Here is a 72,089-nt window from a genome sequence, read left to right as displayed (position 1 = left end):
TTGAAGATCAATCTGACAGGTTCTTCTGCCAGACGTTCCCAGCAAACCCTCACTATACGTTTGGGTTTGCCTGGTCTGACCGGCATCTTCCCCCACCACCTGATCCAACTCATCACCAGGTGGTGATCAGTTGACAGCTCAGCTCCTCTCTTTACCCGAGTGTCCAATACACATGGCCGCAAGTCCGATGACACGACTACAAAGTCAATCATTGAACTGCGGCCTAGGGTGTCCTGGTGCCATGTGCACTTATGGACATCCTTGTGTTCAAACATGGTGTTCGTTATGGACAAACTGTGGTTTGCACAGAAGTCCAAAAACTGAACACCACTCGGGTTCAGATCAGAGAGGCCATTCCTCCCAATCACACCCCTCCAGGTCTTACTGTCGTTGCCCACGTGAGTGTTGAAGTCCCCCAGTAGGACAATCGAGTCTCCAGGACGAGCACTTTCAAGCACCCCTCCCAAGGACTCTAGGAAGGCTGGGTACTCTGAACTGCTGTTCGGTGCATAAGCACAGACAACAGTCAGGACCCGTTCCCCAACCTGAAGGCGTAGGGAAGCTACCCTCTCGTCCACCAGGGAAAACCCCAACATACAGGCGCCGAGTCGAGGGGCTATGAGAAAGCCCATACCTGCCCGCCGCCTCTCACCATGGGCAACTCCAGAAAAGAAAAAAGTCCAGCCCCTCTCAAGGAGATTGGACCCAGAGCCCAAGCTGTGTGTTGAGGTGAGCCCGGCTATATCTAGCCGGTATCTCTCAACATCGCGCACCAGGCTCCTTTCCCGCCAGTGAGGTAACGTTCCAAGTTCCAAAAGTCAGTTTCAGCAACCGAGGATCAGAACACCAAGGCCCACGCCTTCGGACACTGCCCGCTCCACAATGCACCGAACCCCTACTACTCCCCCTCCCATCGGTGGTGGGTTGATGGGAGGGGGAGAGAAGATTATCTCTTCTGCAAATTGCACAACCTGCATACTCGATGCAATTCCATTAAAATTACTCAAAGAAGTACTGCCAGTTATTATAAACCCTATTTCAACTATTGTCTGTTTCAACTCGTCCCTTAGTCTGGGCCATGTTCCCAAAGCTTTTAAATTAGCAGTTATCAAACCTCTAATCGAGAAACCAAATCTTGATGTCACCGTTTTGTCTAATTACAGGCCTGTTTCTAACTTACGGTTTATATCAAAGATCTTAGAAAAAGCTGTGGCCCAACAACTTAGTTCATATCTACAGAAGAACCATATATATGAAAAATTTCAATCTGGATTCAGGCCACATCACAGCACTGAGACAGCTCTAGTTAAGATAACTAATGATCTTCTTCTTGCCTCTGATCAAGGCTACATATCTCTCTTAGTGCTACTTGACCTTAGCACGGCTTTCGATACAATAGATCACAACATTCTCCTGGAAAGGTTAGAAAACATGGTTGGAGTCACAGGGACGGCTCTATCATGGTTCAGATCTTACCTATCAGAACGTTATCAGTTTGTTAGGGTAAACAATTTATCTTCCAATTATTCAAAAGTGAGATTTGGAATTCCGCAGGGGTCTATATTAGGACCATTATTATTTACACTATACATGTTACCGTTAGGCACAGTTATAAGTAACCATGGTGTAAACTTTCATTGTTATGCAGACGATACTCAACTGTACATATCAGCCAAGCCTGATGACCAATACAGGTTAAAGAAAATGGAGGACTGTGTAAAAGACGTGAAAGGCTGGATGTTACAGAACTTCCTCTTACTAAACAGTCACAAAACAGAGGTTCTCCTTCTGGGTCCAAAATTAGCAAGAAGTAAATTACCAGATTTAATCTTAAATCTCGCCGACTTTCCAGCCACACCTGGCTTAGCAGCAAAAATATATATATATATTTTATTATATATATATAATTTATATATATTATAATAGACGTTATAATAGATTCAGATTTATCATTCGATCAACACATAGGCAGCATCACTAGGACAGATTTTCTACATCTTCGCAACATTGCCAAGATAAGAAATGCCCTGCCCCTGCGTGATGCAGAAACACTAGTACATGTCTTTATTACTTCTAGGCTAGACTACTGTAACGCGCTACTGTCAGGATGCACAAGCAGGAATTTAAACAAACTCCAACTATTCCAAAACGCCGCAGCCTCACCAAAACTAGAAAATTTGATCATATTAGTCCAGTGCTATCATCATTTCATTGGCTGCCTATTAAATTCCATATTGATAATAAAATCCTTTCATTGACTTATAAAGCCCTACATGCGCTCGGTCCCGAGTATTTACAAGACCTTGTTTCTCATTATGAGCCATCATGACTACTCAGATCACAGAGTGCTGGCTTATTAATAGTCCCCAGAATTCAGAAGGTTTCAGCTGGGGGAAGAGCTTTTTCTTATAAAGCACCCAAACTCTGGAATGATCTTCCAGAAACTGTTCGGGACTCAGACAGTCTCCATCTTTAAGACTAGGCTGAAAACTCACTTGTTCCATGCCCCAGCTGCCACCACCTGCCTTGGACTAGCTGCCCACCCTACACTGATATTCTCATGGACTCCTAGCTATTCCTAATACCAATATTACTGCTATTAATATTAGTAGTATAATCACTTGTAGGTAGTTTGACCAGAGGAGGATGGGTCCCCCCTGGGGAGCCTGGTTCCTCCCAATGTTTCTTCCTCAGTTCTGAGGGAGTTTTTCCTTGCCACTGTTGCCCCTGGCTTGCCCACCAGGGGGATTTTTGTACATTCTTACAGTCCTGTTAAAACTTTGTCTTTTCCGAAATTCTGTAAAGCTGCTTTGTGACAACATCCGTTGTAAAAAGCGCTATACAAATACATTTGATTTGATTTGATTTGATCTGTATAGGCAGTGGGAAATTGCAGGGAGGTATGTGGAATGTAATCTCACTGGGGGGAAGGAGCCGGACCTTGTGCAGGAGGTTGAGAGGTACTAACTAGGTATAGTTGGGCTCAGCTCCATCCAGTGTCGGCTCTGGAACCAAACTAGTGGATAGGGGTTGGTCCCTCTCCTACTCAGAGGTTGCATAGGGTGAGAGGCGCCGGGCAGGTGTGGGTATACTCACGAGTCACCGGCTGGCGACCATGCAGTTGGAGTTTGTCCCAGTGGGCGAGAAGGTTGCCTCAATGAGAATTAAAATCACAGAGAGGAAAACTCTGACTGTTGTCTGTGCTTATGCACCAAACAACAGGTCAGAGTGTTTGGCCTTCTTGGAGCGAGTGGGCAGGGTTCTGGAAGGGGTTCCACCATCAAACTCCATAGTCTTACTACGGGAGACTTCAATGCTCACATTGGCAATGACTGGGAGACCTGGAGAGGTGTGATTGGGAAGAGCGGCCTGCCCCATCTAAACCCGAATGGTGAATTGTTATTGGACTTCTGTGCTGGGCATGGATTGTCCATAACGAACACCAAGTTCAAACTCAAGGATGTTCATAAGTGTACATGGTACCAGAGTTCCTTGGGTCAAAGGTCAATGATTGACTATGTTGTCGTTTCATCTGACTATGATGTCCAAATGTCCAAATGTCCAAATGTTCTGGACACGTGGGTGAAGACAGGTGCTGAGCTGTCAACTGATCACCATCTAGTGGTGAGTTGGATCAGATGGCAGGGAAGACTGAAGGTCAGACCCGGTAGGCCCAAGCAAATAATTAGGGTGTGCTGGGAACGTCAGAGGCCCTTGTTCCCATGTCCCAGAGGCCGGAAGAGAAAAGCATTCTCTGAGGTTGCATTGGCTTATTTGGTGCATTGAAAAGTGCTTTCTCACCAGCTGCAAACTGATCAAGGGTTCAAACGGAAACCTGTGATTTTTGATTTTTGATTCAGTTGGTTGGTGCACACCCAAGTACAGGTGGAGTTTTCACATCTGTCAGAATTGAACCACAGTAAAGAAAAAAACTGATTGGTCTACACCAAACAGTGCAGATATAAAAGTGCCTGTAACCTTACATGGAGCAGGAGGACATTGCATATCGAAAGAATCAGGCATACTTTTACTCAGTGGAGACAAATAAATGGGTTCATTGCTTTTTCAAAATGGTGAATATGAACAAGAAATATATTTTCATTTTGAAATTTCCTGGAAAAGATTCAGAGATTTTTTCTTCTTCTTTTAACAGTTCAGTCCTTCAATCCAAGACAAATTAACCGTCTACTTTTACTACCTGTTCGTTGATATGTGAGGCTTTTTGCTCCAAGGGACATTCTGGAAGCACTAATAGAGAATTCTCTCTACTTTGCCAAATTCAAAAGCACACCAAATAATTGGTTTTTATGCTTTTATTGAAGACTTGTCACATCACTGGTCACATGGCTGCTGGAATGGGAGTCATCTACTGGCTATGTAATTCCCTAAGAAGCTCTAAGAAGGTTTTTCCATTTTAAGGACGATAAAAAATATCCTTGTCTGGGTATACATTAATGGACCAATGTGTTGGTGTTAAAAGTACATCCAAAATACACTAGTTAAAATCAGTACTTTATACAGTAGAATGATAGGCTTAGAGCATTATAGTGGTGATGGATATAATTGCGATAGATGAAGTAGCCACTGCTTTTTCATCAGCCATTTAAAGATTGCAGAATTAGTCTTTTGATGTCTCAACACTATGGCTCTGAAAGGATGTGTAGCTGATAAAAAGCTCTTACTGAGAAAAACAAATAGGCAACATAAATTGCAAATCAAACAGAAAAGCTGCTGGTGTTCACAGAACGAAGTCTAGACCTCTGCATCACTGAATGCGTTTGGACTTACTTGGATTGTGAGTAGTAGATTGCAACCAACTTCTCAGACAGAACTTTGGAGATGTGACCTAATATCCTTGTTAATTTCTTTTAAAAGTACTGAACAGTATTGTATGTGGGCAGTAATTAGTACAACCATTACTCAGGTACTTTACTTCTGTATTATTTTTAGGAATTTGCACTTTTCAGAGTATTTTACTCAAATATATTAATAAGGAAAATAATCAGCTTTTTGGATTTAATGGATTTTAATTCAGTTTTGTTGGTTCAGCTCCTTGGTTGCTTCGCTGTTGCTCCTTCATTTCGTTTCAGAGCTGTAGTGCTTTTTTGGACCAAAGGGTCTCATCCAGAGACGAACAGAATCTAACAAGCTTTTGTTCTTATGCTGATAGAACCGCAGTTCGATAGAGAGCTCATGACTTGAGGATACTGATACATTTTGTTACTGATTTTTTTGTGACAATATTTTTACTTCGGCTTGAATCATCATTATTTCATTGAAGTAGTTGCACTGTGCTCATCTCTGACACATTTTAAAAAACTGCTAGCCCATTAACTGCAGCACATTAACATGACTGTTTTATTATATTTTGTTTAACAGTTCTAATTCATTCCCTATGTCTTTGGAGAACACGGTAATGCCCATGGATTGGATGACTCATTGTGGCTGGTGCTGATTTGCATTTGTCTCACTGATGTGTGCCGTTCTATCAGGCTGACATTTAACACACGGGGGCCAAGCAGTAGGTCCTTGCTGCTGTTCAGCCGCTTTAACCTTCCATTCACTTTTGCTCCATTCACTCCAACCATATGGATGCAATCTCATAGCTGGGTTGGCTCTGGAAAGGGGAAAAAAAAACACTCACAGGGCATATTCCAGTAGGCATCTTGAGATGTCAGCATGGAAAGAGATATAACACCTGGATTATATATAACCATGGCCTTAATGGTGGCTGTATTTGTAAATAGATTCTTATTCCATGACAATTCCGTTGAACATCAAAACCACAATACCAAGAATGTCTGTGAGATTCTCCTCCACTGATGTGTTCAAACAGTGACCAACGGTTTCTCAAATACGATTGGGTTTAGTTTACTTCATGGTGGCTGTTAAATCAAAGCCAGTTGTGTGGCATGCGGGAGGAAAATTTACAGAGGGAAAGTTGCAGTAGCTTTGTGCTTTTGCATTATGGAACTCTGCACATTTCTTCAGCCAGAGTCTATCCAGCAACAAGCAGGGACTCACCTCCTGAAAACCAGTAGCAGTGTCCAGCATAGCGAAGAGGCTAATGGAGTGAATAATAAGGCCCGGGCTTGTGTTGACTTTGGAAAGAGGGTGACTAAGCAAGCTAAGTTGATTAATGACTGGAGAGAAGCATATTCCCTTTCCAGGGTAATTGATGAACTGCATGGGTCGAAGTGCTGTGTCTAACAGGAAGAAAGGAAAATGAAAAAGTTTTCCAGTGTAACATACCGCAACTTATTCTTGATTACTTAAGTGTTTTGATGTAGTCTGTGTTTGTAGTTTTTAGGTACAAAACTGGCAAGTGTTGATGGTGGCTGCTGTGTGGTAGAGTACTTTGCCAGTGTAGACTAAAGTTTGATGATTCAATGATGCTCTGGGGAAGCTATGCTTAAAGTAGGAAGCTATATTTTGAGGTTCTCTCTTAAAGGTTGACTGTTCATTATTTTAGTTTATATGCACTTGCCATGATATTTAGAGTGCTTGAAAAAGCCTTTTATTGTTATCTCTCATACTTCTTCTTATTCTTCTTCCACACTTTTCTGAGATTAATAGAGCTCGAACCGCTGTATTTTTGGAGTCGATCGCATTGGTAGTTTTTAATAAAATTAAGTTTAAAAATTATAAACTTCCAATAAGAATGAATGGCAGAATGTTCAGAACTTCAGATTCTAACTGACATTGATGATGTCACAGCAGGCCACTCAGTCTCAGACAAAGCTGATCACGCAGGGAATCTGCTTTAAAATCCTTAAACCTTCACCTAGAAACTCCATTTCAGCTTTAAATGGTAGAGAAACATGTCCTTTCTGAAACCTCAAAATATCTCATCATTTCATTAATTAGCTTTAGAGCTATGAACATTTGTTTGGCACGAGGCACAGAAAACTGCCCCATTCACTCCCATGTAAATTTCTCAAAATCAGAATCTGCTTATTTCAAGATTTTCTCTGTGTTTATCTTGTCATAACTGAAACATTTTCTTCTCAATACACACAACATTACACCAAAATAATCCTCAAGTGGTCTTATCTCAGACCATCTATCCGGATAAGTGATAGAGTAAACATTTCCCGAGTTATGACTGTTTGTTCAGAGGGTGCAAATCGGACTCAAACAAGGCTTCTCCACTAAGAGCTGCATAATAACACACTGACAGTTCATTTGAATGAACCCCCCCCCCCCCCAACACATACGTTTCTCCCTCTCACACACACCACACAGACACACACACACAGACACACACACACACACACACACACACACACACACCTAAGGAGGTGTTGTTCACCTACACAGAAACACACACAAACACACACACTTGCAGCTCTTTTCAAGCATGCTTGCAGTTCCTTCAGGAAATGCACATCTAGTTTATCATTAATGTGTTAAAAGCATATTGTAACATAATTTATCATCTTTACTTAACGGACGTTGAGCAACTGCATATTTCATTATATCCATCCATCCATTTTCTAAGCCGCTTCTCCCTCAGGGTCGCAGGGTTGGTGCTGGAGCCTATCCCAGCAGTCTTCGGGCGGAAGGCAGGATACACCCTGGACAGGTCGCCAGTTATTTCATTATAGAGAAAGTATAATTGGTCATGCCTAATAAAATTTAATGTAGCACAGTATGTGAAATGAAAATCATTGCACACAGTTTTGGACAGAATTAGAAACACTAATTCTTGTGAAATGCATCATGAAAATGTGTCCAAGTGTTGTGATGTTACATTTTTGCCATATCACCCACCCTACTAGCTTGTGCTTCTAATCACTTCATCAGCTTCGGTTGGGGGTGCTGGTTTAAGTCTCTCTGCTGAAAGTGGACCTTTGCCAAAAAATATCCAGCCAAGAGGGTCAGAGGGGTCTAAGGTCAGAAGCTAAGGGTAGCTTACAACAGATGGGGTACTGTTCACCGCAAACACAACATGTACGCACATACACAACAGAGGGATATTGGATCTGGAATGTAATTTGAATTGGCTTATGTTTGAATTTTGTTTCATCACTGTAAAAACAAAGTATTTTCCAAGAATATTTCAGCTACACTGTCAGTTCCCTTGCTTTGTGAATGTATAAGCTGAATCTGAAAATGCTGATGAGGAAGGAATGGCTCTGGATCTCTTTCTTCTTTCCTTCCAGGGCTCTTTTGATTGCAGTTCAGTTTTGTTTGCAATTGAAACTCTGCTTTCACTTAAGATAACATGACATACAGCTCTTCCTACTGACAACAGGGGCTCAGATATGATCCTAAGCCATGGCTAGTATTTATGGCTATTATTTGACAGTTATTGAAAAAGATTTTGTTAAATATTTACCTAATTTAACTTAACATTTCCTTAACACTGACTCCTACCCGAACCCTAACCTCCTTAGTGGAGACCATCACAATAAATTGCAACCTGTTTAGGTGATTATAGCTTTATATTTATATGTGCAACATGATAATCTTGTATTATTCCATGAACACTATAAGATGTGAACACAACTGAGACTTTGTTTTCCTGTCTGGTGGAGAATGATTACTGCCGATAGTGGAGCCAAGTTAAATAAATGGTTTTGGAGCTCATGTGTTTCATACATGCAGTTGAAGTGCTGATAGATTGAGCTGTGCTGACATTCTGACCCGTTAAGATTGTTCTCCTCAGACTGAAGGTGAAGCTGCAGTTTGGCAAGCATACAGATCATGCAATGCACTGGTTGTCACACCATCAGCTACAAACAAGAACTCCTATGAAAAATGCTGAGTTCTACATGTAAGGAGTCTTAAGAAAGATGTAGAGTGGTAGCATATGTCTAAGTTGAGAAAGCTTAAATGTCTTCATATACACACCCCTTCTAATTAGTGAATTCAGTACTATTAACTTTAAGAAACTGATCGAGTGTGCTCCTGCTTTGTTGGAATGGAAACCTGCACCACACTGTCCCTTTTGTTCTAGTTAAAGCCTTTGCAAAAGAGTAGAGTTTGTTGATGGAATAATCTCCCATTAATTAGATTTTAGATTTCTTGTATCAGTATGTCTTTGGGCAATTAGTGTACATCTCAGTCTTCTCACAGGGGCTTCGTCTGGTTCTTCATCTAGTTCTTTTTGTGAATTAAGGGTAAAAAAAACTGTTGGACATCATTACGTTCTCACAATATACACACATTTTACATTTTAGCACATAAGCTGCAGGCTTGGTCCATCATCCAATTATTAATCTCAAGATGTATTATTCATTATCTACTATGAATATAATATATAAGTTTTGTAGTCATGAGTGTGCTGAATTAAAGTGAATTCACATACAGACCCTAAGAGTTTAAGGTTTACAAAATAAGATAAAAAAAGGTATACAGACCAAAAACAAATCAGGGAAATGTTTTTGTCTTTTTATTTGCTATATCAATAGGAGAAATGCATCTGAACACAATTTCAGAGTATTTGTGTGGTAATGCATTGGAAATATTAAGCATGAGCCAGTTCAACCTTAATCTTACTGTATACGGCAAGAATGTCAGCAGAGTTGGCAGTTAGTTAAATTCAGCCTCAAATTCTTTCCCAGTAGTCATTGGAACTTTGCCTTGCTTGCACTAAAACGTTTTCTGTAACACTCCCAGTACTGCTGTTGAATCTTCTGTAAAGTAGCACTGAGTCCATCTGCCTTTGTGCACAAATAAATTGTGACAAAAAAAAAAGTGTACAGTTTAGTTGGTGGGCATCAAGATTCTTTGCGCTCAGACATTTAAGTTTTGAAAATGAGAGTTTTAGAATGTTTAGCTCAAGGACTTTATTACCCAAACATTAATTGATTATTGCTATTAGTGAATATTTTTACAATTACAAAATATTTGAATAATTGTAGAAAATAACATTTTGTTGTATAACGTGGCACCACCCGGACTTGGGAGTTGGGCCAAGTGGCAGGGTAGAGAGGAGTGCATAGAGGACTCTCAGAATGCTGTGCACCTCTCCCCAGCCTATAATTAGTTTACATTTAATGTTCTAGATGTTGTTGCTCTAAAATTGAAATGTGTGAACATATTGGTTGTTTAATCATGTCCTTTTAGGCTATTTAATGCTGGAAGTGTTTTTTTCAATCTTTGTGATGTGTTTAACTGTTGGTGACCCTATAACCCCACCCCAGTAGTTTAGTTCTTCTTTCTACATGTAGCTTCAATAAAGAGCATTTTCCTACAATAGCAGACTCCATGTCTTCTGCACTGGTGCTACACTGGTGTCAGGAGTGGGATGCGGCTGTTAAGCTGGAGGAAGTTGAGTGGTGCATCAACAAACTCTCAAAAGTGGGCAGCGAAGAAGAAGGCACAGAGGAAGGGGGTACAGAGTGTTATACCTGCACCCTCATAAATGGGTCCAGCCAGCAGAGAGCAAGGTGGCTGGCTGGGGGTGATAGCAAAGGAAACGGTGTGGCGAGGTTCGGCAGCAGAGCCCAGCTGGATCCTGGTGAGAGAGAAACAGCATGCATTATCACACTTCAACGACGAGGATGCCTAAGAGCTGTACTCAGTACAGCTGCAAGTGGTAGCCCGGCATCATGCCTGGATGGCAGCCATTATGACAATGGGACTGTGTTTGGCACTGAAACGGAAAACACTGCAGATGCTTGTGGATCTGTCACAGGAACAACATGACAGTGCTGTTGACCACAGCCCCCCAGCAATGTTTTCCAGCAGGTGCTGGTGATGTTATCATTCGGTTGCTGACAGGGAGGTGGAGGGAAAAAGGGAGTGTAGATAAGCGTGCTGGCAGTGGAGCTGGGTGTGAAGGTTCGGGTTGCTGCTAGAACACTTCCTGAATGCACTCTTGCCAGAAGAGCTAAGACAGTATGTCCAGCTCACTATACTAGCCAGCTTCTGGGTGCTCAACCTTAGGAAGGAGAAACTGGGCTTGGAGATGGTAAAAAGTAAAGCTGGTTGCAGCGGCTAGCAACGGAGCCAAGAAGAAAGTCAGGGTTCTCTGGCTATTTGGCCATTGTTCCCCATGGGGGAAGTGGCCGGCTCTGGAGGAGTATGGCCATTGCATACAGGGAGCATCCTCATCAGTGTCGACGACATGGTGGATGATGCAGAAAATGGAAAGTAGCTGAGAGCAGCATTGGAGGGGGAGCTGTGTGTCAGTGCCACTGGACCTAGTGTCGAGTCATTTGGGAGAGCAGAAAGGAGCATGTAGAGGAGTCCCAGAATGCCATTTGTGTTGTTGAATTGGTTGCATTTTATCGTCTTTTTCAGCCAATTAGTGTGATGGAATTTTTTTTTACAATCTTCTTAGGTTTGGCTGTCGGTGACCCCACCCCTTTCATTTGTAGCTTAGTTCTGCTCTCTCTCCTAGTTTGCCTGCAGAAAATAGCAGACTCAGAATCTTCTTCACTGACGTTACAATGTTTTTAGGTGCTTCAGTAAACCGATAGTGAGAAAACTGTGGGTCTACATCAGTCAATCAACAGTCAGATTTCTTACTAGCTGCATGATGTGATACTTTATTATTGCTCATCAACTTTCCAATAAACTCACCCACCACTCACCAACAAGTGCAGCACATGACATAATTCTAACTTCTTGCTGCAGTTCTCTTTTTAACGTGGAGTTCCTTCACCAGTTAATATTTCGCTGGGAATTTATATGGCTCCAAATTGCACATAAGTTTTTGTTGCCATTTCGCAATTGTTGAAATGAAAAAAAAAATGTTGAAGGGTTGAAATAAGTGTTAACTCTTTCCCAGGTGGCTCTTCACTATAGATGTTTACATGAACACTTACAAGCAAGCAAGCCAAGTTTATTTAAATAACACTTTTTACAACAGGTGTTGTCACAAAGCAGCTTTACAGAACAATCAGTATTACAGAAAGAAAGAAAAGAAAAATCTGGGTCCGAGCCCCCATGAGCATCGCCAGTGGCAACAGTGGCAAGGAAAAACTCCCTAAAAGAGGAAGAAACCTTGAGAGGAACCAAGACTCAGAAGGGGAAACCCTCCTCCTCTGGCCGACACTGAATAGCAAACATTGTTACTATGAAGTTTTATAGAACAAAGTGGGGAAAAAAAGAAAGCAGTGGCTAATTTGATTAGTTCATGATTATGCAGCAGCAGCAACAGCTGTGGTCGAGCCGATGGCTGGTGAGCAGTGGCACCCGATCAGGGCAGAAGGGTCAACAGCATCAGACGCAGAGGATGGGCAGCTGTTCAACTCGGCAAAGAAAAGAAGAAAACACAGAGTCAGTTCTGTAAAGAGTGGCTGACCACAGATTACAGTATAACAGAGCAGCAGAGACTCCAGCAGGTCTAGATCTGACAGGGAGGGCTAATCACCAAAGGCTTGACTGTACAAGTAAGTTTTTAGCCTAGACTTAAAGACTGAGGCTGTGTCTGATTCCCGAACATTAACAGGAAGATTATTCCAGAGCTGGGGGGCTTTGTATGAGCAGGCTCTCCCCCCTGATGTAGCTTTATTAATTCTAGGTACCAGTAGTAAGCCAGTACCTTGTGATCTAAGTAGGCGTGATGGTTCAGAGTAGGAGAGGTTCACTCAGGTACTGAGGGGCGAGTCCGTTTAGAGCTTTATAGGTCAGTAATAGAAATTTAAAATCAATGCAAAATTTATCTGGTAACCAGTGTAGAGTTGACAAGACTGGGCTGATATGGTCAAACTTTCTGGTTCATGTGAGGATTCTGGCTGCAGCGTTCTGGACTAGCTGAAGCTTGTTGAGGTTTTGCTGGGACATCCAGACAGCAGGGCATTACAATGATCTAGCCTTGAATGACAGATCAGGGTCTATCACGACACCAAGATTTTTAACAGATGAGCTTAATGCAACTGAGAAATCGTTAAGTTTAAGAGGTAAGTTAGGCAGTTCAGACAACTGCTGAAATTGGATAATATTCAATTGGTGTGCATGTAAAAGTAAAACAGTAGAATGAACCTTAAATTATCACAATGTCTCACATGCTTTACCCTAATGTAAATAAATTAGTGATAAAATTCAGACTTTAATAATATATGTATCTATCAATTCTTCTTCTCCTTAACATCAATATTCTTGAATAATATATACTTTCTAAGTCTTGCAGGTTAAAGTTAACCGCATCATCCATTTGCATTGACACTTGTGTCTGTCCTCTCTATAACTGCTATGTCTGCTGCATATAACAGCGTTTTCCCACTGTGAATCATCAATGGTGTTCAGGAAGCATGCGGTTCATGGGCATGTCAAATAGCTTTGTGGTCTGAGAGCGTCCAGTGAGTCAGAAGATGTCTTCCCATTTTGGTAGTGGAGCAGTGTGGTATTGGAGCAATGTGTTTAGTTTATGCAACTAAAATGACCATTTCAGCCTGTCTTCCCAAGCACTCGAGTGCCTCCCAGTGTCTCAGCAACCTGGAGGATGTTCTGTTCTCCATGACTGAGACATTAACTAACTGCCGCAGTGACACAACAGCTGTCCCAGTCTCAATGATGTTGTCATTCCCTGATGTGGTCAGTCTTATGTAATTGTTCACAGACAGTCACATAATTCTTAGACAGTGATTATCAGGACACTAAACAATCAAATGGAAAGAGCTTTCAGCTTCCATGCCAAATACGTCTTGGGCTATTATTATTGGAACTATTAGGCCTTTAAGCATTTTAACATTAAAACCACATTTGAATTGAAGTGCCTCTTAAGAGTAGCAGTAAAACAAAGATTTGTATAATAAATGGTGATCGCAGTAGTTTGCGACAACAAATATTAAGGCTAGCTACACTTTATATTTCCTTTGTAGTCTTAATAGCTCATAGCCTGGTACAAGTAATTGAATGGCAACTAGAGTACCACATGAAAATATTTTAAACTCCTCATTGTGAAATTTACTATTGCTGTTCAGGGAATCACAGTCATGGAAATGGAGAAGAGTGCAAGATTGAGTGTATCTCTGGCCTGCATGTTTTATGAACACACACACAAGGCCAGGCCACAACACAGATGATTTTGTCATCACTGCTCTGATGCAGGACCTTTGGAAAAGAAGGACTCCCCTGAACCCAGTAATTTACTGAGGGGAACACCAAAGAACTTTATCATTGCTAGACAATGACAATGCACTTGTTTTTTTTTCTTTTCTTTTCTTTGTGGCCACGCTCTGTCTAAATGACCGCGACAGGACTCAAATGATGACTGAATATGATAGAGGGCTGTGTGGGTCAGGATGTCATGTTTTAACGTTTTGGTCCTTTGAATTCTTCCAGATGTAAACACAAATCAGAATGCTCGTTGAAGATGAGGTCTTTATTTCTGAGGCCTACTTCTGCTTACTTGCTCTTTTCATGAGTAAGTCTGTAGAACACATCACCACGCAAAGTGATCAGAAGGTACAACAGTTCTGGACAGTAGTTCTAAAACCAATAGATTATACTTTGATTATTTAAGTATTACACAATTCTTTTTCCTCATAACAAACAGCTGCAAATGTTGACTCTTAAGTCCAGGGCTGGATTTCCCAAAAGCATCATGGCACAAGCATGGTTCTTAAATGGTGGAGGAAGCATCACACTAAGATGCTAAGGGCCCAGTTTTATTAACCATTACTATTAATCAATTATTCGATATCCTGTGGTTTAACTTCATTATTTAAATGTAATTAAAGAATCGCTGTAACGTGGAGTGAAGAGGCGGACGCACATGCTGAGATAAGCGACTTTTATTGAGGGCAAATCCAGGGTTGTGGTCATGATAGTCCAGGGTCATATAACCAACACAGAGAGATCGATAGGCAGACATGACGAAACACATTCACGAAAACACAAACCCAAACACTTCCAACAGGGATAACGAGGGACAGGCGGAAAACAGGTGACAATCAGGGGCGGAGTCATGAAACAATGGGCTGGACTAAGAACCACAACAAAGAAGCACTGAAAAAGTAAACAAAAAGCACAGGGACAGGACTGGGAGTGAGCCAATCGTGACAATCGCATAATTATAGAATGTAAAAGAAATGCAGTTCATTAAGTATCAACAAATTAGTCACTTCTGACATTTTCTCTGGTTGTTTCTAATGTCAAAAATGACAACCATGGCAAAAAAATCTAAAGAGCATTTTTTCTTTCTGTAAAACGTGACTATACACAAACTGAAACTTTAAATCCACATCATTATAGAAGAGATATCATTATATCTCTTCTCTTGCACACAGAGTGGCGTCGATTGAAAGAGTTTCTTTGCTTCAAAGAGCTACAAGTTAGAAATATTTAAATTAAATTACTACCTATTTGTTGGCAATAATCGCTACTTCTCAGGGCTAATGTTAAACAGTGTGAGAATTATATTTTTTTCTAGACCAGGGATCGGCGACCTTGTTGCAGCTCCATAGCAGAATTCAATTTTTTAGGTAACAGTAATCCTACTTTGCAGACGCAAACAGTTCTGCTGATTGTTTTAACACAGTTTTAGGAATAAATTGTCTTAAATGCTGGAATTAATGTTCAACTGCTAATTCACAAGTTCAAGTTCTGACCCTGAAGGTTGGCGTGCAGACTGCTGGTCACCAAAGCAGCATAGACAATGCTCTCGCCTAACTAGCAGCTAATGAAAAGGCAAAGAGAAAGATTTAAGATGAACATCAGTAATTTGGAGATAAATGAGCACTCCAGCTGGTTTCCTGGTATGTTTAATCTGCAAACTGTCAAACACTAAAAAAGGTCGCAAAGCTGAAGTCAGCTTTTTGTTCGAATTCTCTCATTCCACCTTAAGTGGTACAGAAGTTACATTTATGGTGGAACGGCAAATTGGAACACAAAGTCGGCAAATGAGAAGCGACTTCAGCCTCATGAAAAGTTGAATGTTGAGAGGCATTTCAGGAGAAACTGTTCTATTTTTGTGGAAAGGGTTCCTGCATTTTCATTTATATCATATTTTGTAGCCTATACTAGTGCATTAGCACATACCGAGACATGGTTACAGCCAAGATGGTAAAATGGACATAAAATGTTGGTAACACTTTATTTGAAGGCTACCTACATAAAGACTTCATGACACATTCATAAGCACTGAATAATGTGTTTATGAAGCACTAATTGAACATTTATTAAGTGCTTATGTCGGTTCTCGCAACCTGACATAAGATGTTTTATGAAATAAATTACATTGTACTGACATAATAAGAATAAACGTTGAACACATTTACAGCACTAAACATATTTAAACCACTATACATAACTATTTATGTCAGCATTCTTAAGACGACATTGTACTGATATCAGGTGAAATATGCCTGGAAAGCACCCCCTCTTCCCTCCATGGCATGGATAAGATGATTGATGCAATTATGTATGGGGTTTAAATGTGTTTAGTGCTGTAAATATGTTCAACGTTTATTCTTATTATGTCAGTACAATGTCATTTATTTCATAAAACATCTTATGTCAGGTTGCGAGAACCGACATAAGCACTTAATAAAGGTTCAAGTAGTGCTTCATAAACACATTATTCAGTGCTTATGAATGCGTCATAAAGCCCTTATGTAGGTAGCCTTCAAATAAAGTGTTACCAAATGTTGTGGCGTCCAAGGTGGTTCGATTATTGAAAGGACAAAATGGCTCTTCTTAACATTTAGGCTTCTGACCCTTTTTCTAGACCATTGTTCTCAGATCAAATGCCTGAAATCTTGACAGTCCTCAGAAACATGTAAAAACATTTAGCTACAGTCGCCTGTAATCAGTCAGTTTGTGTTTTGACTGATGCTGAAACATAATGTGTGACTTTGCTGGATAGCTGATAACATCAACTGTCCACAGTTAATATTGGATGATATCCTCCAATTGAACATTTCTGTTCCAAATTAATTTTATATATGATCAGTGGACCAATGGGGCAGTCATTTAGGCCGAGGTGATTACTGGCCTGCGCTAATGAGCGTGTTTGGGAGGTTACTGGGTTTTATGGTCGATGAGATCATCGAGCAGCAGATGTGTCATCAGTCTTCATTGTGTGTCTCCTGTGGAGCTCTAACCTAAATAGTCCCAGTTGAAAAACAGCTTTCAGGAATTCCACACAAAAGGAGATGACATGAAGAGTCGTCATACTTCAGAGACATCAAAGCACAGACATGAACCCTCCAGTGATAGATGTCTCTTTTCGCAACACTGTAGACTACACAGATGATCTGGTGTGTTATAGGAGAATCAAACATTTAAATACTAAAGTTTTCCATAGAATAAATTAGCAGATGATCTGTGAACATGTGGTGGCTTTCTTGTAAATTGCTTAATCCTGCAAATCATTCTTCTTTGAAACCTTTGCAAGTAAGACATACATCGATACATGGTTTCTGTATATGATTTACTGATATGATTTACCCTTTAGCCCAAAGATTAGTCAGACTCGGTTTGACTGGCTGTGAGATAAAAGCTGATATTGGGCCTTCCATTGTATGTCAAAAGAAGCATCAATTTTGACAAACTAAGGAAAAACACCAGCAACTTGGAACAATAATCTGTAACACATCCATCGCCTGAAATAATTAGTTACATAATTGCATTTTTTTGGTTCTGCAAAGTTGTGTCTGTAGAATCATAAAATATACAAAGCCAGAAGAAACAGTGTCATCGTAATTTCGCTTTTAGGGCCAACTAGATCTTTCAGTAGCAACAAGCAAAGTTTATTTATACAGGTGTTGTCACAAAGCAGCTTTACAGGACAATCAGTATGACAGAAAGAAAAAGAAAAAGAGAAAATCTGGGTCCAAGCCCCCGCCCGAAGACTGCTGGGATGGATGGGTCCAAGCCCTATGAGCAAGCCAGTAATGTGCATGACAAATTCCAGTACTTCTGTCAAAGCTACAGTAAGATACAGTACTATGAAAAAGTCAGACACCATTTAGTTTCCATTCAAAACTGCCTTTGAATAGAAGTTATTCATTTTGCAACATTAAGAAAAAAGCAGACAGCATATCTTTGATAGAAAATGATGTCTCAACAACTACATTACATTTTAGGCATTTGGCTGACGCTCTTATCCAGAGCGACTTACAATTTGATCATTTTACACAGGTAGGTGAAGGTGGTGTTGGGAGTCTTGTGCAAGGACTCTTATTGGTGTAGTGTAGGGTGTTTGCCCAGGTGGGGGATTGACCCCCAGTCTACAGCGTAGAAGGCAGAGGTGTTACCCACTACACTAATCAACATACACGTTGAGTAACTAGTATGTCTACTCTTTTGCTTTTTTACATCTTCTGTTCTTGTGATGCTGAGATACGGTCTCTGAGGTTATCAGTCTATTGTTCTGAGATCACTGGCAATTTGATTTGCAAATGCTCTTCTTTTTTGTTCAGTTCATTTTCTCAGTGAGGGCTTGATAGCTCTTGAAAGTTACACATTCTTTCAGACCCGTAGCGCTTAATTATCTTCTCACAGTGGAAGGACAGACAGAAACACAGAAACTGCTCTCTCTCAAAGAAGAAAGCTTGAAATGCTGTTTATCTGATGGGGACAGGTGGTTGTTAGGGATCTCATTTCCTCTGTAGTTTTCAATAATTTTTTGAACTCCAGTTTTGAAAACTGATCTCTGCATAAATATCTTCTGATAAATGAATAACGTAGGTCATTTTGACTGGAAATTAAATAATGAAGGGTGGTCTCTGTCTTTTGTTCAGTATTTCAGGGACCTGATGATTTAGAGTTTTATCTGGTTTTCCCCACAATTACTTAGACCTACTGAATATGGGGAATAGAAACATAGCCTGTCCAAACTTGGACGATGTAAGACTATCCATTCTAACCTCCCATTTTAGATTTCAAATACTTAAACACGAGTCAAAAGATTGTACTTTTATATTCACCATGAGATACTCTTTCACGCTTATTGAAGGGGACTGTGTTTGAAATGTTTCTTCGTAAAATTGTCAAATCTTTACTGCTTTTTACATTATATTGAAGGAGCTGGCATGACTACATGTGTTTACACTGTGGTTGTGCATAAGATCTCTTTACTGCATGACAAAGTACAGGTGCTAAAAGCAGTTTATGTTGCTATTTCAGCATAACAGCATTTGGGGCAGTCGTGGACTGGAGGTTAGGGATCTGGCCCTGTGACCAGAAGGTCGCTGGTTTGATCCCCAGGGCCGACAGTCCATGATTGAGGTGCCCTTGAGCAAGACACCTAACCCCCAACTGCTCCCCGGGTGCCATGGATAGGGCTGCCCACCGCTCTGGGCAAGTGTGTGCTCACTGCCCCCTACTGTGTGTGCTCACTAGTGTGTATGTGGTGTTTCACTTCACGGATGGGTTAAATGCGGAGGTGGAATTTCCCCGTTTGTGGGATCAAAAAAGTATCACTTATAATGGTTTTGTTGAGGCAATCACAGCACGTTCAAATTGTTAACAGCGCTGCTGAAACTGATTTACTAGTTTGCTCAATATTATAGATCTTTCTGGCTCTGTAGATTGAGGAAAATCATGAAAATGGGTGAAATTTTCAGTATTTCATACCAATCGATCAAAGTTGTATAATCTCGCTCTTGTTCTGATGAAAGGGAAAACCCTTTTTGGGGGCTTACCTTTAATCTGAGCGATTTTATCATGCTTCGTGTTCTCATTGCCAGGGAACTTTAACTTCAGTATAATTGTTTGGAAAATGATTACTAACACACTAACCCTGAATGCTTTGATAAATATGGCGCCACAGACACTGTTACGTGTTTGTCCTGAAAAATCTAGCGCTGTGAAGGCCGTAGCAACAGCTGTCTTGCAGGCATAATACGAGATTAAGTTGTCTTGCATCCTTCTTCTTCTAACTACAGAGGAATTATGGCTCCCATGGTCCTACTTTTGCTCTTTGGTTCTGAGGCTGTAATCGGTTCCCATTAATTAGTAGTCCTGAACGAGAACAAATCGACCAACTTGGAACTTCTGTCAGAACTTTCCTTGTTTCACCACCATAACGTCATCCCACAAAGGGAAAGTAACAGAAGGAAAAGTGTGGTGAAAGCATCAAGCTGATAAGCAATGTTTGTTTTCTTACACTTGCTTGACAGCTCGTGTGTTATGCACGCTATGTGTTTTACGTCTTGGGAGCAGTTTAGCCCACATATCTCCAGGGATCTTTTAGTCTGAAGGAAGAATATGATCCTGTCTTCACTGTAGTAGAGGCCCACAGCTGAGAGGGGATGACTGTATGGAAAATGATCTAATATCCCAGTAGACTATAACAGTTTGACTGCTCAGAAGTAATGATAGTGATTAGTGTTATGCTGTTCCGGATGGTTGTGATTTAGTATAAAGACTTCAGCTACTCGGCAGCTTCTTTACCCAAAAGTCATAGTAATAGGCAGCTAACAAAAACATAGCAACCGTTGTCGTTTTACATGAATTATTTTGCACTTTTAGCTTACTGAAACAAACAGAAGTTCTGTGGAAAGTGCAAATTCTAATGTGTGATCAATACTGCATTCGTGTGTATTACAGAACCTATTTTCTAATTTTAAGTTGATGAAACTGTGTTTTGTAGTTTTGTAGTCCTTGTTTGTCATTTGTTTACATTGCAACAAGCAAAAAAAGACAGATTCTGTTGATACAGAATCAAGTTAGCAAGTAAATAACTGATTATGTATCTGTGACTATTTTGAATCGTATGCCAAAATGAAAGCAATAGCTAGGTTTACAAAACCAAAAAGGTTTCCTTTGTTTGATTTCTACGGGTTTTCTATAAACCATATTCGCCTAGCCGCGTGGCTGTCTATTAACATTACATGGCTAACTTGGATCACTGACCATAAATTACTCAAAAATGAGCTTACTGCCATTACAGCCCTTTCTGTTGGTCTATTTACTGCTTATATAATTACCTCTCTCAGAAGGCACATCAACAAATCTGCTAAATGTGCTTTTTAAAGACAGGTGGCTCCATTTACAAGACAGTGAACATTCACACATTGGATTTAATCATTCCCTGCTGTTATTTATCCAAAACAATAAACAACTTGGACCCCTTAAGTCATGGAATTGAAAGTCTATGACAGATGAGGGCCGGCACCCTGATAAGTTATTCTGAATGGAAATACACAGGCCTCAAAATCTCAATTACTCTACTGTTCATACTGCACAGGATTTTATTCCTTGCAGTCTGCTGTCTTGTCAACATAGCGGTGGCTACGCTAGCTACACGATCCAGAGCATCTGACTTTGCCAAAATGGAGCCCCGAGCATCTGGGTGTTGTAATCATCGCTGTACTCAATTCTGCATAAAAATCGAATACTGTTTTTTATGTATGTGAGTATATATATATATATATATATATATATATATATATATATTAGGGGTGGGAATCTTTAGGCCCCTCACGATTTGATTTGATTACGGTTCAGATAATAAAATGATTATCGATGCATCTTTTTTTCCCTATTGTCTGAGGACTTGGTCGTTTTAAAGAAAAGTATTTGTAATGATCCATAATGCATTTACTTCTGATATCTTTTATTAATAAATCAAATGGCATTGATGTGGCAAGTGAAATGGAAGGCTCTCATTCACGGCTTTTGTTTGGAGCACATGAGACGCTGCTGCCACTCCTCTGCGATTAATGCGCTGTTAGGGTGGTATAGATCCTGCGGTAATGGAGGTCCATCTTACAGCCGTCCTACACGTTTAATTTAGTGATTTTATAACTGGTTTTGGTCTCGTTATAGAGAGGGGGGGGTTGCTGTGTCAGTAAAATATCTTCGAGACTGGACGCTGAATCTCAGCTCCAAAGTGTGAAACACAGCGCAAAACAGACGTGTAGATTGCAGGTCACATAGCAATGAAGTCTCGCCGAGCTAGTAGCAAACAAAAAGGCAGACAGATTTAAGACGAACATTTGGAGACAAATGGACTCATTTATAGGCGTGCAGTTGGTTTTCTGGTACGTTAAATCTGCAAGAAGAGGGTGTCAAACACTAAAACGCTGCGAAAATGAAGTCACTTTTTTCCGTATTTTCCTGTTCCAATTTAAATGGTGCAGCAGTTATATTCAGTGCCTCAGGCAGATTTTAAGGTGGAATGGAAAAATTTAAATGTGTGTGTGTGTACACATATATATACATATATATATATATATATATATATATATATATATATATATATATATATATATATATATATATATATATATGTACATATTAATAATTCTATGGCACATCAGTCACTTTTATAACCAATGTCGTTTGCACCTTGCACTTTGCTCTGTGAATTTATTTATTGGCTGTTAGAAAAATCTACTGCACTGCTCCATCTACAGATAGTTCTTTACCCTGTACAGAAAGTTTTTATACCCTTATCTATCTATCTATCTATCTATCTATCTATCTATCTATCTATCTATCTATCTATCTATCTATCTATCTATCTATCTATCTATCTATCTATCTATCTATCTATATACGGGGGTGCTGGAGCCTATCCCAGCTGTCGTTGGGCAGAATGCAGGATACACCCTGGACAGGTTGCCAGTCCAACTTCTCACATTCCTCTTGGATATCACCAGTCTCTGTTTTCACCTCTTGTTGTTATACACATGCTTATATTAGACACAATTGAAAATGTTAGCGTTTGTTTTTGCCACTGGCACATGTTGCCCTTCAGTGGCAAAAGGATGGTACTACTGTGGTGTCCAAGCAGTGTTTCCAATATATTATATCTTATTTAAATCATTAATGTAATACGTTTTTGAGTCCTGTGTTGTCCTAGATTATGAAATATTTACTTGATCATTTATACTGTAAAGTAGGTGCACTGTGTTGGATGTCGCTAGAACACATTTTGTTTTTGCAGAATTAAGATTACTAGTTTCACAGCTATATTAGCTGGACTAGCTGCATTTGCCGAAGGGCTCACCAGACTAGCAGTACACTTCTCTGTGTAATTTACATGAATAGCTAGCTAGGTTGATCGAATTCCTATCATTTGTATTTATAATAAATATTTTTTAATGTTTTATTACTTATATATTTTTGCTTTTACATTTTATCTTGGTAAAAACTTTCTGAACAAGTTAAAATCTTGTACTGTACACTAGTGTCCTGGCAGATGATGCATTTGGGGCTGCTACAGTGTTTGGGCAGGGGAAGGCCACTGTGATACAGCTCTGTGGTGTGTCATAAACACCTATCAAAAGCAGTTGAGGCTGCACAGTGACTTTGGTGTTAATGCTCTCTCAGACAGTTTGTGAGGTGGAAGGAGGTGGCATTTGTGAGGCAGCATGTGGTTTTACAGGCTTCCCATACCGCTCCCATAATTTTATTGGTTGAACAAAAAAGCGGGATTCCAGGAAGTGCGCAGGTGAAGGCTTATAGATGATAAATAATACCCGCAGAGTGGCCTGAGAGCAGAAAAGCTTCTAACCAAGCTGCTTTTGGAACAGTAGTTAGTTTGCGTCTGACACTAATGTTTAGCGAAGTGAATTTCTTGCTAGAGACCTGGCGTGACTGCACAAATGGGAAATGTCAGCATACAGTGGAGGGATTGAGATATAAATAATTTCAATAGCCTTTTTTGGCACCCAAAAATGGGGAAATCCACACACAGATCTGTGCTGTCAGAGAAGAATTCATATGATCAGAGTAGTTCAACAAACTCTTCTTTATTCTAAATTATTTACCAGATATTTAAGATTCTCAAAAGACCTTGATTTCTGGCTGTTTTAAACATTCAGTAAAGTCTCAGTGTAGACATGCCTTGAAGAAGGTAAAGCTTATTCACACTGATGGATGTGCTCATGGAATGCAAGCATAGCCAGTTTGGCAAATGGAAAATCCAGTGATAGAAAAGCAGGCAGGTGGGCTGGCTTACTTTGTTCACTAGTTAGCTTTCACCTACCAGTTCACTTAAAAAGTTATCCAGAGAGTGAGACTGCAGGGCATGTGTAGCTTTATTAAAGCAAAATGGGCAGTACAAGTCATATCTGCTTTGTTGATTGTTGAGAATAAAACTTGTTGTCGGTTTGTCCCGATTGTTGTCCCGATTGTTGTTGAGATATAGGGGTAGGGTGAAGTGTTGGGGCTATTCAAACTGAGAACTGAGGCATGCTACAAACAGAGTGTTATGAGAAAATTCCCGGAATGTCCTCCAAACCATCGGCATCATCTTAAACGGTGCAGCAGTTACAGTCTGGTACCCGAGGTTGCTGCACCATTTAAGGTGGAACGGGAAAATTCGATCATGAAGCTGGCGATTAAAAAGTTCATCTTCATATCACCGAAAAATTCTTGGTGGTGATAATAAATAATTGCCCCCTCTTTGAAGGCGTATGATGCTCTAAATGTATTTAAGCAGTGAGGAGCTGAACTTTCCCCTCCTCTGCTGTCACTGCAGGTGGGCAGGGTCGCCTACAGAGCAGCGCTAGTAGCTGTTAATGAAGCGATGTTGTTTTTTGTTTGGGCTTTTTTTTAATTGGGTGACTCATTTGGTTGATTGATGCGTAAAACTGAAGTTGTGAATGTGAATTCAGTCTCCTTCAGATAAAAGGCAAATGTCAGTGTGATGTACCGTTATTGCTATAGAATGGAGAGAAAGCAGGAAAACACGTCCTGATTATTTTTTCAGGCTATTTTAAATATGATTCGCCTGTCCTGTCATGTGACACACGAGGGCGGTCACCACAGCTGGAGGCGGCATATTGGAAATGACCGGAAAACCTTGTCTCGTCTGTTTACGTAAGTCACTGACGACAACTGATGACGTATCCAGTTCTTAAAGGGTTTTCCCATTTCATAGGGGGAAGATTTCAAACACTACCCCTTATAACTGAGTTTCAAGGGGGAGGGTTACACTCAAAAACAAGTGTTTTCTGAAACATTCTGCTGAACCAGAAGAAAAGTGCATTTATGGCAAGAGATAGGGAGGAACTGAAAAGGGTACAAAGGAGCTTTAAACATCAATTAAGAATCAAATCAAATCAAATCAAATTTATTTGTATAGTGAATTTTACAACCGATGTTCTCACAAAGCAGCTTCACAGAATTCCAGAAAAGTTTTAATAAGAATGTAAAACCCCCCGGTGAGCAAGCCAGGGGCAACAGTGGCAAGTAAAAACTCCCTCAAAGCTGAGGAAGAAACCTTGGGAGGAACCAAGGCTCACCAGGGGGGACCCGTCCTCCTCTGGTCAGACTACCTACAAGTGCTTATACTACTAATATTAATAGCAGTAGTATTAGTAGTAGTAATAGCTCCATGAAACTCCATGAAAACATCAGTGTAGGGTTGGCAGCTAGTCCTGGCGGTAGCTGGGGCGTGAGCAGCTGGTCTGAAGTGGGTAGCAGGAGGGCTGGACGTTCAGTCGTCCTTCAGTGTCCAGCCGGACATGTGGGCGGTTGTGTACTCTGAAAAAAGGCAGGGCGAGGGAATTAGTTTTATTCTGTCTGTTTCTACGTAAAACAGGGAATGTCTAGAGTGTGGCTAACGGCTCCAGCAGATGTGACTATGACAGCTTAGCTAAAAGGAGAGAACCAGAAGGAGACACAGACACGAGAGCACTCTGAACCAGTTTGGCATCCCTCCGCTCCACCGTCCACAAACCTGCAGCTGGACGACAGCACCACAGTTTACTATAATTCCCTGTGTCCATGGACCCCTGGTTCTGCTGCCTTTATCTAAGGGGGAACATTACTTACAAAAGCTAAACTGAACAAGTGAGTTTTCAGTCTAGTCTTAAAGATTGAGACTGTGTCTGAGTCCCGAACAGTTTCTGGAAGATCATTCCAGAGTTTGGGGGCTTTATAAGAAAAGCTCTTCCCCCATCTGCAGCCTTATGAATTCTAGGAACTATTAATAAGCCAGCGCTCTGGGATCTGAGTAGTCATGGTGGCTCGTAATAGGAAATCAGGTCTTACAGGTACTCAGAAGCGAGCCCATGTAGGGCTTTATACGTCAATAAAAGAATTTTATAATCAATATGGAATTTAATAGGCAGCCAATGAAGTGATGATAGCACTGAACTGATATGATCAAATGTTCTAGTTTTAGTGAGGACCCTGGCTGCGGCGTTTTGGACTAGTTGAAGTTTGCTTAGATTCCTGCTCGTACATCCTGACAGTAGTGCGTTACAGTAGTCTAGCCTAGAAGTAATAAAGACATGTACTAGTGTTTCTGCATCACGCAGGGACAGGGCATTTCTTATCTTGGCGATGTTGCAAAGATGTAGAAAAGCTGTTCTAGTGATGCTGCCTGTGTGTTGAACGAATGATAAATCTGAATCAATTATGACGCCAAGATTTTTTGCTGCTGAGCCAGGTGTGGCTGGAAAGTCGGCGAGATTTAAAATTAAATCTGGTAATTTATTTCTTGCCAATTTTGGACCCAGAAGGAGAACCTCTGTTTTGTGACTGTTTAGTAAGAGGAAGTTCTGTAACATCCAGCATTTCATGTTTTTTACACAGTCCTGCATTTTCTTTAATCTGTATTTGTCATCAGGCTTGGTTGATATGCACAGTTGTGTATTGTCTGCGTAACAATGAAAGTTAATGGCATGGTTACTTATAACTGTGCCTAACGGTAACATGTATAGTGTAAATAATAATGGTCCTAAAACAGAGCCTTGCGGAACTCCAAATCTTACTTTTGAATAATTGGAAGATAAATTGTTTACACTGACGAATTGATAACGTTCTGTTAGTTGAGATTCTAACCACGATAGGGCCGTCCCTGTGACTCCAACCATGTTTTCTAACCTTTCTAGGAGAATATGGTGGTCTATTGTATTGAAAGCTGCGCTGAGGTCAAGTAGCACTAAAGGGATACGTAGCCTTGATCAGAGGTGAGAAGAAGATCATTAGTTATCTTAACTAGGGCTGTCTCAGTGCTGTGATGTGGCCTGAATCCAGATTGGAATTTCTCATATATATGGTTCTTCTGTAGATATGAACTAAGTTGTTGGGCCACAGCCTTTTCGAAGATCTTAGATACAAATGGTAAGTTAGAAATAGGCCTGTAATTAGACAAAACGGCGACATCAAGATTTGGTTTCTTGATCAGAGGTTTGATAACTGCTAGTTTAAAGGCTTTGGGTACATGGCCTAGGCTAAGGGACATGTTTACTATAGTTAAAAGAGGGTTTATAATAACTGGCCGTGCTTCTTTGAGTAATTTTGAGGGAAGTGTGCAGGTTGTGCAATTTGCAGATGAGAAAATCTTCTCTAGCTCTAGCTGTGGGAGTGGGTAAAAGAAGGCTAAAGAGGAGTACAAGTCCAAGCTGGAAGACAAACTAGAGCTGAATAACACTTGTGATGTCTGGACAGGCCTAAAAGACATCACTGGCTTCAACCAATGCAGCCCTATTCCAACAGAGGGAAAACGTGAATGGGCAAATGAGTTAAACCAGTTGTTTGTGGCTCCTCTCCTGCTCCATTGTGTCTGTCTCCTAAGCAGATTAAGACTCCTACACAACTACACCAAGAGCCATCTACAGCCTCACCTTCCTGCACCACAGCCATTCACACCTGTGACCATCAGCAACCACTGTCTGCAATGGACACCTCTCACCCTCCCCCCACAACTGGAATGTGCAGTGATGTTACATTCACTGCTAATCAGGTGAAAGTTGAACTGAATAATCTCAAGCAGAGCAAAGCAGCAGGACCTCATGGCATTGGACCTAGGCTGCTGAAACTGTGCGGAGCAGCTGTGTGGAATTGTTCAGCGCATCTTCAATCTGAGCTGCAGCCTGAAGAGTGTCCCAGTTATATGGAAAACATCTTGTGTGGTTCCTGTCCCCAAGCAAAGGCAACCGACAGCACTAAATGATTATCGACCAGTTGCACTGACTTCCCACTTAATGAAGACACTTGAAAGGCTGATGCTAGCTCATCTGAGACCTCTGGTCAAAACAGCTCTTGACCCTCTGCAGTTTGCATACCAGGATGACATTGGAGTGGATGATGCAGTTATCTTCCTGCTGGACAGAATGTATTCTCACCTGGACACATCAGGCAGCACTGTGAGGATCATGCTTTTTGATTTCGCCAGTGCATTCAACACCATACAGCCTGTGCTGTTAGGGGAGAAACTACGGCTGATGCAGGTGGATGAATCCGTCATCTCATGGACAGTGGACTATCTGACTGGACGACCTCAGTATGTGCGACTGCAGGGCTGTCTCAGACAAGGCTGTGTGTAGTGTTGGGGCACCTCAGGGGACCATATTAGCCCCATTCCTGTTCAACCTGTACACCACTGACTTCAGGTACAACACAGAGTTGTTTCATTTGCAAAAAGTCTTGGATGACACGGCCATTGTGGGGTGCACAAGGAATGGACAGGAGGAATATAGGAAGCTGGTGAAGGACTTTGTTGACTGGTGTAAGCTGAACCAACAGCAGCTAAGCATCAGTAAAACTGAGATGGTGCTGGACTTTAGGAAGTACAAACCGGCCTTGTGAGCAGTCACTATTGATGGTGTTGATATGCTGGTGGTTGGGACATACAAATATCTAGGTGTGCACTTGGACAACAAGCTGGACTGGAGCTGTAACACTCTCGCATGAGAGGCCAAAGCCATCTATACTTCCTGAGGAGGCTGAGGTCTTTTGGTGTGTGCACTAAGCTCCTATGGACATTCTACCAGACTGTTGTAGCAAGTGCTCTCTTCTATGCTGTTGTGTGCTGGGGCAGCAGCAATAACAAAAGTGCTCTGAACAAAAATAACAAACTTATTAGGAAGGCTGGCTGTGTTGTAGGAGTCAAGCTGGACTCTTTTTTTTTTTTTTTTTTTTTCCCTGTCTTGTCTGGCAGATTTGCAATCAGAATTATGGTCAGACTGCGTTACTGTGCCAAACAGATTTACTTTTCCAAAATGAGCACTATAGGTTATAGGCTCATCTTGTCAGTGTTTCTTTTTCTTTATTTATTTTTTAATTATTTGATTTCATTTTGTTTATACATTTGATATTTTAATGAAAATGTGTTAGCATCATGCCAGACTTGACAGGCCAGGGGAATCTGTAAAGAAGGGAGAGGAGAGATAAGCGGGGGGGGGGGGGGGTGGGGGTGGGGGGGGGGGTAAAAAAGGGAAATAACATAAGGGCAGAAAAAAAGAAAAAAACAGCGCAAATGCCACGGCGATGGTTTACCAACTGCTGCTCCTGAGAAAAGAAGAAAAGTGTACCTGAGACGTACAGCACTTGGAGATACTACACAAATGACTGTGATGTATGTGTATGTGAGTGTGTGTGTTTGTGAGTGCAGTACAGTATAAATTTGTCACAAGATGCACTCAATATCGAGGGCAGAAAGCTGCGACAACATCCCCCCCAGAGGCCAGAGGAAGGCAGAGAAAGACCAGGGAATCCCGCCCGCCGCGGCCCCCCCAGGAGCAGTGGAGACCCTGGGCCGTATCTCCCAGTGACCCCTGCATGCCCACCCCAGCGGAAGGGAGAGGGGGACTCCGGACAGCACCCACCCCAGCCATGGAGCGCAGGTCCAGGGGAACCAGAGGAACCAGAGCCGCCCCCAGGATGCCCCTCCCCATCACGAGGCAGCAGCAAAGACCCAGCGCCTCATACGCCTGAGAGCCAACCACCACCCAGCAGGGCCCCATCCCCGCCGAGGGGCCTTGAGCCGCCCCGGAGCCCAACCACCCAGGGGAGCGGGCCAACCGTCACGCCGGAGTACCAGGCCAGGCCCTGAAGCCCCAAGGCGCCCCCTCAAGCTGGACTCTTTGGAGGTTGTGGCAGAACAGAGGGCGCTCAAGCTGTTAGCCATCTTGGACAACACCTCACACTCTCTGCATGCTACACTGGATGAACGGAGAAGCACATTCAGTGGCCGTCTGTTACAACTGTGCTGCGTTAAAGAGCAATAAGGCTCTACAACAACTCTCCTCACTACAGAGACGGTACTGATCTTCTGCTGTCTGAAATGTGCTGAACCACATCGCTGTATCTCCTCTTCGATTAATACACACTGTGCAATATATCACAATTACTGAAATGATGCTTTTCACTATGCACTTTGCACTACAATACTGATGCGGCTCCATTAGTCATGTCTATAATGTGTGCTGTTAGACTACCTCATACCACTCAGTGCCTTGCTGTCTGTAAATACAGCGAACCTGTCTCATATGCCATGTAATTATGTAAATAGATACTTTATACTTTATTTTATTTTATTTCTCTTGTACTTCAACTTATGTCTAGGTTTATTTCTATTTTGTATTTTTCTGCATAGTATATGTAAGTTTGTGTAATTATATGTCTATCTATCTATCTATCTATCTATCTATCTATCTATCTATCTATCTATCTATCTATCTATCTATCTATCTATCTATCTATCTATCTATCTATCTATCTATCTATCTATCGTCCAAATAGCATGAGAGGACAGCTAAATGTTTGCAGTTACTAAAAATGTGAAGATTTTTGAATTATGCAAATTGGAAGTGCTCCCATGCCCTCTTTCCATCCACTCCACACACATACTCACCACTTCCCTGGTTAGATCATCACCAAAAACATACATTAACTCAAACATCACTTTAACACAGTAAAGTGCTGCTAGTGCTAACTTAGCTGGCAAGCTCTACAGCTGACAGTTTTTCATAGGAGTGTTCGATCTTATCCACAAAGGGTTGGTATAGGTGCAGGTTTTGTTCCGACAAAGCAGGGGCACACATGTCCAGCTGTTTGAATATTGAGATCAATTGATTAAACAAGTGAAATCAGGTGTGCTCTTGCTTGTTTGGACTGAAAACCTACAGGCACACTAGCTCTTTGTGGATAAGAATCAAAACCTCTGGTTTACTAGATAGATGTAGAACAGGAACATGACACTTGCAGGTTTGAACAATGAATGAATCTACTTCAGCTGTTTGCTGCACTGTCCAAACATGAAAAACTAGCTGTTTTAATGCAGGTATGCACTGTAGCCAAAATCTACTATTAACACATTGTAATCTTCTTATTAGCCTATTTTAGTATATTGGACCAGAAGTATAAGTTTATTTGTTATGTAAAAAATAAATAAATAAGCTGATATGCAGCACCCTACATTTTTTTACAGAAGTGCTTAGAAAGTCTATGTTTTTGATGGAAAATGTAAACTTGTATGGTAACACATTGGACACAAACACCAAACTACATAATCATAAAAAGCAATCTAGAAGGAGTTAACCATTTTAAAAGGATTTTTGTGAGTTGACACTAATGACTAAACTAGATTATGTGAGTTGTACCCGTGAAGGAGAAAAGGTTGAACTAGGAGAGAGACGTAGAGCATTGTGCTGTGCCTGTAGAACAGCAGCTGATCTTAATTACGAGTAAGTGATCTTGATCTGAGAAGGTCTGCATGCCACGGTGCAAGAGTTCATTCATTCTCTTCACCTTTTTCTTACTACAGCCATGATGTCAGTGGAATTGTTTGCTATTTTACTGAAGAGTGGGCTGCTCCTCCTCCCACTACTCTAACCCACCCACACCTCACCACCTATCTGGAAATAGCAGAACAGCTATCTTCGTTTAACTACTGAGAAAGGACAACCGTACATGACGTTATGCTCCAGCGCAGGCCAAAAGTGCCTGTGAATCGGATATCAGTGAGTTTTTTTATGAGATGAAAACACATGTAGAACAGAAGGTCAAGACCTAGCAGCCTTTAATGTTTTTGTAAAGGAGGCAAAGTGCAAAGAGGCAAAGTGCCAGTCATCTTAACCCTGCTAGGTGTGTGGCATGCAAACCTTGAAACACTTTTTCTTATGTTTTAGTTACATTTCACTCATAGTAAAGAAAAGACAATCTGAAAGTTTAGATATGAAACTGTTTTAAGCAGTCAATACCACATTTGTGTTTGTAGTAGAAGTTATTTTATTACAATTTGAATTTTGTAAAGTTTGTGTTTACAGTCTTGTATTGCAGAAAGAAAAAAAAATAAATTTTTTTTCTTATTTTTGTTATTGAAACAAAACTACAAATGTTATGAAATGTAACACACACACACACACAAACACACACACACACACACACACACACACACACACACACACACACACACACACACACACACACACACAAACACACACACACACACACACACACACACCTTCTAAGCCGCTTCTCCTTCAGGGTTGCAGGGGGTGCTGGAGCCTATCCCGGCTGTCATTGATTGTCATTGGACAGGTCGCCAGCCCATCGCAGGGCAGACAAACAGACAGATACATTCTTTAATGCAACATGTTAAATTACTCATATTTTAAATATTGCATATAAATTACTGTGTAATGTAAATTATTTGCATAGCAAAAAGAAAACGTTAGACTTTTAAGGCTTTACATCTACTGTGTAATAAGAGACAGACTTCTGCATAATTGAAACAGTGGATGCAGCGTGAGAATACAAGATGTTTCAAAGTTATAAGAACATTCTAATAAAATGAAATGCCAAAATGTGTCAAACTGACAAATTTGAATGGACAGTGTTTGGCAACCAGTATTTTTAAACCTCTGCCAACCTCACGTACTGGTAAAGGCACTGCCTGACTCAGTCAGCTACGTCAGGTGGCGCTGTGATCTTGGAGCTAATTGCTTGAGAAATCACTCCAGCTTTTTATTAAATTTCCCATTCCACCTTAAAGGGTGACATTATAGCACTTGTTCTGAAAACAATACTGTTTCAGTATAGTTTTAACATTGTAGGTTTCTCAGTAGCACAATATGTTTATTTAGATATCATTCAGTTTAGTTTTTTATTATTATTTGCACAATATAATCACAATGCCATTTCCAAAAAAGTTGGGATGCTGTGCAAAATGTAAATAAAAAAATCTAAAAAAGATTCAATGATGCTAACAACACATTCCAAAAAAGTTATGACGGGGGCAACAAAAGGCTGATAAAGTTGTGTAATGCTAATAAACACCTGGTGGTTGATTGGCAACAGATCAGTAACATGATTGGGTAGAAAAAAGCATCCCAGAGAGGCTGAGTCTTTCAGAAGTAAAGATCAGGAGGGGTTGACCACTCTGTGAAAGACTGAACAAACAAATAGTGCTACGATTCAAGAATGTTTCTCAGCATAAAATAGTAAATCATCTATGGTAAATAACAACATTAAAAGTTTCAAAGAATCTGGAGAAATCTCTGTATGCAAGGGACCAGGCCGAAAACTAGTATTTGCTGGCTGTGATCTTTGGGCCCTGATTCAATGATTCTGTAGTGGAAATCACTGCATGGGCCCAGGAACACTTCTGAAAACTACTGTCTATAAAAACTACATCCACAAATGCAAGTTAAAACTCTAAAACCTAAAGAAGACACCATCAAGAAACAGGATCCAGGAATGCTGCCACCTTCTCTGGGCCCGAGCTCATTTGACTGAGGTGAAGTGGAAAAGTGTCCTGTGGTCCGATGAATCAACATTTGAAATACTTTTTGGAAATTATGGACACTGTCCTCCGGGATAACCACTCACCTTATCGTTGCACAGTTCAAAAGCTAGTATTCACGATGGTATAGGGGCTATTAGTGCACATGGCATAGGTGACTGGCACATCTGTGAAGACACCATTAATGCTGACTGCTGGCTGCAGTCCAGACCCACCACTGAAAAAACATTCGGCACATTGTAAAATGAAAAATATGACAAAGGAGACCCTGAACTCTGTTGAGCAGCTGAAAACCTATATCAAACAAGAACAAGAAGACACTTCACTTTGAAAACTGCAGCACTTGGGAGTGTTGTTAAAAGAAGAGGTGATGAAACACATTTCTCAAAAAAACAATACAATTTCCCAGTTTCGGCATTTGATATGTTGTCTGTGTAGTATTTTTGGGGGGGTTGTACTTTCAGGTATACTTTGGCTGTTAAGAATGAAGAACTGTGGCTAGTAGTGAGCGTTCCTATTTTCCCCAACTGTGTTTATGTGGCTTTTCTGCAGGTGTAAATAAAGAACACTTATTGTAACAGAAATCTTTCTCTCCACTGTCTCCTTTTTCACCAAGACACTACAATATAAATAATAATAAATGTATGCATATGTATGTATGTATGTATACACACACACACACACACAAATATATATATTTGTCATCCTCTAGTCCTTCATCAGTGGTCACAGGATGGTGTACACAGTTGGTGGACTATTCTCAGTCCAGTGGATATATTGGGCAAAGAATGTTGGAGATGGAGCTGCCGGGCAGAAGGAGAAGAGGTAGACCTCAGAGAAGGTTTATGGATGTAGTGAAGGTGGACATGGAGATGGTTGGTGTGAAAGTAGAGGAGGCATTGGATAGGGCAAGATGGAGGCAGATGATCCGCTGTGGCGACCCCTAAAGGGAGCAGCCGAAAGAAGAAGGACTATTCTCAGTCCAGCAGTGACACTGAGCTGTTTAGAACCTTCTGAAGTTCTGCTGTGTCTGATCCACTCAGACCAGCACAACACACACTAACACACTACCACCACTTCAGTGTTACTGCAGTGCTGAGAATGAGCCGCCACCCAAATTGTACCTGCTCTGTGAGGGTCCATGGGGGTCCTGACCACTGAAGAACAGGGGTTACGAAAGTATCAGAGAAACAGATGGACTAGAGTTTGTAATTGTAGAACTACAAAGTGCAGCTATATAGTAAGTGGGGCTGACAATGAGTGTAGAAACTAGGAGGTGGTCAGTACAATATACTAAACTGTCCGAACACTGAATTATGCTGTGATTTACCTTTTTGGCCATACCACCGACTACTAGCTGCAGAGAACATGTGCGTCCCTCCAAAACGTGCTTTTCCTCAACATCACCAATTAGCTCGATATGCCTGAAGAACAGAACGATCTGCTCATTTCTGTCCGTGACTTCGCAGACACCCTCAACGTCCTAGCACATTGCTAGGGAGGATTCCTTGCCTGACAATTTCACCTCACGCCTCAGCCAGACTGTCTTTTCCAAATGCGAACCTTTTTCTACTTTTCTGTAGCTTTGTTTGTATGGTTTAACATCAGTGAGCGTTATCAGTAAGTTATGGGACACCTTCCTTCCACCTTAATATCTACTTCAGTTTTCCAGCCCTTTTCTTGCTTTGCAGTTATTTTTTCATTGTGACCCCTTTGGGCTACAAAGTCAGGTAGCTCTAGTTAACCCAGTGCTGGCTTCCAAGTAGCAAGTCTGGTTATCTGACCTGATTAGCCTATCAGGTTGATTTATCCGATTAGCATAGTAGCTTGTTTGGTTAGCTTGTCAGTTTAGCCTGTCTGGGTAATTTGTCTGATTACATTTTTTCTTTGTGACACAGCTTGGAAGAACAACCTGTTCAAGCATTATCGTTAAGACTTTAAATATAAAAGCGCTCCCTTATTTTGCAAGTCTCCACCATGTTCAGACCTTGGCCATCATAAACTTGTGATTTCACAGGACTTTTTAGTTGAACATAAATTCTCTCTTATCTGCAGACTGCGCTTTTATAGCTATTGACCTTTGTCTGCAAAGCAATTAATCAAAAATGAAATGATCTGCAACTTCGCTGTGCTTACTTGTTATTCCATCATCTGTGGGGTAAGCCAGAGAGCGTGACATAAGGCTAGCAACTGATTGCAATGATGATAAGAGTCCTAAAATAAGTTGTGGTGTAATTCCCAGTCAGAACAGCATGAAAAAATCCGAAGCTATGATCAAATCTGCATTACTTGTGTCATTGAGAAGAAAGCTTTCCTTGTAATGAACCATTAAAACAAGTCTAGACGTAAATTTCTTAATTCTTTTTACAAGCTGCCAGTGTTGATTATATTTCCACCTATTATGCCAAGTGGAAGGCCCAGGGTGAGTCTTGTTAAAACACAGATATGCCTGATAAAGAAGTAATGGAAAAACGCTTTGGAGAATTTGTTACCACTGATGCATCGAGGCCATTAGAACATGAGCCTTTTCCCGTTCTGTTGTTGTAAGCATAAAAACTGTATTCCCAAAGACCCTTGACCATGTAGTCCAGTGCCATATGGCACACGTAAGGCTCAATCGTAACAGTGAAGTTTATTTTGGTACTGGAGACAGTGATTTTAAAATTAAGAAAACAAGCAAAACTGTCCACCAAACTAACAGTTATGTCATGTTAGCACCTTAGGCTTAGTTTACACAGCAGGTAAAAGTGGCCCAAATCTGATTTTCTCACCAAATTTTCATCAGATTTTTTTGTTTAGGCAATCTGAGAAATAGTTTTAAAAAGTTTCAGTTTTAGCTGCCTCCATCTTTTACTAATTGCAGTAACTATCATCTCATAATGCATCTGTTTCTAACTTTTCTCTCCTTGGGAAAAACAGAAAAATGGCACTCTCCACCTCCTGCTTCTGTGGAAAACAAAATTCATCTTTTTACGCCATGCCAGTTGAACATTCATGTCATGCAGTTGAGCATCCAGCTATAACTTTTAAGACTTCATTTAATACTGATGTCATTTTTATGATATACTTTTATGAGAGCTACACTTCAGGAACGTTCCACAAAAGCCTGCTCACCCTGACTATGCGGAAACTCTTCTCGTCATGCTGTGTTTTGGATCCACCTTATCTTTAACACCTTTCAATGTTTGGACAATTTTACAGCTTCTACTTACGATGAAGCTCGAAAAGGCTTTGATCTGGAAAAAAACAGCTCAGGTCCTTCCAATCCAGGGAAACAAATATGGTTTTGCTTTAGATTACAGGATAAGCTTCTACTTCATCTGTTGTCTCTGGTTTCAAACAAGGGGAAAAGCTTTTTTTGGTGCCCAGGCCGCTACTTGTGAAAAGCAGCAAATTGAATACACCCTTATAAACGTCAGTCTCACTCAGGATAGTAAGTTACTGCATTGACTGTTTTCAAGTGCTTACGTAATAGTTCATAGTTTTATATTCTAGCAGTGAGATGACAAAAGAAGGGATTTTGTAGTGTATATGTATTGGTAAGTGTGCACTGGTGTCTCTGTGGGGTGATACCATGTTACATTATATTTAAATGCTGCTATAAATCAGATCTAAAAGCTTGTTGCTACTGTTATTCATGTTTGCTATTAATGTTTTATTTATTCCAAAAATCATTTGACCACACAAGCTAACGAAAAGTCCTTTTTTCATGGTTCTGTTATGCAATGGGAAACGTAACTGACGAGGATAGAGAATGTACTGGGCTCAGGTTTGTAACTGCACTGTGCTGCACCTTACTGCCCATAAGATAAATGCTATAAAACAAAGCAGGTTGAGTTAACATCTCTGCACACCTATGAGCCTATTGGCATAATAATCAGTGGTGGATGAAGTACACAAATCATGAACTTGAGTTAAAGTAGAGGCACCCAAGGTAAAATATTACTCCAGTGAAAGTAGAAGTCCTTACTCTAGACCTCAACTTGAGTAAAGGTACAAGAGTATTTGCTTTCAAATGTACTTAAGCATAAAGTAAAAGTACTAAAAGAGTAATTCTGGCTCTGATGTCCTGTTATCATTTTTATAACCAGACTGGCTTCATGAACTCATTTCAGGTGAAAGTCCTCCAGCGTCTCTCTTGGTAAACCAGTCTTTTAATAGAACGTCATTAATTAGTGACGTTGACGTCTATTAAAATGATCATAAGCACAAAACACTGAAGGTAAACAGTTTCCATCAGGGAGAACCGAGTGGCTCTGAAATCACTTTTTACACACAAGCAAAGTTTCAGTTTAAGATTACTTTGTAAATTAGTTACAAGTTGAATAAAAACTGGCTTTAAACTCAGGATCACAGATGAGCTCCTTTACTGTGTTGATCTGTAGGCGTCTGTTCATAAATATAAACTAACCCAAACTCATTTACTATAAAATGAAAGTGTTTGTATGAATTCAGAAAAAAAGAAACGCGTCAGTCACGACTGCATATGTGGACATATTTCTATATTGTGCTCTATTTACACAAAGTTTTATCATTTATGTGACGCATGTGCTCTCAAAGTTTTACGCTGCTGTGCTTTGTGACGTTGAACTGTGTGCTGCACTGGGTCGGTATGACCAACAGGTCAAAACAAGCTCAGAACAAAGTGACCGCTGGGCCCTGATTGGTGCTCTGGCTTTGCGCTTCTTTTGTTTTGACATGTTACGTTTTTATACACACAGAAACCAAAAGGAACGACAGATTTCTCAAAATGTAGGAGGAAAAAGTCGGATATTAGACTCTGAAATGTAGTGGAGTGAATGTAGAAAGTGGCCCAAAATGGAAAAACTTCAGTAAAGTACAGATACACGAAAAAACTACTTAAGTATAGTAACAAATTACATTTACTCAATTACTGTCCACCACTGATAATAATAAATAAATATAGTCACTGGATTGAAAAAACTTTCTGCTAGATATGGTCAGTGGCTGATCTGCCACTGTGCACACATTACCCTCAAGGGTCTGTGATTAGTTGTTTTGGATGTTAGCCCTGTCCAGTATGTGATTCTTGAAACCTACGTAGTCTAGCTGGTGAGACTGTCTTGATCAGCATGGTTTTACACCGCTTGCAGTAGAATATCCATGCTGATAATGATGACTAGTTGACTAGTCTACGCCAATGGTTCTCAGCTTAAATCATAGGCAAACTTTAGAAAGAAAAAGCATTTTATTATGCTCTTCTGAATGTAGGTTATCTAGAAGTGGTATTAAGAATAACTCATCATTTTAATGTGCTGGTCTGAATGTGGATTATCTTCATGTGTGTTTACAGTGGAGCAAGTACACGAGACAGATTGAGGCTTTGGATGAGGTCCTGAACAGCAGGATCCACATAAACTGAAACATTCATTTGTGCAATAAAACAGGGTGCTAACACAGTCCCATTTTCTCAAAAAAGAAAACTGTGTACTTTCCATGGCAACCAGAATGATTTGAAACGAATCCTGGAACCATGTTACCTGTAAAACCCAGCGGCCGCACGTGATTTGGCCCCGTTCACAGTAACTAACGTGTTTTCCATTTTACTGGATCCAAAAAGGTAATTCTCATTCACTGCCCCTGTGCGCTTCAATCAAAACTTTGACCTATTGCTCAATAATTGCTTTTAAAAAAAGCTTCTCACAAATAATATGCTGGAAGAAAAGAACAAATGGGGAAAAAGGGTGGACAAGATATACACACAGACTGCTGGATATTGTATTAGTCACAATATAATTTCTGCACAGGAAACTACATCACTATAAGTAATACTTGTGTGCTAATACTTGGATATGAGCATTAGTGAGAATACAGGCATTAACATAAAGAATGGCCAAAGTTGTTAGGAATGCACAATGATAGCAGAATCATATCAGTATTGGCAGATAATTGCTTAAAGAAATGATTGGCTCACGGTCATTTAAATTTGGTTTATATTTCACACAGATATCTGATGACTTTTCATTGTACTCCGGAGAGGTAGAACTGTAGGCGATGGTGGGTCACTGTGCTAAAATATTTGCATTTTAGTTATTTTAATACATTCTTTGCTGTGATGCTATTGTCTGTATTGCCCAGTGGTGGACAGTAAATGTAATCAGTTTCTGTACTGAAGTAGTTTTTTCGTGTATCTGTACTTTACTTAAGCATTTCCATTCTGGGCAACTTTTCACTCCACTACATTTCAGAGTCTAATATCGCACTTTTTCCTCCACTACACTTTGAGAAATCTGTCGTTTCTTTTGGTTTCTGTGTGCATAAAACATAACATGTTAAAGTGAAAGAAGTGTGAAGCAAGAACGTCAATCAGGACACACAGTTTTGACCTGTTGGTCATACCGACCCAGTGCAGCACGCGGTTCAACGTCAGCGCAGCAGCGTAAAAACTTTGGGAGCACATGCGTCACCTAAATGATGAACTAACCTAACTTTGTGTAAATAGAGCACAATATAGAAATATGTCCACATATGCAGTCGTGACTGACACATTTCCTTTTTTCTGAATTCATACAAACACTTTCATTTTATAGTAAATTAGTTTGGGTTAGTTTATGTTTATGAACAGACGCCTACAGATCAACACAGTAAAGGAAACTTATTTGTGATTCTGAGTTTAAAGCCAGTTTTTATTCAACTTGTAACTGATTTACAAAGTAATCTTAAACTGAAACTTTGCTTGTGTGTAAAAAGTGATTTCAGAGCCACTCGGTTCTCCCTGATGGAAACTGTTTACCTTCAGTGTTTTGTGCTTATGATCATTTTAATAGACGTCAGCGTCACTAATTAATGACGTTCTATTAAAAGACTGGTTTACCAAGAGAGACGCTGGAGGACTTTCACCTGAAATGAGTTCATGAAGCCAGTCTGGTTATAAAAATGATAACAGGACATCAGAGCCTGAATTACTCTTTTAGTACTTTTACTATATACTTAAGTACATTTGAAGGTAAATACTTTAGTACTTTTACTCAGGTTGAGGTCTAGAGTAAGGACTTCTACTTTACTGGAGTAATATTTTACCTTGGGTGTCTCTACTTTAACTCAAGTTCATGATTTGTGTACTTCATCCACTTCTGGTGTTGCCAAACTGTGTTGGCATTAATGAAACATGTCATATATTGCATCCTGAAAGTTTTATACCACAAATTTAAATGCTGACACCAGTTAGTTTCAAATTCTTTATCCAGATTCTACAAATTACATTAAAACATTACAATTACAAGCATTAATCACATTTGTGGATTACTCTAATCTTTGGTAGCTAGTGCAATACTTTCAACTCAAATTTAAATCAGAAGAACATTGTTTGGAATAAAAAAATATTTATTAAATACAGCGAATATGCAAATATGGAAATAGAGGAAATGTGACCAATAGGGCTGCAACAAACAATAAAATGCAATACATTTGATAATGTTTGAAACTGTATAATTGCTTGAAAACTGTAAAGCCTTTTAATTCACTACTCATTTACTCAATCACTTTTGTTTATTGAGCTATACACTTACCAGCACTGTCTTCAAACTGTTAAACAGTGTTGTAAAACAGTGATTTTTATTGATGAAACCCATAAAACTTTTCAGTGATTGTTAGAGGTAGGGCTTGTGAGACTCAAATCCCAGACGCAGTTTGAGACTCAATTGAAATCTGTGTTGGAGCTCTGCAGGTCAGTTTATTTCCAAGAAGTGAGTGTGTTTGTTAGTTAGCTGTATGGAGCAGAATGTATAGATATATACACATTCAGACCGGCAGCAACTGAGTAGCTCAAAGAATGGTCCCTCCTCGGCTCACTGAGAAGTGGTGACCAAGACCAAAATCTAAGAGCCAAAATCTATTTTTAGCTGAACCTCAGTCTCTTTTGTTCAAAGCAGTTGTTACCTACATGCTCTTCAATTACTTAGTGTGTTCTGTTATTGAGATATGACTGGCTCAGTCTTTACAAAGCACAGCTTTGTGCACGGCATGTACATTAAGAGCGCTGCAGTAATTCACACTGTTGCTAAATTGCTAAATAAACAGCTATCCTGAATATATTATACATATTTAACACATTGACTAACCCTAAGTGTCACCAGTGCTGTCATAGAAATTCACTAGTTGAATGCAAAGCAAAAGCCAGCACCTTCCAAAGAGCCAAAGTTTGATGACATCTGGGAAATTTTATGGAATATCACAGAAACTACACTTCTGAAACACATGCTCATTTGAATTTATGTGATCCATTGCTTGTGTTACTGAGGGTGGCCAGTGCTAAATCTAATCTCTAAACCTCAGAATGATGACAGGCTGCCAGCTTGTTTTTCCTCACACCAGTAAGGAAAATTTTCCAGGTTTGTGAGCATTTTTACAGCATAACAGGACACAGATTTTCCACTAAAAATCTGTCAGTGGTGGATGAGTAAAAGTCTGCCTGGCTATATCCATCAAGAGGAAGATTCCAGATTGGGGGTCTTGCCAGTCCACTAATTCCAACCACATGTGTCAGAAAGGAAATCTACTGGGCAGAATGACTTTTTTCTGAAGTACACTGGTCAAAGCCCTGAAATTCACTCCAAAAAATTTAATTGATTAATTGACTGTTTATTTGAACACTACCTTGAAAAATATCGTTCAAATGTATTGCATACATCATTTATTAGCGGTTTTTGTGAAAAGGCAGTTTGCAGATACAAATAATTTTGCTCCTTAGATATCTCTATTGGTTATATAAGTGTACACAGTCATGAGAATAATGCAGGATGCACATTTTATATATATATATATATATATATATACATACACACACACATATACAAATATACACTGCTAAAAAAAAGGGAACACTCAAATAACACATCCTAGATCTGAATGAATGAAATTTTCTCTGTACAAAGTTGAATGTGCTGACAACAAAATCACACAAAAATCATCAATGGAAATCAAATTTATTGACCAATGGAGGCCTGGATTTGGAGTCACACACAAAATTAAAGTGGAAAAACACGACAGGCTGATCCAACTTTGATGTAATGTCCTTAAAACAAGTTAAAATGAGGCTCAGTATTGTGTGTGGCCTCCATGTGCCTGTATGACCTCCCTACAACTCCTGGGCATGCTCCTGATGAGGTGGCGGATGGTCTCCTGAGGGATCTCCTCCCAGACCTGGACTAAAGCATCCGCCAACTCCTGGACAGTCTGTGGTGCAACATGACGTTGGTGGATGGAGCGAGACATGATGTCCCAGATGTGCTCAATCGGATTCAGGTCTGGGGAACGGGCGGGCCAGTCCATAGCTTCAATGTCTTCATCTTGCAGGAACTGCTGACACACTCCAGCCACATGAGGTCTAGCGTTGTCCTGCATTAGGAGGAACCCAGGGCCAACAGCACCAGCATATGGTCTCACAAGTGGTCTGAGGATCTCATCTTGGTACCCAATGGCAGTCAGGCTACCTCTGGTGAGCACATGGAGGGCTGTGCGGCCCTCCAAAGAAATGCCACCCCACACCATTACTGACCCACTGCCAAACCGGTCATGCTGAAGGATGTTGCAGGCAGCAGATCGCTCTCCACAGTGTCTCCAGACTCTGTCACGTCTGTCACATGTGCTCAGTGTGAACCTGCTTTCATCTGTGAAGATCACAGGGCGCCAGTGGCGAATTTGCCAATCCTGGTGTTTTCTGGCAAATGCCAAGCGTCCTGCACGGTGTTGGGCTGTGAGCACAACCCCCATCTGTGGATGTCGGGCCCTCATACCATCCTCATGGAGTCGGTTTCTAACCGTTTGTGCAGACACATGCACATTTGTGGCCTGCTGGAGGTCATTTTGCAGGGCTCTGGCAGTGCTCCTCCTGTTCCTCCTTGCACAAAGGTGGAGGTAGCGGTCCTGCTGCTGGGTTGTTGCCCTCCTACGGCCTCCTCCACGTCTCCTGGTGTACTGGCCTGTCTCCTGGTAGGGCCTCCAGCCTCTGGACACTACGCTGACAGACACAGCAAACCTTCTTGTCACAGCTCGCATTGATGTGCCATCCTGGATGAGCTGCACTACCTGAGCCACTTGTGTGGGTTGTAGAGTCCGTCTCCTGCTACCACGAGTGTGAAAGCACCACCAACATTCAAAAGTGACCAAAACATCAGCCAGAAAGCAGAAAGGTGCTGAGAAGTGGTCTGTGGTCCCACCTGCAGAACCACTCCTTTATTGAGTGTGTCTTGCTAACTGCCAATAATTTCCACCTGTTGTCTGTTCCATTTACACAACAGCTGTGAAATTGATTGTCAGTGTTGCTTCCTAAGTGGACAGTTTGATTTCATAGAGGTTTGATTTACTTGGAGTTATATTGTGTTGTTTAAGTGTTCCCTTTATTTATTTGAGCAGTGTGTATATGTATATGTATATTAGTGATTGATCGTGTTCTGTTTGTATTTAAGCTTTACTCCAATTTGAAAATTGCTTTTGCATGATTGTTTGATGGATCTTCTGCTAAAAACATACAAAGCTGTGGTAAATTCACAGAAAATACCACAGATACAAATCGAAATAAGCTATGGTCTTTATTTGTCTGTGCATACCTAGGGCACCTGTGCATCTGTACGTGATGGTTTTGGGTCCCATATGTGTTGAAACACTACAGCAATACCACTTTTTATTGCTTTCGATAAAAAACAACAGATCAAACACTCTGAGTTAAGATATATAAGGCAGCTGTACAGATGCGAGTGGAATGCTACACATTGGTTCCATTTTTCAGACACCAGGAAAGCAGAGCTCAACAGATAAGCTAGATAAGCTACTGTATGTCACATATTGTGAGCGTATAAAAACAGATGGATGCATGTTTTGACCGGTTCGCTGAGGTTTAGCGCCATACTTAACTGTGCACTTTTAGCTGTTTTATCAAACGATAAATGTTTATTTTAGGAAACAGTACTTGAGATTCTGGAAGAAATAAGTGATTATCATATTACTTTGTGATGAAAGCATTCATAATTGAAAATGACAACCTTCAGGACTGCAGGCAATTAGTTCTTTACTTTGATAGAACGTCCTCCAAACACGAGGAGCTGCCAATGCTGACAGTTATTATATTAATCAGGGGATTGCCAAGATGCAATGAATATCTGTGTGCGCAAGGTTCTAGCCTTGTTTTGCTCTCCATCATGTTTTGATGAGTGCAGTTCTGTGGACTGTGACCTTTCACTAAGTTTAACTTAGTTTGATGAAGAGACTTTTCAGATCCAAAGACTCTGATTTGCTGTAGTACACATAACATCCTTTAAGATGAGTAACTCTGCAGATACAAACTTAAAACAGATGCTGAAAGAATGTGGAATAGGTTATCATTTATAATCTAATTTTGCTTAATTATCATGACTGTCATTTCCATTGCCTTTTGATGTCCATGTAGTAAATCTCTCATGTTTGTACTGAACGTAGTGCAGCGATTTTACTGAGCGTGAGATCTTCTTTAACTTTTTGCTACAGTGAATCAGCTCATGCCCTCTGTGCTGTGGAAAACATGCCAACGGAATGGTAAAGTTAGTAATAGTGCTCCCAAAGGAGTGCTCCCAAAGAGTTTCCCCTCTGACGAAGGTCTCTGTGATTACATCCACTCCAAAGAAGTACAGAGATGTGCCCAAAGTTTGCACACAAGCATCAGAACGGTTCTGGTCTGAGCAATCTACTTTGGTCAGACAGAAAAAAAAGTACACCTCAGCAATAATTCAGTTTATGCTTGGAGAAAGAAGATCCCACAAACACTACACCCACAGTGAAGTACTAAGGTGGGAAGGGTGTAATATGGGTTGCTTCAGATGTTACTGGGGCATCGCACGTCATCGTAAGAAACTTAAATGGAGTGATGTAATGGGACGTATTAGAAGAACATTTTCATTTTACTGGCTAAGAAACTGAATTTGGTTAAAAGAGGAATGTTTTAACAGGACAGTGACAAAGGAATGGACGGAAATTGGACCACAATGCTGAAAAAATATTAATTCCATCTTATTGACTTGAAGTTAGAATTGCCAACAGCTTTAAAGCAAAACACTCATTTTATCCATTTGTAGTGTTGGAATACTTTTTTCCTGAGAACACTATTTTTACTTTGTTTTTTAAGCTCATAAATACACATTTTCCTTTTCGTATTTGTAAAAAAAAAAAGAAAAGGGCAGATAAACATTTTTATTTATCTTATAAAGGAGGTAATGATTATAGTGCATTGTTGATATTTCTTCTATGTGTGAAAACCACTCTCAACTACATATCACGGGGGGGGGGGATTCTTTGAAGTGGTGAATTGTGTGTTTGAATAAGAAACACAGTCTAGTATGAAGCCAAAAGACACTGAGTAAATTTGAAATGGATGCATGATCTGTAAATATATTGAAACGCAAAAAAATACTAAAATACTACTAAATACTAAAAACAAGTACTTGTTGCATCACCTCATACAGAACGGCTGTATTTTCTAGGCATAACATATACCCATTGGGGTTGGCATTGGGTTGGGGGTACATGTACACTATAAATATCTGTTCTGTGGCTTATTTATTCTTCAGGCAGCAGAGAATGTGCCTCCAGGGGAAACACCAGAAAACTCCAGTTGTGTTCTGCAGGGATGGGGTTCAGGGCCTCTACATTCCCCAAAGCTCTGAAGATTTCACCTCTATTAGACGTTTCTGTCGTAAACCAGGATAAATAGTGACTCAGGGTAATTCCAGACTGACAGATTAATGCCAGTAGACTGAAAGAACCATTTGGGGCCAAACAGACTACAGATGTTGATGGTTCTATAATGAGAGTGCCCATTTATTTGCCTTTTATGGCCTGCGTTTGAGGTTTTTTAATCCCAGCAAGTCATAAACAGCCAATGGTGTAACATAAAGTACACTTAAAATGTAATTTAAAAATAAATTTGTTGGAATATTTTTGAGCTCTATACTTCAAACTGTCAGCCTTCACTCTAGCGTTTAAAAATTCTTACTGCTGTTGACAAAGTGAGAAATAAAGTAGAGAAATGACACTGGGTCAGTGTTTTCGGTCCTGGGAGTTGTGTTCAGATTGTGCCTAAAATATATTATCTCTTTGCGTTTTGTATCTGAGGGCTTTTAGAATTGGGCCTCATGATCTAGTTACCTCTGGGAGCTGACATCTATTTTGCCACAGGACATCTGAGTTACATTTTCTTTATGTTCTCTTCTTTTTCAGATGTATTTGTTATTCAAATGAGAAGTGCCTTCTCACGTATCAAGCATAATGTTTAAATGTTTTCCATGTGTAGGCATTTTATCTATGGCCCTCAGCATATAGCATGGCTAGTCTGTTTTGTCGTTGTTGTGGACTAAAGAAAATTCGTTTTATCTGATTTGTTCCTCATGTGACTTTCACAGTTTCTGTGCTGTTTTAAAGAGACTGAACAAAGCTCTTTCTCTATGCGTGCCCAGAGCTACGCAGGGGAACCAGATACATATCAAATAATACATTTTAGTGTTTTTATTAAATCAGTTGAATTCTTACTCGCCTGGAGTCAAAAACTTGGGAAATCATCAGAAATCAATCCAATTCAGTGTGGGTCTTGGTGTAGCATTGGTTCTTGAACAGCTTCATTGGTTTTCTTCATATGAAGAAAGAATCATTTGAAAAACCACCACGTATCAGTTTGCAGAAAAGGAGAAAAGAAAACAGAAGGGCAATCTCAGAGGTCTTCAGTGTTTGACAATGACCTCTTGCAATGACTGAGAGAGTGGCATTTGAACAGTCTAAGCCAAAGCTCCAAAACAAACAGCTTTCTTTAAAGTATGAACTTTCAAGGTAACAGTTTCTTCAGAAAGATAGCTTCCTGTGCTCTTTGAAAGACTGATGGCTGTGAAAAACAACTTTCCCCAGGAAAGGCCCAATACATTAATAAAGTGACAACCTGAATGGATCTTTTTGCTTTTGAACTCGGTGATAACTTGGGTAATAAGTATATTTTGTAGTGACTATGGCAAATTCAGAGATATAATCTGTGTCTATGATAGGACATTAATGTGAACTATAATTCTTTACTGAGATGTTACAAATTCTGCATTTTCCAGTGCCGAGTTATGTTTCAGGCTGCTACTGCTATACAAAACCACATCCACTTCACCTGAATAGAATCAAAAGCAAAAGTATTGGTCCAAATCTGTCCATATGTGATCAGTCATATATGCACAAGTATTGATTAATAGAGTGTACCGAGGGGTGACTAACACAGCTCTCTGTGTTACAGGTATTGGGCCTCGTTCACCATTCCTTATAAAGATTTTATAACCATTATTTGAGTGGCTTTTATGTTTTGGTCCAAATGAGATTCCGAAAGCTGTAATTCCAAACCTCTTTGTATGATCATACATCCAATGCTATGAAAAAGTGTTTGAGTTCGACTGTTTTTGTGGCATTTGTCACATTAAAATGTTTGAGATCTTCAGATAGAATAAAAGACAAGTTGAATAATTTGGGATAGTGTAGTGGGTAACACCTCTGCCTTCTACACTGTAGACTGCGGTTCAATCCCCACCTGGGCAAACACCCCACACTATACCAATAAGAGTCCTTGGGCAAGACTCCTAACACCACCTTCACCTACCTGTGTAAAATGATCAAATTGTAAGTCGCTCTGGATAAGAGCGTCAGCCAAATGCCGTAAATGTAAATAATTATAAATTGCAGTTTTCAAATGATCATTTCATTTATTGAAGAAAAGCTAGCCAACGTTCGCTCTGCGTGAAAAAGAAATTGCCCCTTACACATTCAGTCAGTTAACCACACGTAGTTGATCATTTGGATCAGTTACAGTAGACACATGCAGGATTGATTACTGCCAGCCCTGCTGAACCTGAACTTTCACACAATAAGCTGATAAAGATGAAGCGAAACATTTCTCCAAAGATTTTCATTTTTTTCCCTGGCTGATATTTTCAGCTCTTCGCACTACATTTTCCATTAAGTTGTTTGAATATTCATATTTTTTTTCTTTGCTTTTTGACATGACTGTTTAATTGAATCCATATTATTTACATTTGGAGAATTTAAAAGCTTGTCTTACATACATACATAGGAAATTTAATCTCTTGTTTCATACAATTATTGTTAGTTATTGTCTACATTTATGAAATGTAAAAAAGGAAAACATACTGGAAATTACACAAAAATGTCGATGTAAATTTAATATCATTTTTTCAGTATTTGGTGTGTCCACAATGTGCATTCATTACAGCTTCCATTAATTTCTTTCTTCCTTTCATGTATTTAAAGAAATATGCAGGGATGTTTTTCCACACTTACAAAGCCCAGTCTCAGAAGTTCATGGGATTTTTTCATTTTTAATTTTTTTTAAACTTTTCAATACGATACTAGTAATCACAAATGCATTCAAAGATGCTGAGGTCTGGACTGTGGGGTGGTCAGTCCATTGTTCAGCTTCTTTGATGTCTCTGTCTCCTTTTCTCAGTGAGGCTTCTTGTCAGCTACACATCCTTTCAGACCCACAGTGCTGAGTTGTCTTCTCACAGTGGAAGGATGGACAGAAACACCTGTGGATGTTTTCAGATCTGAAGCAGCTTGATGTTCTCCTCCCTCTCAAAGATGAAAGCTTGAAGTGCTGTTGGTCTGATAAGGTGAGCTTTGGTAGTCTACTTGCATGGTTGTTAGAAGTATAATTATTTTCTGTAGCTTTTAATTATTTTTGAAGCCCAGTTTTGGAAACCCCTGTTTTAGGCCTATTTTCATTTGACTTTCCTCTTTTCTATGCAAGTGGATTATCTGATATCCCAGAAATGACCCTTGAAAATGAATAACTAGTACTGAATGGATGTTTTGAGTAGAAATCTTATACATGTAAGGTGGTCTCTGGCTGAAATTATCCCCAAATCACATTTAGCGAATTTTCCCCAAATGTGGGCCACATAGCTTCAGGGGGCAGTACTGCTTTTTCGAAACCACTTGGGTACATGTAATTTTGATGAACTCAAATTGTTTGATGGCCTAGGTTGGAGACAGTCTAAACTAAACTTTTGTTGTTTCATACCCACGAAGTGTGTCCATGAAAGCTTTTTTAGAGTCTACAGAGTTCACTTAAAATAAATAAATACAAGTAGTTTTCAAAGATACACAGCTGAAGATAGAATTGTTTCTGTCATCATAGAGTATTATGAAAGAGAGACAGGAATTCTCAGAGACACCTCAACCTGTCTTTTCGAAGGACATTTAATATAAACTACTGCAGCAAGAAATATGAAATTGTAGGAAAATCATTATTGAAATATCTGCATTCTGTAATCAGTATACAGCAGTTGGCATATTGGTCAGTTAGAGTTTTGAAGATTGTTGAAGTTGTCAAACTTTATTTTTTTTTCTTCCTGTTATCAGTTAACCATATGTAATATGTCATATGAAATGCATTGAGTCTCTCTTGGTAAGTAGCAGGTCTTCACCACTATTGTAGAACGCTTTGGATCCATTTCTCTATTAACTGATGGATAAAGATCTTTCAGCCCGCAGTGGAAGGCAGTCCCTCCGGATTGGCGTAGTTAAACTAAATCATGGATATTAGGGAACAGAGGGGAAAATAAAATGACTAATTGCTGGGAGAGCTGTGAAAACCGGGATATATACTTTTCCACATAAAAATGGCACCACTTGATGAGGAGCTGTTACAAAAATAGGGAAAGATTTTCCTTGTTTGAAGATGTCATGTTCCACAGTCAATATGGACGTGTGGTTTTGGGTTGGGCAGTAGCCGTCGCTGCTACTTAATCTTTACCACTGATATGTAACTGCATTGTTTTTCTGCTGCCGTGTGTAAAAGGACAAAAGTTAAAATACATCTTATCATTTCTAAACAAGCAAAGTTAAGTAAAGCGACTTAATCTTGAAGTTTTGCCTTTCAGTCAAAGGGCATCATCAGTTAAATGTGTCATGTTATGGTGTCACTACAAAGACTTTCATATGACCTTACAAGTTTCATGTAATAATGTATACATATAAACCACCTAGTGTAATATTGCTATTCCTCATTTGAACTGATGGAGTTTATATCCATCCATCCATCCATCCATCCATCCATCCATCCATCCATCCATCCATCCATCCATCCATCCATCTTCTAAGCCGCTTGTCCCTCAGGGTCGCGGGGGGTGCTGGAGCCTATCCCAGCGGTCATTGGGCGGAAGGCGGAGTTTATATCTTCCAGATTAAATCATAAGCGCAGTCACCTTGAGTCGACTTAAACTTGGGTGTTTTGATAAAGCTTTCTTTTGTTATTTTTAGGTTTTGGTATTAACTGGGTAAGAGTGAGGCACTTCGAACTACTAGGTAATTATCTTGGGTAACGTGATAGTGCGCCCCAAAATAGTCTAATTATATTACACTAAAATGTGCAACGGGTTCTAGATATTAAGATTAATTTTCTTGACTAAACACATTACATTACAATGAAATGTAATGAATCTAAAACTTAAGAGACTGTAAAAGGAAATGTTATCGACAGTGTGCCTGTCCCATTTTTAATCAACACTCCCCTCACACAGAAGTACATTGTATGTAAAAATGAATCATAGATTTAAAAAACACAATTAGCCTCACAGAAACTGTAGCTGTTTTTTTCCCTTTAGTTCTTGTAGTTAACTGCATGGTACAATGTCTGGCATCATCTCAGGAGATTCTGGAAGAAAATTCCTTGGATTTATGTGCCACACTGCTGCAGAGTGGATTTATATTTAATGTTTTTCCTGCTTTTTTTAAATCCACTTCAACTCAGAAAGGGCTAGTTAATTAGCTGATTAGTTGAACCAGGTATATCAGAGCAGATAAATAGAAAATGTACATGGGAAAAATATTCCAGGGCCAGGTTTGGGAACCACATGCCCAGACAATTAATTCAATGACAAAATTTTTTTTTGGGGGCAATCATGGGCTGGAGGTCAGGGAACTGGCCCTGTGACCGGAAGGTCGCCGGTTCGATCCCCAGAGCCAACAGTCCATGACTGAGGTGTCCTTGAGCAAGACACCTAACCCCCAACTGCTCCCTGGGTGCTGTGGATTGGGCTGCCTACCGCTCCGGGCAAGTGTGCTCACTGCCCCCTAGTGTGTGTGTCTATTCACTAGTGTGTATGTGGTGTTTCACTTCACGGATGGGTTAAATGCGGAGGTGGAATTTCCCTGTTGTGGGACCAATAAGGGAATCTAAATCTTAATGATATCCATCAGTGATATCCATCAGTGATGGTTGTAAGCCTTCATTGGCCATTCTGAATCCTGTACATTGTACATGCGAGTTTAAGTGATTTGCACTTGACTGCATGACTGTGTATCTATTCCAGAATAACAGTGGGCCATTGTACAGTACATGGTTTCAGGCAGCAGGATCAAAGCGCCATCTCCATCCCAAATGAATTGTTCCATGTGTGAGAGCGGCATGGCCCAGTTTGAGCTGTGTAAATCACTGTGATTGTATCTTAAATTAACCAAGACCACAGCTCTCTGAAGTGCAAAACAAACACATGCACACAAATACACAACATGCACATGCTTATGTGCATGTGCACACATGTGCAAACACACATTATGACACACACATTCTCATGCCTTTGTCCTCATTGTGTTTGTCAAGGGCCTGTCACGCAGCCATTGTTTGGTGTGTTTGCCTATTAATCGTGTCTATAGCAATGTGGTTCTTCTCTCACCAACCTGGTCTGCTCTTTTGTTGTGGCACATTAAACTGAATGAGGCGTTACAGATGCTTCCTCTGCTCCAGAATAGAATTTAGAGACTTTTGACTCTCGCCCACCTGTAATGTTTGTGTGGTTTATGTACCAAAAAACTGTAATATTTCTATGACATCTCTCAACTAAACAGGCACTGTATCTTTTTGGAATGACTGTCCGTTTTGATTGATGGTTAACAGAGCTATTTTCACTTCAGCATAAATGTATGGGCTAAACTGTTTAGGCTGAAATGACTGACATCTGTAAATATAGTGCATTTACACAAGCAAGTGGACACCTGCTCCTGACATTTCTTCTGAAATCAACAGACAATTGATCCTCAGGGGGGCCTCTCCTGCCCTAATCTTCTGGGAAGGCTTTACAATAGATGTTGGAACATTGCTTTGAGAATTGCACTCCACAGCTCAATGCTGGGGGCTATTATATGCCTTTAGCCGATAATTGGCATTGGAATTCTGCAGTTCTGGACCTGGAGAGCCGGTGTCCTGCACATTTTTGGTAATTTCCCTGCCTCAACACACCTAATTAATATTTTAATTACCAGGATTAGTAGGTGTATTTAGGCATGGAATGCTGGCAGTGTTTTTCTATGGAAATTATACAAACTGTATGTGCACAATTGAACAGGTGTGTCATCCTGGACAACTTAAAGTTGCTGAATTCGCTTATTAGTGTCTGGATACTTTTGGACATATGTGATGCTGTCCAATAAGAGCCAGCTGTCTAAGTAGGCAGCATTTTAAGGCAGCATTTGCATGCTCCTGAGACAAAGGCTGTCCAATTTGGAAGGCAGCATAAATCAGCGATCTGCTAAAGTGTCTATTTTGGCCAAATCTGAAGGCAGCATCGCATGTATCCTTCTAGAAAAAGGGAATCCCAAAACAATGTTCACCGGCAGAGAATCCCATTGATTCAGCTTGATAAACATGGCGGACAGAGCAGCTATTTCGGCTGATGCAAGTTATTTTTTCACTTCTGCTTTTACTGTTGATTGATTGTCATGTTTGTGTAACATATTTCACATATCTGTGTTTGTTCACTAGAAATGGTTCCTTTGGTTAAATTTAGGCAGTTCACTTGTTCACACAACCTGACAGGCTGCATTTATGACTGATTAGGTGAAGCTAGCATGTAAACAAGCTGGCTTTTCAATGCAAGAGAGAGCCCAGTTTAAATATTGACTGTTCACTGTTTAGTAGTGATTTTTGTCTAAATAGTTTATCAGATTGATTCTGTATTTTGAGATTTTTGTTTGTTTTCTGGGAATAACATTGCAGAAGTGGAAAAGTGTTGACTGAGGAGCTGTTATGGGGAGAAAACTGAAAACATAGAAGACATGCCGTGGTTCTGTACTGCTTACTAAGGTTCCTTTTTTGGTTAAAATGCTGCCCAAAAAGAGAGGTGCCTTTGAGGGCAGTGACTAGCTAGGCAGTTGCCTCCAGAATGTATGTATGTAAATATCAGTAGCATCACAACAATCATGACTTGACAATAGGTTGTTTTTCTGCTTAGTTTTCATATACACTACATGGCCAATATATATTCTAATAAGCATGGTCATATAGAACATCTCATTTCAAACCCTGGGCGTAAACATGAAGTTGGGCCCACTTGGCTGCTGTAACACAACTTTATGAATCTTGCTGTATGCATTGAGAAATGGGTGTTGAGAAAAAGATGAAGATGCAAGCTTTTATTATCGTATGCTGCAGCATTAACTTTTTTTTAAGGATCCTTGAAAAACAGCCTTAGAGCTTCATTTCTCCTCCACTAAATGTTACACTTGGCACTCTGCATTTGGGTAGGTGTGATTCTCCTGGCATTAACCAAACCCAGATTCATGCATCAAGACTTCCTGATGGTGAAACAATTTATTACTTCCAGAGTCCAAAATATCAGTGTGCTGTACACACTCCAGTGGTGAACACCTCTTGTGCCAACATCTCAGGTTTAGAGCTCATGAGTTAGTGTTGAAATTGAGAACAGATCATTTTGATGCACTGTGTGCATCAGCACTTGGCCGTCCTGTTCTGTGAGCTTGTGTGGTTTCTCCTGAATGTCTGTGAGCTTGTTTTTACTTCCACTTCACAATAACAGCTCATATAGTTGATCAGGGCTGCTTTAGCAGGAGAAGGCTGACAAACCAAATTAGAAGCCGTTCATAGTTTTCAACATGAAATATTGGAGTATCTGTAAAAGTCAGTGAATGGATATCTGATTAAATGCAGGGAAAGATGAAAACAAGGCAAAGGAATAGATAATAGCACTGACGCTACAATTCAGAACGGCTTATTAATCAAAAACAAAAGTGGAATCAGTAGATTTTCATGCCACCTAACAGAGGCTGTGTCAGATGGGCTACTAAGCCAACACAGATGCTGATGAGAGCTTGTCATATGGTCTTTTATCCTCAGTGGCCGATTTACTGACATTTGTCAGTGAAATATATATTTTCACTTTTTTTAGTTAGTGAAGGAGCCAGCCATGCTAAACACATCTCTAAAAACACATGCTTCACAAGGCGTCCGTGGCATTGCACTCGTAATAACATTAACATAGCAGAGATATGTTATAGGCAGATGAAGCTCGTGGACAGCATTTGCAGCCAAAAGGCAAAACTTTAGTCTTCCAACAGGGCCAACAAAACCCCTGGTACTTTTGAATAAGTTGATGATTTCAATTATTGTTCCAGTTTTAACTGTCAGGCTGTTGCAGCTGTATCATTTAGCGAATTGTTTGATGCATTCACCATGGGAGTTCATAACTTGAGTCCAAGTAGAGCTTTCTTTCCAGTGCTTCCCAAACTTTCTCCCTGCTCAAATGATGGAGCATTTAAAATGATGGCTTTCGTCATTTCTATTCACAGTCTTAACCACAGTGTTGAACAAGTTCAACTCATCAGTCCCCTTTATTCCTTTTTTTTGTTGTTTTTTTAACTTTTTCACTCTTTTCTTGTGCAATCTAATTTGGATTTTATCTGATCATTTTAAAGCTTTAAAAATGAAACATGGGGGCAGTCGTGGGCTGGAGGTTAGGGAACTGGCCCTGTGACTGGAAGGTTGCCGGTTCAATCCCAAGGGCTGACAGTCCATGACTGAGGTGTCCATGAGCAAGACACCTAACCCCCAACTGCTCCCCGGGCGCCATGGATAGGGCTGCCTACCGTTCCGGGCAAGTGTGCTCACTGCCCCCTAGTGTGTGTGTGTCTATTCACTAGTGTGTATGTGGTGTTTCACTTCACAGATGGGTTAAATGTGGAGCTGGGATTAATAAAGTATCACTTAACTCACCTTTTGCTCTTTGCCACCATCAGAATCTCACAAAAACATGTGCCAAGCATAAATATAATATATATTTAACTATACTGTATATTTCGCTGACAAAAATGTCAGTACATCGGCCACTGAGGAGAAAAGACCATATGACAAGTCCTCATCAGCATCTGACTGTGTTGGCTTAGTAGCCCATCTGACACAGCCTCTGTTAGGTGGCATGAAAATCTACTAATTTCACTTTTGTTTTTGATTAATAAGCCTTCTGAATTTTAGCTTCCTAATGTCAGTGCTGTTCCTTTGCCTTGCTTTCTTCCTTCCCTGCAGTTAAGGCCCTTGTGTTGTGTAGTAATGGGGATAACGGTCACATTTTACAGTCCTGTCAAAACAAAGTTGTTGAATTGTTCACCGCTATGTCTCCTTTCTTCCTGTGATAAAACAATGAATACCCAAATAATGATCAATCTTCAAATACTGGTACCATGAAAGGTTAGCATAGTACTTGAGTACTCGTGCACATTCCTAGTAGTGCATTTGTTGTTTGATCTGAGTAGTAAAAAGTATATTAATGTAGTATAATGACTTTTATTGAAACTAAGCAATATTTTGTTGTTTTTTACAGCTTTTTGTTTCCCCTTTTTTTCAAGTTTCCAGGAAAAAATATGTGGAAAAAGGCACAAGCTCTGCTTCATATCTGGCCTGGTGGAAAATACTTCAGTTTGAGTGATGAAGGCAACACAGCCACTGTAATTTAGTGGCATTTGCTCTGCTATGAAGACAAAAATGTGGCATTTTGTTCACTGCCAACCCATAATTAAGACATGATCATACAGATTTATGCTTTTATACTTTCTGTTGTGGTCAGATGTTCAGTGAGGGAGAAGGAGGGAGAGCTAGGAATGAATGTGAACGAATATCAACCTTAAACATGCACATCTCTTTTATCCAACCTGACTTCCATGCCCCATACTGTGTACAAAACACATTTGCATAGCAGTTACAGCTTTTTAAGATGTTATGAATCTGGCCACAGGCTAATTATTGTAGTGGTTCTGGAAGCAGTAAATCAGCATAATTAATGCAGCCGCTGCAGCTTTGGAGCCACAGACTGTGCTTCAATGTTGTTTGGACTGTTGGCTCGATGTAGAATTTATAGCAGTGCTCTTCTCCAGATATTTTCTCATAAGATAATTGTGAGACAACCTTCATGTTAATTCAGATGGATGGGGCATGAAAGATGTAGCCACACACTGGGTGAACCTCACCGTCATTTGCCAGCATTTAGGGTATAACGAAAAGTCAGTGTCTGTATTTGTTTATCTTTGTCTGTTTTCAATTTTTTTAAAACGCATTTAGGTATTTGTAGATGGTTCCATCCCTAACAGGCATTTCAACAAACTATCTGAGTGCCATCTTTGCTTTTAAAGATAGCAAAGCAGAAACGTGGTTACATAACAGCTGACGCTGCCAATTAAAATACTTCTTGGACAAAAAAATCTGGTTTAAATGTATTTTATATCAAAGTAAAACATTGTAAGTCCATTAGGATGCTAAGCACACAAGAGCAAGCTTCACTTTCAGTCTCATGTTGAATCTCATGTTGCAGCAGACATGCAGAGCAGATAGTTCACTCTGTAGGAAACCCCTTTTATTCCAGCTAAACGGCTCTGTGGATGATCAGGGTCTGTACGGGCAGTGGTTGTTTCATCTGTTTTTCTCTGTAGGTAGCTGGCAATCTCAAAAATGCTGGAGCCCACCAGCTGGGTTATTTTTTTAATAGAAGTTTTATGCTTTCATGTCAGATCCTCTTTCCAGAGATTTGTGGGACCAACTGCTGTTTTAAATCTAGCAAATAATATTAAATGTACTGAGTAACAATGAGTATCAGGGAGAATATATCTAAAGAAAAAGTATATTTTTGATTTGGAACAGTAGAAAATGATATTCGCAACGCATCTGAAGTAAAGCAGACATACACTGCAAAGTACAAAGTATCTCTGCTTTATAGTCCTGTCCTGTGGAGCTCTGTGGAGCTCTATTGCATGCTGAGCGATCACACCATTGAGAAGTGTTTTTAAGCGTGTTGTTTATGTAAACGTGATTTTGTTAGGTGATGAGCATGGACACTCTTTAGAAAGCTCAAATTGATTTAATGTAATGGATTGACTACCCAAGGTAATGTTCTTTTGTGATGTTTTTGTCAGTGGAAAACAGCAGCCCTGTGGTTTTATGGGCTTTAATCTGTGAAGAGATGTCGAGTTCAAACGAATCTTTAATGAGGTTGTAAATATGAACATCTGGGCCCAGTAAAGGACCTTTGGACTTAACCCTCAACCACGACTGAGGATGTTTTGTCTCACACACCGCACAACGTTCCTATGTTCGAAAGCTTGTCCCACGGCTGGGACTATTTTTAGTGGTAAAAGTATAATCAGTGGTATGATATCATTCGCTAATGAGCAGATTAAAGGTTAACGGAGAAGGTCTATTTTTTCACTCTTTCTGTGCATGACTTCATAAACATTGTATTTTTATTGAGTGTGAGTACTTAGGAACTCACACAACGATTACTGTGCAGAGAAGAGCATTTTATGGCCACAGTTAGCCAACAAATAACTGTTTGTGAATTGCAGCAATGCTTATACTTATCAGAGATTCGAAACAACCAGGCTTATAAGTTATGACATTATCTGTATGACATCTCAGTCGTGTGGATAACATAGCAGAGATAAGATGTTATGGGCAGCTGAAGCTCATGGACAGCATTTGCAGCCAAAAGCCAAAACTTTAGTCTTCCAACTAAGGTATGTTCAGATAAAACAAACAGTGCAGACAAAACCCCTGTTACCTTTGAATAAGTTGATGATTTCAATTATCATTCCAAACCGTTTTAACTGTCAGGCTGTTGCAGCTGTACCATTTAGTGAATTGTTTGATGCATTCACCGTGGGAGTTCATAGCCGAAGTCCAGGAACAGCTTTTCCAGCCGATTCCCAAACTCTCCCGCTGCTCAAATGATGGAGCGTTTAAAATGATGGCTTTCATCATTACCATTTACAGTTTTAACCACAGCGTTGAACAAGGTCAACCCATCCGTCCCCTTTAATCTTTTTTTTTTGTTGTTGTTTTAACTTTTTTGCTCTTTTCTTGTGCAGTCAAATTTGGATTTAATCTGATCATTTCAAGCTCTCAAAATGAAACATAACTCACCTCCTCCTCTGAGCGCCAATCAGCTCTTTTCCAGACCAAAGTTTGGAAGTGGGGAATAGCTTAGAAGAGGTCCTAGAGACACGTACTGTTGCATTTTCTGTTGCCCAGCAAAATAAGTTTTAATTGAACATTGAACATGTGTACATGTGACATTTCTGTTGCAACCGCCTGGTTTTCAAACACACAATGTGGATTTTGCTGCAAAGAAAAGATGCCAGACACATTGACATGTTGAAAGCCTTGCCAGTTCTTATACATCTGGAATAAGTTTGCTTTTTCTGCCAAATGTTTGCAAACATCTACACAGAGCAAAATCCCCAGTTCATATTTAGCATAAACAAGTTGACATTTGCTGTTGCATTATAAATGCACTGTTTTTAAATGCGCCTTGTAGGTGTAAGTTTAACTAAGCCAACATGGCTTAGCTCTGTTGGAATCCTTACCAGTCATGATACATGTGGGACAGGTTCACAGACATTTGCTTTTTTGCCAAATTGCTGCAAATGTCTGCATAATTCAAAATTCCCCAATGTTAACTGAACATCTTCTGTGTACATGTGACATAGTTGTGTTCTGATTGCACACTGCAGGTGCTAATTTGACAGAAATCTAGCTGTTCAAAAATAAGCCAACGTGAACACACCCTTAACTATGTTGGAAACGTTACACATCATGATACATATGGGGTCAGAGAGAGGATCTGTACATGTTACATAACCAGGCCAGTGCATTCTGTACTGGCTCTGGCCTCTGCTTGCAGTGGCAGGGCTCTAGGGAATAGGCCTGTTAATGTCATGCTGTGTGTCCAGTCTCCTGCAGAGTGGGACGGCATTCAAAGCTTTCACATGTTCTAGATTGGCCCATGGATGTTCAACCTGCATGATAAGAAACATGTTAGGGGTGGGGAGAGAGGGAGAGGGCTCAGGAGAAAAAACAGAACTTTCCAACTTATGTCTTTAATTACAGTCTCTTTGAAATAGACACCTCCTCTGTCGTGTCACAGCTCCCCAGTTTTGTGTCTCTGAAAACTATCAGGATCAGCTTTATTTCTTACACGTGCAAAATCTAAACAGAATAAGCAAACGTTTCTAGACTGGTAGCACCAGACTGTTATGCTATTGAGAACCGTTTACTGAAAATGTGAATGATCATTCAAAATAAAGTGTGGGTATATTAGGAGATCAGTATAAAGGGAAGTTGAAAATGTGAAATTTTCTCTTTACTAAGGTGAAATACAGAAGTGCAGAGTGCAAAATAAACAAATAAGAAAAAGAGAAAGGCTCAGTACTGGTCTGTATTGATGGATTGCTGAAATCAAGGAAAGGAAATTGCACCCCCTGCTGATCCCAGCCGTTCACTCTGTTCCGTTATTCGCTGAACCCGGACACCAGAAGCCTTTTTCCCAGAATGCTAGCTGCTGCTTCTCTGGCCTTGGCTCCAGCAGCAGACAGACAACCATTGAGAGGTTGAGAAACAGAGCCATCCATCACTGCGGTGCAGACGTGCTGTGTGTCAGATACAGACAAACAGAGGTGGAAAGAGGACTCAGAATCCCTTTTCAAAGAAACAGATTGACGAAATATTTTGACAATTTGACCCTCTGACCAAATGTAGTCCATCAGTTAAGACATGCTTGGTGTCTGAAATTAGCTTTAGTTCTTGCTAACTTAACCAAGGTTTATATGCCACCAATTAACATTGTGCAGTGCTCAAATTATTACACACTTGCTCCAAACCTTGTCATCAAGTAAGCTCAAATATTCTTGCTTATGTAGTTTCTATAATGTCATAAAAATGGACAAAATCTCATATCTAATATCAATAATAGCAGGCAACCTGAAGTACTTGGGTGGTTGGTTTAAGGTCTTACATAAAACTTTATGAAATCTAGTTTATATTTTTATGTATTTATTCACATTTTCTGTTCATTTATTAGAAAGAAATTAGTTGTAGTTTGAATTTTATATGAAATATGTATTGATTGAAATAACGTTCAGTCATACCAAGAAAAACTGGTATAACGAATGAACTCATTTGTTATTCACACTCACATGTAGCAAACTGAAAGGGGCGTTATTAGAATGAACCCACACCAGCAGGATCTCACACATACATGTGTACTTAGCCAGTTTCTTCTGCGTTTTGGGAGTTTATGAGAGAAAAGACTAGAAACACAGTGTACATGAATGACAAGTGTATTTGATGCTGCTGAATTATTGTCTGGATGCTATAGTGACAAAATGTCACTATATGTGTCTATATAAACACCAAATGTCTGTGTTTACATCATATATATATGTCTGTGGTACCATCTGTGTTCTTTTCAGCATGGAAATCATAGGGCCCTACAAACAGTCCAGTGCTCAGGGTTTTACTAAGTTTACTAGGAAGTTAATTCATTAACATACCTTGAATGCTAACCTACACATCTGAATTCACTAACTAACAGACATTCTCATTGGTATATAAGCAATGGCTTTAGGCTTATTAAGGCTTTGTCATTCTTTTTCTTCTGAAATAATAAAAGGAAAATACTAAAACAACATGGCAGTAACTTTAATAATGTTAGTTAGGGAGTGAGTTCATTTCTTGGACAATAAGCTGTGAAATCATTTAATAACTTTTTAATGCTTTAACGCCTATTACTTATCTTGTTTAAGTTTTAAAAATGATGTTCCTACTATTGAATTATACTAATTATACTCAAAAGTATCAGGAAAGTACAGGGAACATGCACCAAGGAAGAATACTGTAATCAGACCAATTTTAATTTACTCTCAACATCTAGACACAGATGCTCATGTGGAACTCTGGGCAGGGATGTATGTGCAGTATGCACCAATGGTGGACTGTACTTATTACATTTCTTATTACTGTACTCATCCATGTCTTTATGGACCTGCTTTGTGCACTGGTATGCAGTCATGTTGGAACAGGAAGGGGCCATCCCCAAACTGTTCCCACAAAGTTAAGAGCATGGAATTGTCCAAAATCTCTTTGTCTTCTGAAGCATTAAGAGCTCCTTTCACTGGAAAGGACCTCCTGAAAAACAACCACACACCATAATCCCCCATCACCAAACTTTACACTTGGCACAATGCAGTCAGACAAGTACCGTTCTCCTGGCAACCGCCAAACCCAGACTCATCCATCAGATTACCAGACGGAGAAGCGTGATTCGTCACTTCAGAGAACACGTCTGCACTGCTCTAGAGTCCAGTGGTGGCTTTGCATTGCACTTGGTGATGAAAGGCTTGGATGCAGATGCTCTGCCATGGAAACCCATTCCATGAAGCTCTCTATGCACTGTTTTTGAGCTGTTCTGAAGGCCACATGAAGTTTGGAGGTCTGTAGTGATTGACTCTGCAGAAAGATTCAAGAGTTTTTTTTGTCATATGCACAGCAGAACAGGCAGTTCCACTGTACAATGAAATTCTTACTTTGCTGTTCCTCCATTCACCAAATATAATCTTAAGAGAATAAAAAAGAAAATATAAGAATAACTCAAACAGTAGTAAAAAGTAAAAGTAAAAATGTACAGTATGTGCAAAGTTGAAACAAAATGAAAGTTACACGTGTGTATGTGCAAATGTGCAAATATGTAGAGCAGCTGTTCAGAAAGTGCATCAAGTAACAGATGTAAACAGTAAACAATGCTGTTCTGTGCAAGTAACAGATGTTAACAGTGTTGTTCTAACAGCAACAGTATAGTGTAGGTAAGGTGCGGTTATTGAGTGCAAGGTTAAACTGGCTCAGAATGGGAGGGGTAGTGAGTGAGGTGTTCACCAGCCTGATGGCCTGTGAATAGAAACTGTTGGTCAGTCTAGTTTTCCTGGACTTCACACTCCTGTAACGTCTGCCTGAAGGTGGGAGTGTGAAGAGTCTGTGCTGGGGGTGTGCACTGTCCCTGATGACGTTGTGGGCCCTCCTGATGACCCTGGCATGGTAAATGTCCTGTAGTGAGAGGAAGGCTGCTCCTCAGATGGACTCTGCAGTTTTGATCAGTTTTGATTGAAAGTCGGTGACCTCTGCGCAATATGCACCTCAGCATCCACTGACCCTGTCATTTTACGTGGCCGTTTTACGAGTTGCTGTCGTTCCCAATCGTTTCCGCTTTGTTATAATCCCACTGACAGTCGACTGTGGAATATTTAGTAGTTAGGAAATTTCACATGACAGGTGGCATCCTGTCATGGTACCATGCTGGAATTCACCGAGCTCCCTTTCTTTCACTAATGTCTGTAGAAGCAATCTTCAGGCCAGGGAACTTGGTTTTATACACCTGTGGCCATGGAAGTGATTGGAACACCTGAATTCAATTATTTGGGTGGGTGACTGAATACTTTTGGCAATATAATGTATGTTCTTAGCACATGTAGCATACATCTGCATGCTTAATTGTTGGCACAGGTGGCGTCCGATCACGGTACCATGCTGGAATTCACTGAGCTCCTGAGAGCGACCCATTCTTTCACTAATGTCTGTGGATTACTTTGTGTTAGAGGCAAAGGTATGCTGTTGCAACACCAAAGGTTTGGGGGTGGGCCGGCCTCTGTTATTCCGAGAGAAAACTGTGGAAAGATTTGATGAATTAATTTTTAAGCCAGCACAGACTTTTGATTCTGACACAAAGTGAAAGCAGACTTGGAAGAAAATGCTAATAATTGGTAATATGATATCAGTATGAACTGATTCAGGTAAAATATATGACTTTTTCCCCAAACCTAATGGGCCTTCAGATGGACCTGATGGTTGCCACTGATTAACACAGATAATATTTATTTAAATTATGTAAGGGCAGTATGCCGATGACCATATCCGAAACCAGACACTAGCTAATTGCCAGATAGATTTGTCTTGCTCAGTAGAAGGCTTTTTGGAACTACACTGTTTGTCAGTTTATTAAATAACTGTTAAATATGTTTAGTAAAAGCTTTTGTGATCATCTGAAGGTGCTTTAGGTGGATGTTGACTATGAGAGAGAGAAGAGGAAAATGAACACATTCCATTTTGGTGAAACAAAGCTGTTTTCCTGACCACTGAAAGTGTTTACAGATGTGCTGTCAAATTTTACATCTGAAATTGCAGCTCTGAACCAAAAGCTGTTAAATATTTTGTATTAATAAGACCATCAAACACTATTGATAATCTAGAATCCTTTCCAAGAATTCACTCTTTGCTTGTTCATCGTGAGATGACCTGCATGGCATGGCGGCTGGTTTTTATGTCTTTGTCTCATGCGCACTGGAGACTTAAAGGGGTAGAAAATAATTATGGCATGTGTCCTCTGGCCTTAAGACCTGTGCATGGATTCCAGATGTCTGCACCACTCAGCTGTGTGTGTGTCTCAGATTGTCTGGCTTAGCCTGGCTCATCTACACCAGATGAGGGTGCAACAACATGCATCCAAGCATGTATCATGTACTACCATGCTTTACTCTTCAATAGGCTTTGGCATGTGTGTATGTGTGTATGCATAGGGGGTTTCTGCATTAGTTGGACAGAAGGATCATTTGGCACACAACTGTCCTAGCTATAGTAGTGTTTGATTTTTGCTTGATTGTAAGAAGATTCACTCCAAAAGGTTCATTATTTGATGATCTTTTGGGGGCACTTAGCTTTCTCAGTGTTTTCATCAATTTGTTTGCCTTGGTATGTAGAGAGGAAGCCGAAGAGGGTAGGCAGGGTGTACAGTAAACGCTGACTGGCCCCTCTAAAGGCAAACCCGAAACTTTTTCATGCAACTTAAGGCGCCATGCTGACGAACAACTTCACTGTGCTTGTGATTTTATCTATGTCTCAAGAGTGAGAAAGCTGTGTAACTGTAATTGCTGTATTTCTCTAATAGTGTAAGGAATCCCAGTATGATTAAGAGACCCTTATTAGTCCCACAACAGGGAAATTCCACCTCCGCATTTAACCCATCCGTGAAGTGAAACACCACATACACACTAGTGAGCACACACACACACTAGGGGCAGTGAGCACACTTGCCCGGAGCGGTGGGCAGCCCTATCCACAGCGCCCGGGGAGCAGTTGGGGGTTAGGTGTCTTGCTCAAGGACACCTCAGTCATGTGTTGTCGCCTCTGGGGATCGAACCGGCGACCTTCCGGTCACGAGGCTGGATCCCTAACCTCCAGCCCATGACTGCCCATTATTGTGTTATAGAAGTAAATGAAAACAATCTTACCAGGAAACTTGCAAGTGCACATTCTGTCTTTTAATGGGGTCAGTTTGGAACATTTAAAAAGTAGATAAATTGCTGCATTGCTGAAATAATCTTCTGTTCAGTGACCCAGACATTCAGTGATATGTTTTGGTTCCTAAATCAAAGATGTGCCACAAATCGTCATCTTAATTTTTAGGTAATTTTTTGGAAATCTTGCATATTTTCGGTTTAGACTTTGAAATGTGCAATGTTGCTATTGTTGTCCAATGGCTGCTTCAGTTATACAGGGCTAAAATAGTCAGTGTTGTTATACAGAGTAAGTTTTGCCTGAAGTATTTAACACTTTTCCAAACTTTTTTAAAGTACTTATTTGAACTCTTTTGGCCCAAAGGTTGTTTAAACACCTGAAAGATTTGAGTGCTGTCAGGCTAACAAGGTGAAGAAATGGCGTGGCCTTTTACCATGGTAGGACTTTTTTAATTTCTCTCAATTTTTCAGTTTCTACCAAGAGAAATGGCACAGTCATTTAAATGAATGTTAATGCAAACCAGTAAAGTCATGAATCAAGAGATTATTGAAAACTATGTCCCCAAACAGGCAGCATATAGCACTAAAATTGCTTTACTTTCCCCTGTCAGAGACTTACTCAACTGTGTAATTACCGATGAAGGTGATTCTCTCAAATTAATCTATGTTGATGTAGTTCAAAAGTTTCTAAGACAGAATCTCTACAGATTGTATCCAGATAGTCAGATGTTTTCCTTGATGAAATTAAGACTGAATGACTTTTACATTCCCGTGTCTCATATTTCACTGACGGACACGCATGTTTTATCTCTATGGTCTATGAGGCTGACTATAAGTTTGCCAGGTTGCTGGAGGTTTATTTTTGTTTTTATAATATTGAGCACACATGTTTGGTGTAGCACTGCAAGATCTCTAACTACAATTTCCCAATTATATCAGAATGGAAAGACGCAATTGAATGCATTTGTTACATTCAAGCATGTTTGTGCAGCTTGAAAGTAAAAGAACCGTGCAAAATGACTTTCTAAATCAGTGTGTGCTGATGGACATCATCCTTAAACTGTCACTTTTTGCATGATTATAATTTCAAAGACTAATTGACTCATTTAAATTCTCATTTAATCCAGCTTTAGCAGTGAGGATACAGCTTTGCCAATTTGTTCTAGATGTATTGCGGTTCAAGTCAGACGTTTTCAGCCCAGACACTATGGATCCCCATCCCCATGCAGTATGATCTTAATGGAACACTGCAGTTTAGCCTGCTGCTCCGCTTTTTATCCTGATTATGGGAATTTAGTTGAGCTGTACTCATCTGAAAGCTTCAAATTTAAATGTTTTTTTTTAAGCTTCTAACCCTCAACTTCTAACAATGGTCATGCTGAAATTAAATTCTGGCCACACCACAGGTTCTGACTCTAATCAGACCCACCTGACTCGACTGTTCAGGTACTCCTGAAAATAATTAGGCAGGTTATGTGTGTGTGGGGCGGCACGGTGGTGTGGTGGGTAGCACTGTCCCCTCACAGCAAAGAGGGTTCGATTCCCCGACCGGGTGACCGGGGTCCTCTCTGCGTGGGTTTCCTCCGGTTTCCTCCCACAGTCCAAAGACATGCAGTCAGGCCGATTGGACATGCTAAATTACCCCTAGGTGTGAATGACTGTCTGTCTGCCCTGCGATGGACTGGCGACCTGTCCAGGGTGTATCCTGCCTTCTGCCCGAAGACTGCTGGGATAGGCTCCAGCACCCCCCCCGCGACCCTGACGGAGAAGCGGATTAGAAAATGGATGGATGGATGGTTATATGTGTTACATAAGGTTGAAACCAAACTCTTCAGTGATGGATCCTAAAGAGCACTCTTGATATTGATATACTTTTTTGGGGGGCTCTGAGACTAAATTCAAGAAGGAGAGTGAACAGAGAAACACTTTCATCCTTTTAGGCTCTCTTTTCCACCAGTCAGTGTGGTTAGGCTTGGCATGAGTATTAACCCAAATCCAGAATCATCTGCACCCATCATCTGGCTAGGTACCATAGCAGTAAAAGGAAGTTTTCTTGTTGATGGTGACAGAATTTTCCACATAATGCACCTATTAATGGTAAACATAGACAACAGCAGCTTCAGCTTGAAGTTCTTGAAGTGATTATGCCTATTCAGTGTCTTTTAGAAATTAAGGTTGCGTAACTGAAGTTACTAATCTGTGACAACTGCATTTGACCAGTCAGTGGCCTGCGCTAATTTTGGCTCCAACAATATATCCCAACCATACCAAGCACAACTTTGGAAACACCATATCTATTTAGATGCTGAGACATATTTTGACATCTATTTCGGCATATTCGCGTGTTTGACATTATATTGGACAAAACAGTTACAGTCATAAGTGATAATTACAGACGGTAGCCCATTAATTACTACACAGTTTATCAGCCAACTATATCCCATTCATGAGTGGTCAGTTTCTGACCACAGAGCTGCTGTTGTCCAGATATTGAGTGATGATCCATTCTCAGGACAGCAGTGACTCTGACATGTACGTTTTTACAGACATCAGGTTAAGAGAAGACCTAAATACCCAAAAATATCCAGACAAGAGCAGAAGCTGGTCAGAAACAGGTGAAGGGCTAGAGAATGGCTTAAGGCTGTGGTATACAGAAACTGACAATAAACATCATGAAAATGTGAAATATTTGGTTGCTATTTGCTTTGCATCAAAAATTATACACAGTGGATGGATGCAATTTTTTGGGAAATTTTACCAAATTTTTCATTCCACAAAAAAAACCCAAAAACAAAACAAACAAAAAAGTATATATATGAAAAGATCCTTTGCTTTTTACAGAATGCGCTAACTTTGACAGGAGAAAAGAGTTTCCTCACTTTTTTTTTCAGGAGCTGAAATTTTCTGAACTCTGTTACACAAGTTTGGATCTCCATAACTCAGTCTGAGACTGGAGACGCATGAGACAAAGACAGCGGAAAACAAACAGACAGAATGTCTTCACATGCAAATGAGATCTCCTTTGCACCTCATAGAAGAAGAAAATGATGACACTGGCCTGCTGTCTATTTTGGAAAGGTGACATGTGGCATGGAGAGCTTCATAACTTCATTCAAAATCTGATACCCTGACTGCTTCCACAAGGTCTATAGCTCAGATATTTGTAGTCCAGTTTGATCCCCATCTGAACTGTGTTTGTGAATATTTGGGACACAGAGAGTTTATCATCTTGGTTGTCACTATGCCAACATCAGAGATGAGTGTAATTGTTCACTGTGTATATGAGATAAAATAATCATTTTTAAGCAATGAAATTCAGCTTTGCCTTAGAGCTTGACGATTTAAGCTAAAGTATTAGCATATATAAAATGACATATTGTCTGTTTAATTTATTTTTGTTTTCGATCCTCTTACGCTTTTCAGTTGGCGACTATGAAAGGTTTCTCCTGAAAATGTACTGCACCCCTGAATGAAATATATGCAAACTGTTTTTCTTTGTGCCAGACATTTTGATATTCCTCAAATAAATGAAAACATGTTCTGAGACTTAAATCTGGTGAGTATAGGCTGATCATAAATCTATGTTTAGTGCCTATATAAAAAAAAAACAGTGAAAGCAAAAAAGAGAACATAAAAATACTTTTGTAACTATCCTTCATAAAAGTATGGCTCCTCCTCAGCGAGTGTGCTTCACATGGAATTGAACAAACCCTCTCATACATGAAAGTGATTATAGATGAACATCAGCAGAAGGACAGCGTGTACGTTATTTAGCAGCATATGCTGAACCAAAGAGTGCTCATGTCCTTTTGCCTCAACTCAAGACAGTTTGGCCCGGACAGAGAAAGCTCTTTAGACCACATTCTTGAACTGATCTCCAGTGTACACTGTGTAGTCACTTTGGTCTCCAGGATACACCAGAATACACCAGAATACATTTAACTCTGGTGGTTCTGTTGTGCATAAACATTTACTCCAACTTCCGTACAGCCTTCCTGTTTGTTTGGTTCAGCATTGCTGGCTGTATTAGGTAATCACAGTGATCCACTCAACTTTTGAATCATGACGCAGAGGATTGTTACTGGTTTACTGGTGACCATGCTTTCTTTTGGATGTGATAGTTTGGCCAAAAAATAAGTCTTTACTGAGTTACCCCATTACCTCAGTCAGTAAGACATGTTTGGTCTTCGAAGTTTGGTTCTTAGTTGTCTATAGTTTAGTAGTTTTTATAGATAACAGGATATTTTCTAAGTTTCAGCTGTGTCCGACTGGTCAGTGTGTGGGACGCATTACTTGAGAAATGTGACAAAACAGAAGTTGGCTTCTTGTTTGAAATTCCTGTTTCCCCTTAAACGCTACAGCACTTGTACAGGTGCCTGAATACACATGCCAGAGTGTAACCCCTGCTCCATTTAACGTGGAATAGACCATTTGAACAAAATGCTGATGAATTAAAAGCCAACTTCAGCTTTGTAGAAATTAAGGCATAAAACATTTAGCACCATTTTTGCCCAGGTCACTGTTATTCACAGAGACTTATCTAGATATTGTTTGGTTTTGGTTTTAACTATTTTGCACAATGAAAATATTTCAGATTTACTTCAGTTATTTCTTGTTTAAATATGAGAGAACATTCCAGAATAGCAAGTTAACCTACAGAAATGTTAACTTTACAAAATCTACAAAGATACATTTAACTAAGCATCTGAAATGGGTTTGATTGACTGATATATATAACACTTGATGTATACAAAGCCTTCAGAAATTTTATTTATACCATGATATATTTTGGCCATACAGCCTACAAACAGGTCCTTTTCAGATTACTGTACATCCTTAAAGCTAAAAAAGACAACCTGGGACACCACACATTTTTGCTGACCAGCTACATTTTTGTAAAGAAAAGAAATCGTGTAAAATTGATGTAAGCACTTCAACAGCACAGTAGGCTATGGAGTTTGGCAGTGTGGTTTCATGGTTGCTGGGATCCAGGTGAGTGATCATAGAGGACGGACCAGCTCTGCACGACTGATCTGCATAGCTAGTTTTTGTGTAGAACAGAGCAGTGGTGACGCAGGTGGGAAACACATGGTGGACACTGAGCAAAGTCCAAGACAATCCAGCCTGCTGGACTCACACTGTACAACCAATTGAAACAGACAGACACACCAACCACTGCCAGCAAAGTGGCTGGGCTACACAAAGAAGGCATAGAAGGAATAGTTGAGTGAAAGGAATTTGCATCAACTTCCTGCAACTTACGTAAGGCAAAGACACACTGACCCATGGGTCACCCAAATTGCTATTCCTCAAGTTTTGTTACAGGAGAAAGATCAGAGGGAGTCTACAGTCGCTATACATTTAATTTACATTGCATATTTATTTAAATATGCTTTCTGTAGTAATTACAATGCTATTGTTATGTAATTAAATACCTTTACATTATATTTTCTTTCTGCATCAGCATGTACGAGTCTGTCTTTCAACTTTTTGTACTACTGTTATTGATATAACTGATACTGCCAGCTTTTTTCCTTGTAAATGATACATTAGACTCGATACAATTTGAAAATAACTAATTTTATGGTATGGCAGGAAGCTATAGATGACTTTTATAAGGTGAGCCATCAGCTGAACTTTAATAAAATCATAGCAACAGAGGCTTCAGGCAGGAACTACAGAATGTTGGAGTGTTTGGAGGATCAAATTTGGATAATGCGTCAACAGCACTAGTAATATATCACACTGCGATCGATATACAGTATCTCGCAAAAGTGAGTACACCTCTCACATTTCTACAAAAATATTTGATTATACTTTTTCATGGGACAACACTGTAGAAATAAAACTTGGATATAACTTAAAGGAGTCAGTGTACAGCCTGTATAGCAGTGCAGATTCACTGTCCTCTGAAAATAACTCAACACACAGCCATTAATGTGTAAATAGCTGGCAACACAAGTGAGCACATCTCACAGTGAACGTGTCCAAATTGTGCTCAAAGTGTGAATATTCTGTGTGATCACCATTATTATCTAGTACTGCTTTAACCCTCTTAGGCATGGAATTCACCAGAGCTTCACAGGCTGCTGCTGGAATGAGTCAGTGAACCACAGCTCCCCAGTGCCAGCCGCACTCGTGCACCTCCAGACCATGATGCCACCCCCACCATGCTTGATTGTAGGCAAGAGACAGTTGTCTTGGTACTCCTCACCAGGGAGCCACTACACATGCTGGACACCATCTGAGCCAAACAAGTTTATCTTGGTCTCATCAGACCACAGGACATGGTTCCAGTAATCCATGTTCTTGAACTGTTTGTCTTTAGCAAACTGTTTCCAGGCTTTCTTGTGCATCAGCTTCGGAAGAGGCTTCCTTCTGGGACGACGGCCATGCAGACTGAGTTGATGCATTGTGCGGCGTATGGTCTGAGCACTGACAGGCTGACCTCCCACTTCTTCAACTTCTGCAGCAATGCTGGCAGCACTGATGCGTCTATTTTTTGAAGTCAACCTCTGGATATGATGCTGAACACGTGGACTTTAGGTTGACCCTGGCGAGGCCTGTTCCGAGTGGAACCTGTCCTGGAAAAACGCTGCATGACCTTGGCCACCGTGTTATAGCTCAGTTTCAGAATGATAGCAGTCTTTTTATAGCCTAGGCGTCTTTGTGGAGAGCAACAATTCTATTTCTCACATCCTCAGAGAGTTCTTTGCCATGAGGTGCAATTATAAATAGCCAGTGGCCAGTATGAGAGAGCTGTACCCAAAACACCAAATTTAACAGCCCTGCTCCCCATTCCCAACCTGGAACCTTGTAACTCCAAAGCGTCACATGACACTAGGGAGGGACGACACAGTAGGGCACAATTTGGACATGTTCACTGTGAGGTGGACTCACTTGTGTTGCCAGCTATTTAGACATTAATGACTGTGTGTTGAGTTCTTTTCAGAGGACAGTAAATCTGCACTGCTATACAAGCAGCACACTGATTACTTTAAGTCATATCCAAGTTTTTATAGTGTCATCCCATGAAAATATCTAATAAAATATTTCCAGAAATGTGAGGGGTGTATATACACTATACATACATATATATTCTCTCAGGTTTCATTCCATATATTCATGATTTTCAGTCATTAGGTATATAAATCCTATACACTATATGGTGGTACAGTAAGAGGTGGGAGGACCTAGGGAGGGAGGACCTAGTCTGTTTCCTAATCAAAATAAGTACTATGGACATTGATGCCATTAAGTATGAATGATTATGTTCAATGCAGTAGTTGGACAACAGTAGGTTGTGTCAGCCAGAGTTAACATGATA

The sequence above is a fragment of the Pygocentrus nattereri genome, chromosome 4, assembly GCF_015220715.1.
Source record: "Pygocentrus nattereri isolate fPygNat1 chromosome 4, fPygNat1.pri, whole genome shotgun sequence".
Classification (NCBI taxonomy): domain Eukaryota; kingdom Metazoa; phylum Chordata; class Actinopteri; order Characiformes; family Serrasalmidae; genus Pygocentrus; species Pygocentrus nattereri.
This window is presented reverse-complemented; position numbering follows the sequence as displayed.